Source organism: Vombatus ursinus, unplaced genomic scaffold (genome assembly GCF_900497805.2).
Source record: "Vombatus ursinus unplaced genomic scaffold, bare-nosed wombat genome assembly UNPS02014807.1, whole genome shotgun sequence".
Taxonomy (NCBI): domain Eukaryota; kingdom Metazoa; phylum Chordata; class Mammalia; order Diprotodontia; family Vombatidae; genus Vombatus; species Vombatus ursinus.
Window position 1 is genome coordinate 62,435,273 of NW_020954585.1, and position 72,089 is coordinate 62,507,361.

General features: G+C 38.1%; 1 long non-coding RNA gene across 2 annotated transcripts; it reads left to right on the plus strand.

The window, feature by feature from the left end:
- Positions 1-34,926: 34,926 nt before the first annotated feature.
- Positions 34,927-57,284, plus strand: LOC114051943. Of its 2 annotated transcripts, none has more exons than XR_003570203.1 (4): positions 34,927-35,012; positions 53,813-54,031; positions 55,516-55,654; positions 56,839-57,284. It is a non-coding gene; the product is annotated as an uncharacterized LOC114051943 (long non-coding RNA). The 2 variants fall into 2 exon arrangements; XR_003570202.1 differs by lacking the exon at positions 34,927-35,012 and adding an exon at positions 35,620-35,940.
- Positions 57,285-72,089: the final 14,805 nt, after the last annotated feature.

Here is a 72,089-nt window from a genome sequence, read left to right on the forward strand (position 1 = left end):
CTCTTAAACCATCCCTTTTATCATTTCTTCTGAGATAATAGTATTTCATTACATTCACATATCACAACTTGGTTAGCTGTGCCCCAATTAATGGGTACCCCCTTAGTTTCCAGTTCTTTGACACTACAAAAAGCTGCTATAAATATTTTGTAGAGATGAGCATGTTTCCTTTTCCTTTGCTCTCTTTGGGGCAGTGCACAGTTTAGTAACATACAATACTGTAAATACAAATAACTTCAAAAGACTTAAGAACTCTGATTAATGCAATAATCAATGTTGATTCCAGAGAACTCATGATGAAAAATCTATCCACCTCATATCACATAATATGATAATGATATCCACCTTAATATCACCCTATTATCTACCTCATAATAATAACTAATATTAATATGGTGCATTAAGGTTTGCAAAGCTCTGTATACATTATTTCAGTTGATCCTCAAAACAATCCTGAGAGGTAGATGCTATTATTATCCACATTTTATAGATAAGGAAATTGAGGCAGATGGAAATTAAGTGACTTGCCCATGGTCACACACCTAGTAAATTTTTGAGGCAGAATTTTAACTCAGGTCTTCCTGATTCCAGATCCAGTGCTCTATCTGCTCTCCACTACACCACCTACCTACAGAAGTCTACCTCAGTTTTCTCATCTATAAGATATAGATAATAATAACACCTACCTTGCAGTGTTCTTGTGAGGATCAAATGAAATAACATATGCACAGGGCTTTCCAAACTTTAAAATACTATATAAATTCTAGTTATGATTACCTCAGAACAGAAGGGTGAGGCACTCTGTGTAGACAAATAAATTATTTGGAAATGGCTGCCATCACAATTTGCTTTGCTTGACTGTTCATATTTGTTATGAGAGTTTGGTTTTTCTTTGTGGTTTTTTTTTCTAATAGGGGTAGCAAGAAAATAGATTTGTGGTCATTGAAAAAATTAAAATTAAATTTTAAAAAAAGAATTTATAGGGGAGAGAAGAAACAAAGATAGGAGGGATAGGAGAAAAAATGAAGAATAAGGGTTGGGGCTGGGAGAGATAGAGAGGAACCAATAGGAGATAAACATGAAAGCAAAAGTTTGTTGAGAGCAGGGTGAGATGAGAAAAAAAAGTGACTGTCTGAGAGAAAGAGAAAAAAAATTGGAAAATTTTGAAGGGGAAGAAATTTTTAAAAAATAGAAGTACTACTCTATCCCCACCTTTAAAATTCAGGAAAAAAGGAGGGAATGAAGGTGACAGGGACATATGTTTACCATCAATGGCACAGTGAAAAAGCTGAAGAAGTCAAAGAGCACAGATGTATGATTTATAATTATTATTAATAATGATGAGTTACGAAAAAAATCACTCACCTCACATTGTAAATATTTAGCCATAGATCATAAAATGTATGTGCATGCAGAGTTCTCAATCATGTGGATGTTACCCTATATAAATGGCCAATGTCTCCTCCAACACTGATTCCAGTGGGTGAGCCCTGTCCTTTCACTCTGACGCTCAGAGCTTCCCAAACCCAAAAGCACCACTCACTGATCCCATACCAGGGAAGGGCTTCCAGCTGCCCCACCCTTGCCCCTCACCGTAAGGTTTGCTCTGCTTACCTCTAATGCTGGGCAAGAATCAAAATATACCCCTGCAGGGGGCTAGTCCTCTTGTGTTAATTAAAGTAGCCCCTAGAACCCAGCTGCTGAAAAGCCTGTAAGAATGCCACAGGGAAGGAGAAAAGCACTACCATAAAAGGACCACTTCATGGCACTGAGCACATCAGAGCTTTCCCTCATTTAGAACTCAGTGGGATCATGCACACCCGCCTGCTTGAGCTGAAAATGTCCTACTTTCTACTGGGTACGGAAACCTAATGTTTCCTGGAGAAGTGGCTAGATGAAGGCAGCTGCCCATAAATTCACACTGCCCTCTGCAATGGTTACCCACTTCTCAGGGTCATTTTCTCCATCATGTCTGCAGGCAGTCTGAGAACAAGCTAGTTTTCAATTCACCATGAGTCTACACTAAGCTAATAACTCACTATGCTAAAACCTAATACCAATGACAATTGCCTGACATTGGTGTCCAAGATTTTGTGTACATATACAAGCTCATTTTACTATTTGGAAATAAGATTTTCATGTGTAAACAGAGCCAAAAGATTATTTATGAGACACCAATTTCACAGGGTATCTTTTGCTTCTTTCTTGGAGGAAGAACAAAAATGACCACATTGGCCTGAGGCCTCAGACCAGAATCACAGGAAAACACATGATTGCATTAATTAATCATTTAGCATTTTTGAATTGCCTGCTGTGTACCAGGTACTGTGCTAGGTTTGGGGGTTACAAAGGAAAAAGACATCAGTGCAAGGATCTAAGACAACTCCAAAAGACTCATGATGGAAAATGGTGTCCATATGCAGAAAAAGAACTATGAAGTCTGAATGCAGATTGAAGTATATTATTTACTCTATCTCTTTTTTTGTTTCTTCTTTCTCATGGTTTCTCCCATTGCTTCTAATTCTTCTTTACAACACGACTAATGTGAAAATAGGTTTAATATGAATGTATATGTTGAGCCTATATCAATTTACATGCCATCTTGGGGTGAGGGAGGGGAGAGATAGGTAGAAAATTTGGAACTCAAAATCTTATGGAAGTGAATGTTGAAAACTAAAAATAAATTAATTAATTTTTTAAAAAAGAAAATATGTCAAATCATTTTTGCAATATGGATTTACTTCTAATAATGATGATGATGTGGAAAAAACCTCTTTGCTTAATTTGTAATGAAGTTTTGGCTACAAAGAGCACGAAACCAGTCAAACTAAAATGACATCTTAATACCAAGTATGCAGTATACTGTGATAAACCAAAAGAATATTTTGAATGACTTTTAAAATCTTCAAATAAAGGAAAACAATGTTTTGAGAAATTTGTAACTGTCACTGTCCATGAAAAGTACTTACTTGCATCTTACAAAACTTCTTATTTAATTGCAAAAACTCAAAAGCCCTATATGACAGAGAAAATCTCTTGTTACCTGCTGCTGTTAAAATGTTATAAATAGTTCATGGGAAAAAGTAGGAGGGTGAAATTTGTAAAATTCCTTTATCAAATGAAACTGTTCGCAAAAGAATTTCTGAAATTGGTAAGGACTAATTCCACCAGCTTATCACCAGACTTAAGGGCCACTCAAAGTTTGCAATTCAGTTAGATGAAACAACTGATATTTCTAATATGACACAGTTGTTACTTTGTGTAAGATATGTTTATGAAGAAGCATACATGAGGGATTATTGTTTTGTTACCCTTCGGAAGGGTACACAAAAGGGGAGCACAAATATCTTAAAGTCAATGAATTTTCACAAATTAAGATTTGCAGTGGAAAAGTTGCATCGGAGTCTGTACAGACATGCAGAAGCAATGATAGGTGAGAACATTGGAAATGTAGCAAAAGTTAAGCTGATGGCAATGAACATATCACTTTTACTCACTGAATACTCCATTGGGAGGCACTCATAGCCAAAAAAATCACCAGTTAGATGTGCTTCAAGATACTATCAAAATCATTAACTTCATTAAAAGTCATGCCCTTAACAGTCATTTGTTTTCAAACTTATGGAAAGACATAGATTCCAATTACAAAAACTTATTACTACATGCAGAGGTAAGGTGGCTCTTAAGAGGGTGAAGTTTAGATAGATTAATGAAATTAAAAGATGAATTTGTTATATTTTTTGATTGAGCAGAAATCTGATTTTGTTAATTATTTTCATAATGACCTATGGCTTTCAAAACCGTGTTATTTGTCAGGTATTTTTGAAAAACTCAACAATTTAAACATGTCACTTCAAGGAAAAAATTGTAACATATTTATATTAAAAGGCAAAACTGAAAGTTTTACTTAAAAATTAATATATGGAAGAATAGTGTGGAAAATAGTTCTTTAGAAATGTTTACAGCTACAGATCATGTTATAATTGAAAATAACCTTCTCAAAGATTTAATTGTGAGAAATTTGTACAATTGTAAAATTGTACAATTTAATTGTAATAATTGATTATCTGAAATTCCTGGAGATAGTTTCAGAAATACTTTCCTTCAAATTTGGTTTCTAAAAAACTAATTTGGGTTTATAAATCATATTCAATTGAAATAGAACATGTCAGTCATCTGCCATTAAAAGTTCAAGAAGAAATTGCTGAGTTATCAAGTGACACAGGTTTAAAACTTGAGTTTCCTAAAAAATTGTTAAATGAATTTTAGCTTGGGATTAGGACAGAATTTCCAACAATTTCTGAAATAGCCTTAAACATACTTCTGCAATTTTGTACTACATATTTATGTGAAGTGGTGTTCTCAGCATTGATGATTATAAAATCAAACTATCGGTCAACCCTGAAAAACATTGAAGATACGCTTTGTCCTGCAGTATCAAATATTCCTCCAAGATTGAATTCTTTATGTAAAAATAAATAACAACATTCATCTCATTAGTATGCAAATTTGCTTTTGTCTTTAATAAATAGCAAAATCATATGTATACCAAAGAATTGTTTTAGAATAAAATTCTTTATGATTTATTATCAATAAATGTTTGATTTGTATGTCTATTTTATATACCTATATACCTGGGGTCACATAAAAATTCCTCTGGTGAAAAGGGGTCATGAGTGGAAAAAATTTAAGATGCCCTACTCTACTTCACAACCTAGATCACGCCTGCACAACATATAGCCCACAGGCCAGTGGAAATCCACCAAAGGATTTCTAGTAGGAAGTGAAAACTGTAGGATTACCACTGCACACTCTCCTGTGTTTGTGACATGACCCACGGCAACCAACCATTATCAGTTTAACCCATCTGCGACCCAAAGAAGAAGTTTAGCCTGTTTTAATTTTGGCCCCTACCTACTGCCAAGTTGTGCAGGTCTGACCTCGATGCTTCTGACAAACTAAACCGTTCTCCATGCCAAGTTCTAGCCACACCCTCTCCTCTCTCCATATCTTTGATCATACTATCCCCTTCTAAGTACTGTTTCTTCATGAGAATATAAGTTCCTTTATTTATTAAATTTTATTTATTTTTTTATTAAATGCTTATTACTTCTTTCTTTTATTAATGCTTTTTATTAAATGCTTATTACTTCTTTCTTCCCTTCTTTGGAATTGACTCCTCCTTTCCCTCTTACTTCTGAATTTCCTCCAGGGGTGGGGAACCTGCAGCCTCAGGGCCTCACGTGGGCCTCTAGGTCCTTGGGTGAGGACTTTTGACTGAATTCAAGTTTACAGAACAAATCTTTTTATTAAGGAGATTTGTTCTGTGAAGTTTAGATTCAGTCAAAGGGCAGCACTTGAGGACCTAGAGGGCCACATGTGGCCATGAGGCCACAGGTTCCCCACCCCTGTACAATCTATTGTTTTGCTTACAGTAGGCACTTAGTAAACATTTGTTGGATTGAACTGAATGTGTTACATCTGGGGCAGTTAGGTGATACAGTGGATAGAGCACAGCTGGGCCTAGAATCAGGAAGACTTATCTTCCTGCATTCAAATCTGGCCTCACACACTTACTAGCTGTGTGACCCTGGGCAAGTCATTTAACCCTGTTTGCCTCAGCTGCAAAATCAGTTGGTGAAGAAAAAGAGAAAACACTCTAGTATCTCTGCCAAGAAAACCCCAAATGAGGTCACAAAAAGTTGGATATGACTGAACAACAAACAATAATATGTTACTATTCCTGGGAATATTTGTTTTTTTGTCAGGGAATTCCTCATACCCAAAGCAAGGTATAGCTAATGCTCAATTTTCAAGTATGTTTCCCTCCTATTGATGGGGTTGGGGTCTGGGAAAGGAAAAATCCTGGACTTTCCCACATGGCCACATCTCTGGTGTCCCCCTGAGGCTATAATCCCATCAACTGGCCTTTCATTGTGGACCTCTCTATGGCTCCAGGCCATTTCTCCATTCTCCCTTGGCCTTGTGGTCCAGGTTCCTGGAATTCTATTACTTCATAGACTACTTGGCCACCCCTAGATCCCTCCCATAGACTTTCTATATATAAGGTCCATCTTGTCTCCATTAAGATGCTTAGATTCTTAAAATCTAGCCACTGCTTAGATTCTTAAAATCTAGCCCATCTGCTTACCCATGTTCAGACTCCTTAAGAGTCTGCCCAATATGATAATGTTCTAATAAACCTTGTCTTTGGCTGAAAGAAGGCTTGGGTCGCATTCTTTTGGGCAGGACCCGCGTGTTGTGATTTTGGGGTCCCAGGACCCCCTGAACCCATAAACCTCATCACTATAGGCTAGTAGAGGGATTTTTTGAGTAGTGAGGCACTTTAAATTATGCTATCTAGGTGGCCACCTATTTCACTTAATTATAGGACAGGATTAGCTTCTTAGTCTTCTTCCCTTTAGCTTTTCCCCAGTGACTTCTTCACTTGAAGGGTCTGATTGAATAGGTTCATATGATAATTCCATTCCACATGGCTTACTCATTTTGAGTCAATCATCTTCCCTTCTAGGTATGGTCTTCATATTCCCAGAATCTCAGACCTTTATCATATGGTTTCAGGGTAACTATTAGGGCAAAGAAATATCATCTCTCATTTCATTTCTTAGGTTTCATCACACATGTGCCCTATGGGATTGGCAGCCCACAAGTTGATAGGAAAGAATTTGCCCAACAGCTTTTTTTTTCTCTCACAGCTGATCTGACGGCTGGTCTGTCACCAAATTGAGAAATAAATCCATTCTTCCTGAGGAGAAATGACATAAAAATGATTCTGGAAGCATCTTGCTGTAATGTTAAAGGGAAAAAACAAAATGACAGTCAATATGCAAATGCAAAGCTGGTCCCATTGGGGGGAAAACCTCAATGCAAGGCTGATGCAGACATCTGCAGGAAGCTTAGCTAAGTGTCCAGGACCCCAGCATGTATCAGCCTAATGGCTGACTGTCAGTGGACAGAAATTTGGATCTCAGGCTTGACTTTCAAAAACAAAAACATTTTATTTTTCAGTAAGATTGTGGAAAAGATGTTAAGAATGTTCTCTCCCATAGTTAGCTTGCAGAAGTGGGAAATTATATCAGAGCCCTTTCAAATATTGTGAATATCCAGAATAAATTTGAAACACAAATTGCATGAAATTCTTCTGGGAGAGGACGTGGTGTCATGTAATCCCAAATTGAGTAAATTTTGAATACTTCATAATTAATACACAATTGGACATGCATATTGCTTAGGTTAGTCCTATATTATGTCTCAAATTCATGGCATCAGCTGTGATTAATTTTAATTTAATTCAGTGATTATTGATAAGGTAGCTACTATGTACCAGGCATTGTGCTAGGCTCTGGGGCTGCCTACTCAGCAAAAACAAAACACACCCTCAAGGAGCTTATATTCTATGTATGGGGAAGAGGTGGGAAGTGATATGTGCTAGAAAACTAAATGCAAATATACAAAGTAACTCCAGGGAGAAGACACTAACAATTCTAGGGAATCAGAAGAAGTGTCCTGGAAGAGTCAGCTTTTGAGCTGAGTTTTGAAAGAAGCTAGGGATTTCTATGAGCAGGAGGAGAGGTGGAGAAGGGAGCATAATTCAGGTATGGGGGACAGTCTATGGTTCTAAGAATGATAATAGCTGCAATAATAAATATCTTTAATAATAGATATCATGACAAATATAATTCATATCACACTTGTCTCAGAAGTATCAATTTTGTATAATTTTTTTCTGAAGAATATGAGTAGAATTATTTCTCTTTCAAAGATGAGTAAAATAGGAGCTCTCAGAAGGTAAGGGACTGATTATAGAAGTAAAAAACTGAGTTGTAAGGATTCTGAAAGGTTGAATGCATATCTCAGCAGGAAATTTCTCTGCATTATCGCTAATGAATGTTAATTCATCCTCTGCTTGGAGACTCCCAAGGAAGGGGAGCCAGCTACCTCCTAAGGTGGCCCATTCCACTTCTGTAGATCTTTAATTATTAGGAAACTTCCCTTTCTGTCTAGCAAGTTGAGATCTTTTTTAGATCCTGACTCAGTCCTCCACTTCATAAGCTATACCTCTCACTCTTGTGTCATCTGGAAATTTAATAAGTATGCCATGTATGTCTTCATTCAAACATTTATACAAAGCACCAAGCTCAGAGTGAGCTTAAATAGCAATTGTTTCTGTTCTTGCCAGAAACCCTGAGGGTCTTCCCCTCCCAAATTGTTTTTTTTTTTTGAATAGGCAAAAGAGGCCATTTTTTTTGCCTAATTTTTTTACCTAGCCTTAATCACTGAATGGGTCTTGCCTCAGACAAACTGAGACCTGGGAAAGACCTTACCTTAAAAAGGCCAAGGTCACCCATTGCATCTCCAGTTGTCCTGATCTATATTTTGCCACTGGACTCAGAAGGCTCTGGAAGAGAAAGTGAAGATGGTAATTTTGCACAACCCTGCCTCACTTAAATCCAATTCATTTGCAAGTCAAGACATCACCTTCCATCATCGGTCCTCTTTGAGAATGAAGGACAAACAACAACAACAACAATACAAAGCACCAGACCAAGGTGATATAATTGAGCCACTTCACTAGAGACCTCCTTCCAAGTTCACACAGTGCTACTCTAGATATTTTGTTGCATATGAAGTCTTTCTTTTTATTAATGACCTCCATGGGATATGTGCCTAGCAGTGAAATCTGTGAGTTCCCATGAAATTTTTGTGGAGAGATAGGGATATGATAATATAGGTAGGCTGATTCAGAGTTGACCAGACCCAAGAAATTCATTAATCACTACTTCCAGGGTCTAGTCATTTAATCAGTTCTAAATTAGCCTACCTATACTATCATATGCCTATTGCCCTACAAAAATGTCATGGATTTCTTGGGTTTGGCCATTTAATCAATTTAGAATGAACCTCACTATACTATCATGTCCATGTCTCCCCAATAAGAATATCATGAGAACCCAGAGATTCACTGCTAGTCACATGCCCTATGGAGATCATTGACAAAAAGGCAGGCTCTATGTACACCAAAATATTAAAGCAGCACTTTTTCTGTGGTAGCAAAGAAATCTAAAGAAGTAAATGTCCATCAAGTGGGTAATGGCTAAACAAATTGTGATACATGAATGTAACAGAATATTACTGTGCTGTAAGAAATAACAAATATAATTAATAAGGAGAAGCATGGAAAGATATATATGAATTGATGATGAATAAAAAACAATGACTACAACAATGTAAATGGAAAGAACAACAAAACAATAAAAAAAATCAATGATGCAAAGTTACAAAGAACAAGCATGGCCCCAAAGAAGAGATACCTCCCCCCTTCCTTTGCAGCTTTGGGTGTCTGCTGGGGTGAAAAGTGCATATACTGTCAGATTTTTTTAAAAATTAATCATCCTGATTTCTCTCTCGCAATTAGAGTTAAGTGGCAGGATCACACAGCTAGTAAGTGTCTGATATCAGATTTGAGCTCAGGTCCTCCTAGACTCCAGTGCCAGTACTCTAACCCCTGCACTGCCTAGTTGACCCTTCTCTTTTTTCTTTAAAAAAATTCTTAGGTATATTGAATGGGCAAGCAAAGGGGGGGATTGAAATTTTAAGTGATGTGGAAACAAAAAAAAATTATCAATAAAATATTTTTTAAAAGAGAAATCATGGGGATTGCTTCAGATTTTTTAAAATGTGAGTTTCTTAAGGGTGAACCTAGAGGTTTTGCCTTTCTTTATAATCCCAACCCTTAACACAGTGCTTCACACACAGTAATTGCTTCATAAATGCTTGTTGACTATTGACTAACTGATTACTTGAGACTGCATATACTCTTTCTACAAGTCATATCAACCTATTAACCCTATTATAAAAGGAATTGAAGTTATCCTGGCATTTACCTGTTCTTGATGAAGACAGGCTGGCTCTTAGTGTACCACTTTCTTCCTTCCCAATTGCCTTCTTTAATCATACTGAGAATTGAAGTCAGATAGTTTGAAGAGGATGTGGGCCAGTTTCTGATTCCATACTAACTTTTTGGTTCCACATAATTTTCCACATGATAACAGTGGCTCAGCAATTATATCTGCCAGATGATTTAGTACCTTCAGATGTGGTTCATCAGGGCCTTGTGACTTGAATTCATGTGAAAGACCCCCAGGAGACCTATTTCCGAATCTTCATTTTCTCATTGCTTATCTAACAACAATACCTTAACCAGTGTGGTAATGCTTTCCACAATGGAAACTAGGGACCCTACAGCTTAAAGCTGTAGGTGACACAGAAGATAGGGAGATGGACTTGGAGATGGGAAGACCTGAGTTCAAATTTGGCCATAGACCCTTACTAGCTGTGTGACCCTGGGCAAGTCATTTAACTTCTACTTACCTTAGTTTCCTCAGCAGTGGAATGGAGATAGTAATAGCACCTATTTTTCAGGATTATTGTAAGGATTAAATGAGATATTTGTAAAGTGCTTAGTACAGTGCCTGGCATACATTAGGTGCTTAATAAATGCTTGTGGTTTCTTTCTTTCCTTCCTTCCTTCTTCCCTCCCTCCCTCTCTTCCTTCCTTCCATATTTTATTACACTGAGTCCAGTCCCTGTAGAGATTGAAAAGGATTAGGTGCTGCTATTCTGAAGTGGGAGAGAGACTGAGGAAGTAGCTGGCATATTTTAGGGAATAAAGTGGAAGAATCTACTAATTAGTTAATGTTGCATTTCCATTCTCTGTACACTAAAAATACTGACCTTCATACACAAGTCTTTCTACTGACATGCTCATTCAACCAACCTGAATCAAACTGAGTTGCTTCTCTAGTTGATAGGATGTAGAATACTGAGCCATCCACATTCTCCCTCAATTCTCCTTGTTATCAAGCTGATAAATATTAACTAGAATCTGGGATCATAGAAGTAGAACTAGAAGAGCTTTCAGAGCCCATCTAGTCTAATTCCCAGTTTTTATAGAGAGGGGAACTGAGGCCTGGGGGGATTAAGCAACTTGCCCAAAGTTCTGTCAGTAGTAAGCATCAGAAGTGGGATTTTAATAGAAATCCTCAGCTCTAGCAGCAATGCTCTTTCAGGTGAGCTTTACTGCTCTTCAGTGTGTCCTATCCAGTGGCACTGGACAAGATTGTAACAATTGTACTCAATTTTTCCCCTTGGACAAACCTAAATTGGTTTCAAAAGTAAAGGGGGAATGGCTAACTCGGCCTTATAAGCACCACACTGTATCCAACTGAGTAATCCTGTGCTTGGGTGTCAAAGTGTTTCCTGGCAAAGGCAGAGAAAGAAAGACTGCTCCTTACTGGACAGAAAAGGTTCTATCAGATTCATGTTACTCTTCCACCTTGAGAGGCCAATACAATGGAGAAGGGGGTGGCTTGACCTCATTTTCCCCCAGTGCTCTAACAAGAAAGTTTGTTGACAAAGTAGACATTAGTACACTGGATAGACCTGAGATAGATTAACTTGAGAGTTGACTATTGTTCTTTTAAGTGACACTTAATGGTTCATATCTTCAATCTTTGACATTTTGAATGACAAATTATTTCTTCTAAGTTGTGATCATTAACTGCTGTGTAATGGTGAAGGACAACTATAGGCCCTTCCCTCCCTCTTCTCCCCCTCCCCCCACCCCATTTCTTTTACAGGTCTTTTCCAAGGCTGCCTTTCAGCCAGTGCACACAGGGATAGGTCCTAGTCTGATGACTTTGTCTTAGCCCACTGTTTATAGCATATCTGTATGATTTAGTAGAAAAAAAGAGGAAGGAAGAAAGGAAGAAAAGAAAAGAAGAGAAAAGGCAAAGAAATAAAGGTTAAAGAGACAGAGGAAAGAAAAAGGAAAGAAAGAAAAAAGAAAAACAGAAGAGAGTACAAAGGAAGGAAGGAAAGAAGGGAGGAAGAAAAAAGCATTTATTAAGCACTTGTTATATGCAATGCACTTTGCTAAAGCTAAGGATACAAATAGAAAATCAAGGCAGTCTCTACACTCAAGCTGCTCACATTCTAACGGTAGAAGATAACACATATAGGTTTCAGATGGAAATCAGATGTAAAGATCCCATGGTCTTTTGGGTGCAGCAACAAAGCAGATAGTGATGCTTGTCTTTTAATTTCATTTCTCCTGAAAACCATCCTCATTTCTAATGATGCTCTATTGGACAGTGCCAAGAACTTCATTTTCCAGGTTTTCAGAAGATGTGACTGCACCTGTGGAAGTAAGTGCCAGGCTTCATCTCCACAGGAATTTCTTTCCAGGATGATGACTATAGAAGCTTGGCTGGAAGAAGGATTAATGATGTTGGAGGTACTGACACTCCTATGATTCTTCAGCTATCTGTCTGATGGTGGCACTTGGTCAGTAGTGGGTGTTGGTGGTAGCAAGGGAAGTGGGGTCCCTTATTCACTGTGATTACTCCCCTTACTCATGGCTGTAGGACTCTGGTAGGAAACAGGGCTTGAGACCTAGATGTCATTCTCTACTCCTTACTCCATCTTACCACCTGTATCCAGTCTGTTGCCAAGTCCTGTTGATTCTACCTTCCTATCCTAATATATGCACCTTCTCTTTTCTGACATTGCCACTACACTGGCGGAGGCCCTCATCATCTCACTTACACCTGGACTATTGCAGCAGCCTATTGGTTGATATCTCTGTCTCAAGCTTATTCTGCTCCAGTCCAACTTCCCCTCAGCTGCCAAACTAATCTTCCTAAAGTGCAGATCTCATGTCACCTCCCCACCCAGTAAACTCCAGTGGCTGCCTCACCACAATCAAAGACAAAGTCCTCTGGAGTTCAAAGCCCTTCATAACTTGGTCCCCTTCTACCTTCCCAGTCTTCCTACCCCATACTCCCCACCATGTACTCTTTAATCTAGAAACATTGACCTCCTTGCTGTTCCTCGAATAGGACACTCTGTATTTAGACTCTAGGCATTTTCACTGACTGTCTATGTCTGGAATGCTCTCCCTCCTCATCCCTGCCTCTGTGCTTCCATGGTTTTCTTCAGGTCTCAGCTGAAATCTCACCTTCTATGAAAAGCCTTTCCTGTTCCTTCCTTAATGCTAGTGTAGTGTGTCTATATTGATGTGATTCAAAGGGAGGCAAGAATAGACATCTTTAGCATCTTTCTACCCTTCTCCATGAGAAACTAATTCCTCCTCAGAAGGGAAGCAGGAGCTTGTACCCAGAAGCTAGCTACCCTGCTCCTTTCAGAGAGAGGAGGTACTAGGCTAGAATTATATCTATCTGCTCCCTTAAATATTTTTAGTCTAGGGAAGTAACTTTAAGGTTCCAGCTAAACTCCTGATCACTATTCATCAATGAGGAAAGTGTTTCCAAGCTTGATATCGCTTCCCAACAAATACCAGTTTCATAGTGAACACACATAGTAAATAATAAAATAAATTATTATTTTTCCAAGTATATAGCAAAACAGAAGTCAGAGAAAGTGTACATATGAGAATATACACCAGACAATACATATTAAAGGAGCTCTCCCGTTGGGAGCAAGGTATCTCAGCTCAACTAAGAGAGTCCCAGATTTAGTCAAGGGGAAACTCCCCACAGTCTGAATATGACAGAGACTGCTAACTCCTCTTATGATAGTTTCCACCCAGAGTCTTTCACTTCAGTGACTTGAAGAGAGATTGGAATGGTCCATCTTTTCTCTTCAAGCTGGAAACTTCAAGAAAAGAGCCTAAAGAGACCAGATCTCTCTTTTCCCCCCTCTCTTACCAACTCTACCTCACCCTTCATGCAAACTTGGGGCATTGATCTCCACCAATGAGGAGAATCTCATACCAATGAGCCCTGAGGCTTCAGGTTATACGTCCTTCCTCTGTTGATTACTTCCAAGTTTTTTTTTTTTCTGTATATAGCTTGTGTTTACAAATTAATGTGTTCTTGTTGTCTTCACCATTAGATTGCAAGCTCCTTATGAACAGAGATTGTCTTTTGCTTTTCTTTATATCTCAGTGCTTAATGTAGTGACACACAGCTGTTGTTGTTATTGTTGTTATTTGTCCTTCATTCTCAAAGAGAACCATGACATCAGGAAGGTGATGTCATGACTTGCAAGTGAATTGGATTTAAGTGAAAGAGGGCTGTGCAACATCACCAGCCTCACTCCTCAGAAGTCATCTGGATTCAATGGCAAAATATAGATCAGGACACATGGAGATGGTCCAGGATGCAGAGGGAGACCTAGGCCTTTTTAAGCTAAGGTCTTTCCCAGGTCTCAGTTTGACTGAGGCAACTCCCATTCAGAGATGAGCCAAGAATGGCCTCTTTTACCTATTCAAAACAAACAAATAAACAATCTGGGAGTGGAAGATACTCAGGGTTTCTGGCCAAAATAGAAACAATTATTATTTACATTCATTCTGAGCCATCAGGGCCCACACAGTGACAGGTGCTTGGCCTGGGACCTATTATTGGCCAATCAATGAGACAAAGACAGCACTTAATAAATGCTTATTTATCAATCAATAACTTGAAAAAATACACCCTAACTTAATTAGTTTCTTCAAATACTAGCATTAGATCTGACTGGAGACCCCATTAAATTAGGCATTGCCAAACCCAGCCTCTTAGACCTCCCAGATATGAAGAGATCAGGCCACTAAGGGGCAAAGAGGTAAAAAAAAAAAAGCTCTGACAATTGGATGTGCCATATATAGCTGAGATATAGTGATTCACAGTTCAGGAGAGATAGCACAAAGACTCCAAAGGGAAGGAGGAGAGGAACTGGTAATGAATAGGCCTGAGAAACTGAGATAGTAATATTTGTTATAGGGACTTAACTCTAATAGGGGCAGCTAGGTGGCATAGTAGATAGAATGCTAGGCCTGGAATCAGGAAGTTCAAAAATGGCCTTGCACATTTATTAGCTATGTGACCCTAGGAAAGCCATTTAATCTCTGTCTGCCTCAGTTTTCTTAACAAAAAATGGGGATAATGACCTTGCAGGATTGTTATGAAGATCAAATGAGACAATATTTGTAAAGCACTTAACATAATGCTTGGCACATAGTAGGTACTATATAAGTGATTATTCCCTTCCCTCTACTAGACACTGAGCTGTGATTTTTTTTTTTCAGGTATGTGTTACTTCTTTAAGGAAGAAAGATAGAACTCATTGGATGAGAGGACACGGGTGATAATACTGTCTTGATAAAGGGCTCAGGCCTTCAATAAACCTCTTCTATGGCTAATACATTTGTTAGCCTTCATGCTTGCAGGGGGCAGAGGGATTTTTAAGAGAAACAAATCAGATTCTGATGTTCCCAGGGGAAACTGTTGGTACAGTCAAATAAGTCACAGGAATTATTAGTCTACTTGAACCCCAGTGTGTCAGAGATCAGGCTCTGACATTTGAGCTACATAGAGATAGGAAGACTGAGGCCCATATAGGAGAAATGACTACCCTAAAGTCATACAGCCACTTAGTTAGCAGAGCTAATACTAGAATTCAGCTCTTGTAACCTGCACCTATCCAGCAGTCTTCCCTCTTCACCACACTGTCAGCGTATCTAGTGGGTTTGTTTCATCCTTTTCTGAATCTAGTTTGAGGCTGCAGTTGGAGGCATGTTTTCCCTACATATTCTCTAAAAGCACTAAGTTCTAAAATGGCACTCTGATGAAAAATTTCTTTAGCCTGTGATTTAAATGCACTCGTACCTCATTTTCCATTCCTGCCCCCAGGAGACAAACTCTGGTGCTTGATTGACAGTTGGATTTGTGCTGCTTCATGGGGTCATTTATTATTGGTTTGGTTACCTGGCTTTTTTTTTCTTTTTTAAAGGAATGCCACCATGACTAATATACAGTGAAAAGAAGGATGGCAGCACCAATAAAAAATCAATGCAAACCAGAGGCAAGAAAGAAATATTTCAGCACTTACTAGTGAGTAAGAAAGCATGGGACAGCATGTTGGATGATTGTTCTCTACCTTTAAAGGAATAAATGGGGACCAGGAATTTGGTAGTCTGAGTTTTCAGAACTAAAATATGATTTCTTTTCTTCTTGTCTTTGTCTTGAGTCATTATGAATAATGTATTAAGGCTACCTGCAACTTTAAAAGTAAAAATGTTGCTGGTATAGATGAGAAGGCAGAGTATTCCAGGAAATGGCGGTTATCAGGGGAGTGTCCCCCCCACCAAATGTGCAGGTCTGGAGCCAAGGGGTATACTTATGTTCATACATGAGAGAGAGAGGGAGAGAGAGAGAGAGAGAGAAAGTTAGTTCTCCTTTTAAGCCTACTGAATGGGCCACTCTTCTTTTCATTTACTTACCATCTTTGACCCAGCATCAAGGGTTGGGTACCACTCTGATTATGCATATACTTTAGATGGAGCAGGCCCTAGTCCAGAAGATCAGACGGCCTCCTCAAATTACCCTTATTATAGTGTGAGAAAAAAATACTGAAGACCTAGGTTGGGGTCCCAGCTTTGCTTTTTATTGTGTGACTGTTAGGTGCTATTATAGTTCTGTGTAGTTGCCTCCTGGCAAGATATAAGAAACCCCAATATATGAAGCACCTTATAAAAGTCCCTTACTAAATATTAGCCCATTTATTATATATGCAATATGCCTTGGAGTCAGGAGACTATCTCATAAAAGTTAGGAGTTAAATCGGAAGTTCAGGGGAAAGGGCACACTAATGCGCTGTTGAAGGACTTGTGAATTGGTCTAGACATTTTAAAAGCAATTTGAAAGTATGCCCCAAAAGTCATTAACCTATGTATATCCTTTGACTTAGTGATACCACTACTAGGACTATATCCCAAAGATATTAAAGAAAGGGGTAAAAGGCATATTTACAAATATATTTACAGTAGATCTTTTGTAATAACAAAACAAAACACAGAAACTAAAAGACTGTCAATCCATTATGGGAGACTTAAACAAATGACAGTACATGAATGTAATTGAATATTATTTTACAATAAGAAATAACAAAGTGAATAGTTTCAGAGGAAATTGGAAAGACATGCATGAACTGATGCAAGTGGAAGTGAGGAGAATCAGGAACAAGTTATATAATGAGAGCATTAAAAAGAAAAACAACTTTTAAAAACTTTAGAACTCTGATCAATACAAACCCCTATTCTATTTGAGGTAAAATTTATATGGCTTTATTGAAAGACCCATTAAACAACTACTTCACCATGTGTAAACTTTCCCCTTTGATACCAAAATATTTATTGGATTTGAAAAATATAAAATTCTTAATGTACCCAAGGAAGAACAGAGACTGGAGGCTTTGAGATCGAATCCAAAGGTCAAATCAAACTAATGGATGCTTTAAAATACTCTAGTCTCCTCCAGGTAAAACACATCAAACATGAGAATATATAGGGGAAAGCAGAGGCTGTAAACATTAAGAGGCTGAATGCTATCCTGAAGTCAAAATTAATGGGAAAAATACACTTAAAGGAATTAATACTTTTTCAATGTCCTTCTTAACACATACTTTTGGTGTATGAAAATGGATGACAGTGGATCTAGAATGTATCAAAAAAAGGTCACTGTATAATGATAATGAAAGAGAGGGTTTATATCCCATCACATCTATAGAAAAACAAACCTTTCTTCATTAAAAAAAAGAACATTGATAGATATTTTCAGAACATGTGATAAACAGACTAACGATTAACAGAAATACTTTTGGAATCAACAGACCTTATTTCACAAAAGGCTGGTCACAGGCATATGGCAAGGGATTTATCAAGCATAAATGAAAATGGCTTATCACCCAGAATCTAGGTGGTACAGTGCTGGACCCGGAGTTAGGAAGACAAAAGTTAAAATTCAGTCTCCGCCACTTTCTAACTGTGTGAACCTGGGCAAGTAATTTAATCTCTCTCAGCATCAGCTTCCTATTCCATAAAATGTGGACAATGATAGCACCTACCTCCCAGAGCAATGAGGGTCAAATGGAATAATATATGTAATGTGCTTTGCAAACCTTAAAATTCTATATAAGTGCTAGCTATTATAATTATAGTTATTATCTCCAGATGTGCCTATGAAACAGGTAAGATTCAAGAATGGAATCAAATCACACTATGAAAGTGACATCCACAAGAACTCAATCAACTATATGTTGACAAATAAACATCATAAAAGCTTATATTTGATTATAGAAATGGAGAGGTTTATGAGGACAATTCAGGATTAGGTCATTGCCAACAAAATTGCAAAACAGTTATCCTCAAGAAGCTTGGACTTGTTGATAAGTGAAGTTATTCAATGAATAGTTTCAACTATACAACATAAGATGAGCTTACCTTCCAATACTTTTATTCAGTTTTTAAAAAGCAATTATTTTATCCACTTGCACAATAGTCCACAAAACTTTAAATATGAAAGAACAATAACAAGATAGTGAGTTGTCCTCAGAGTATTTCTATTTAAATATAACCAAATGTTATGAGGAGACAACAATGAGAGGAGGAAGAGGAGGAGGAGAAGATTTTAAGCAAATAAGCTCAACTAAAACTGGACCATTTTGACAACCAAACTACTGCTTTTCAATTGCCTGGACATAGCATTGAGCCTGAAAAATTAAGAAAAATGTTTTCAATAGATATCTTCATAACAAATACTCATAATCTTTAAGATGTGTGGAACAAAGACTTTCAAAATAGAGACCTAGCAAAATTACGTGGAAATAGGATGAAGGGAAGGGAACAAGCGTTTACTAAGTTCTGATCATGTGCCAGGCTGTGTAAATCACTGTGAAAAATGCTTTACAAGTATTATCTCATTTGATCCTCACAACAATACTGGGAAATAGATTTTCCTGGAATCCCCATTTTACATATCAGAAAACTGAGGCAGACAGAGATTAAGTGACTCACCCAAAGTCATATAGCTAACAAGTGTCTGAGGATAGATTTGAACTCAGATCTTCTTGACTGAAGAATTAGTATTCTATTTACAGCTCCACCCACCTGCCTCATGAAGTTTATGTCATCACTGTCATCCTATCTGCTGCTTGACATATATCAGGGATGCCTAGAGTAAATGAACTTATATTCTAATATTCAAATATAAAAAGTTATTTTATCTACTTATGCAATATTCTGCCAAAAATTAAATAAAAAGAACAATCTAAAGATAGTAAGTTGCCCCAAGATTCTATATCAAACAAGATGGGGGATATGATTTCTACATAATGGTGATTTTCCCCCCTACTAGAAATGCTTTAGTGCAGAAGACACGGAATCATGAGCTGACATGATGACTAAATGGACTAAAGCCATAAATGTTTTCATTATGTACCAACACTAGATCATAACAGAGTGGGAAGTGATCTTTGCAGTTCCATGCAAAGTTATTGTCAATGATACACTCAGTTCCAAGCTCTCTCAACATATTGCTGATCAGTGCAGGGAAACCATAAGAAATAACTTCATCACTAAAAGTTGATTAGACAAAATAAGAGATGAATTGAAGGAGCTACTAAAATTAGAAGAACTTGGGGTCATTGAAAACTGTCACAATGCAAACTCCAGAAATTCTACCTAATAATGAAATTGATGACAAATACAATATAATTGTCTCAAATTATTTGGAAAGGGAGATAGGCACACTTTGGCTGGAATTTTGGAGAGCTCTTTTAAAATCTGATGATATGAATCCATCTAGAATAACTAGCACTTAAATGGTACTTTAAGGCTTGCAAAGCGCTTTACATATGTTAATTCATTTGATCTTTACAACAGCCCTGTGAGGTAGGTGGTATTATTATCCTCATTTTGCAGATGAGGAAACTCAAGGCAAGTAAGAGGTTAAATAACCTGCCTAGGTTCACACTGTTAATAACTGTCTCAGATATTTAAGGATTTGATTAAGGATGAAGAATTTGAACTCAGATCTTCCTTACTCCAAGTCCTACACTGTGCCACCTAAAACCCATTATACCAAAAAAGAATAATTCACAATGCCTGGCATTTGCTATAATTATCATGATTGAATGCACTCTTCCACAATATTTGGCAGAAAGTATAAAAAAAATTTCAGGACCACCACTCAACACTACATGAGGCAGCCATTGTCAAGGTAAGAACTACAGAAGGATAAGTAGATTTATCAAAAAAAAATCTCTTAAAGTCAGGCATTAAACAACACCATGGCATATGCAACTTGAGAGAGTTATTAAAGATCTTTGAGAAGGCATTGGAAATTACATTAATGTCTAGTTGGTTTTCATAGTAGAAAACTTGACTATAATATCACTCAACTAAAAAATAAAACAAAAAAAGAGAAACGTATGGAATGAAATCTGAAAAATAAAAGTGCATCAGTAATTCTTGATTTCTTTAATCAGCAGTTGAAAGCAAAATTTAAAAGTTAGGGTGATACAGTGAGTCAAAGCAGCTTAAAGTACAAAATGAGCAACTTAACATCCATCAAAAACTTGACAAAGGCTTTAGGTGCAAGAAAGGGGCAGAGTGTGGAAGGGAAGGCCAGAGAAGGAAGGTATGAAAACTTTCATGTGATATACGTGGCAAGAATTCCAATACAATAAAAACATAAGGTGGACCAAAAGGAAAACAGCAAACTTGTTCACTATTAGTAAAATGAACAACAGAACAGTTATCTCAAGGGAAGTTGACTAAACTAGCTAATCTACAAAACCAGCCAGCAGTGGAGTCAAATAAAATCCATTATTATTGTTTCAAATGCTTCACAGTGGCTCATGAATTACTAACAAAGCATTTTACCAACTTCTTCTTAGATACAATCCTTATGCCACCTGTCTTAACTGAAGGCATCACATTTCTACCACTAAAAGCTGAGAAAAATAGTGATACCTCCAAATATAAGCCAATTACATGTTTGTGCACTTTATACAAAATATTCACAGCTTGTATCATGAAAAAAATCTATAAATAATTACAAGAAAAAAATAGCTGAGGAGGCAAAAGGGTGTGCCAAAAATTCCCCATAACATTATAAATTCTGTAATTATTAAACAAACTACCCAAAAGCACCAAAACATTTATTCTACTGTTATTAATTATTACAAGGCCTTTGGCTCAATTCTCCACTCTTATATTACTCATGTACTAGCTTATATACTTATATACTAGCTTACTCATATCCTAGAAATATATAAAATAGACCCAAGTAGAGTGAGTACACTGAAGTATTGTGTGTCTGCATGGAAAACCATTGTACTTAAAACATATTATAAACACAATATCATGAAACAGTGATGTAAAATGTGGTATTTTTTCAAGAAGATATTTTAACTATGGTTCTGCCCAGCTTTAAACCCTACATTACCTTTCTAAACAGAACTAATTGTGGCTTCCAAATTAAAGAAAGAGTTGTATCAAAATATTTTATCAATCACAAGATGACATCAAGTTATATGGCTCCATCAAAAGAAAAAACAAGCTGAGCGGCTACTCAATCTCATAAGATCTTTCTCTGATCTCATAGGATTTTTCTCCAATAACATCAAAATGTCATTTGGACTCAATAAATATAAAATTCTTAACACATGCCTAAGAGATAGAAACTGAAGACTTTGAGTTTGAACTCCCAGGTTAAATTGAACCAATGGATGAAGGCAATACTAATAAATAGCTAGGTCTCCTCCAGACAAGATATGTTGCACATAAAGTTATCAAGGAGAAAGGTATGTCTGACTATGTTGAGATTTACTGGCATCCTGAAATTAAAACTCAATAGGATGAACATGTGTAAAGTAATTAACATCCTAAACAGTACTGGTTTTAATATACACTCCTGAAAAAATTTGGAAATACACACACAAAAAAAATCCCATACAATGTTAACAAACCCAGGGCTCATCACTCCAAGGCAGCTATAGAAAAAAAAAATAATGCTTCTTTGGCAAAAAAAAAAGAGGAAAATGAAGGTGGAGAAAATCACACAATAATTCAATTGGGTCCTCTACAAATTTACATTGCATAGGCTCAACTGGGCCCTCACTACTGTTAGGCAATCTTTCTGTGCCTCGCATCAACTCACTATCACACTTTTCACAGTGGCTCTTCCAAACCTTTTCATCCCTCTTCAAATTTTCCATGATTCCTCTTACCCCCACCCTCTCAGCTGAGAATCTTGCTTCAAAATTGAGGCAATTTGCCCTGAGTTTCTTCTTCTCCCCGCTTCTTCATCTCATATTACTCACATGTCTTCTTCCACTCTCTCCTCCTTCACCCCATCTCACATGAAGAGATAGCCTTATTCCATGCTAAGACTAACTCCTCTACCAAACAAGCTATCTCATTCCAACTCCTCCAATGGATTGCTCCCTCTGTTATCCCTATTCTTTCACTTATTTTCAATCTCTCCCTCTCTACTGACTCCTTCTCTGCTATCTACAAACATGCCCATGTCTCCCCCATCCTCATAAAAACCCTCACTTGATACTTCTATACCTGCTATTATTCCACATCTCATCTGTCCTTTGTAGTTAAACTCCTTGAAAAGTCTGTACCTCCACTTTTGCTCCTCTCACTCTCTTCTTAAGCCCTTATAGTCCAGCTTCTGATCTCATCATTCCACCAAAACTGCTTTCTCTAAAATTAAAAACAATCTCTTAATTACCAAATCCAACGGACTTGTCTCAATTTTCATTCTCCCCAACCTCTCTGCAGCCTTTGACAATAGATCCCCTCTTTCTGATACTATTTTCTCTCTAAGTTTTTTGGGACACCATTCTCTCCTAGTTCTCCTCTTACCTATCAGACTATTTCTTCTCATTCTCCTCTGCTGGATGCTTGTTCAGATCCCTCTCTCTCTCTCTAACCATAAGGTGTCCCAAAGGGGTCTGTTATGGGCCCTTTTCTCTTTTCCCTCCATCCTACTTTGCTTGTTGATCACATCAGTTCACATGGATTTAATTACTTCTATGCTGATAATTCTTAGATCTGCCTATAATGTCCTAATCTCTCTGTTGGCCTCTCATCTCCCCCCATCTAATCTATTGCCAAGGCCCATTAATTTCAGCTTTGCAACATCTTTTGAATATGCTCCCTTCTCTCATCATATAATGCCATTATGCTGGTGCATGCACTCATCACTTTATGCCTAGACTATTATAATAGCCAACTGGTGAGCCTTTCTGCCTCAAGTCTCTCACCACTCCAATGCATCTTCCACTCAACCACCAACATGATTTTTCTAAAGTTTAGCTCCAACCACCTCACCCCCCCATTCAATAAAATCCAGTGGTTCTCTATCAACTCCAAGATCAAATACAAAATCCTCCATTGGGTGTTCAAAGCTCTTTTAACCTAGTCCCTCCTATCTTCTTTCACCTTACTCCCTACCATGTAATCTTTAATCCACTGACACTGGTGTACTTGCTTTTCCATAATCAAGACACTCCATCTACAGTTCTGGGAATTATTTCTGGCTGTCTTTCTTACCTGGAATGTTCTCCCTCCTCATCTCTGCCTATTGGCTTCCCTGGCTTCCTTTAAGTCCCATCTAAAATCCTATCTTCTATAGGAAACCTTTTTCAACCCCTCTTAATTTTAATGCTTTCTCTCCATTCGTTATTTCCTATTTATCTTGCATGGATTTTGTTTGTATATATTTGTTTGCATATTTTCTCCTCCACTAGATTGTGAGCTCCTTGAGATCAGAGACTGTTTTTGCCTCTTTTTTTGTATCCCTAGCACTTAGCACAGTGCCTGGAACATAGTAGACACTTAACAAATGTTTATTGACTGTTTATTGACTGAAAAGGATTAATAGGCATTCTCAGAGCACTTGATAAACAGATAAAAACCTACAGAAATACTTTTGGAAAAATAGCCATCTTTCACTGAGCAACAGTAAATTCTGAGAATATGTCCACACCACTGGATTTGTTGGCTATAACTGAAAGCAATTTACCTCTGGAGGGAGCCTATTAAATAGCCAAGATCAATGAGTTGGAATCAAAAGGCCACCCGCAGGAGAGTTCATAATGGTAATTTAGAACCAGGTTATCACCACAAGAAATTACAGAAGGGTTAGCCTTAAGGAGATACGATATAATGATTACCACAGATTATGCAACAAAATAGCACAAATAGAGCAACAAATCTCTGACTTTATAGTCAGCTATCTTTCTTCTGGTAGCTTCTGTCCTTTCATTCTCTGACTCTTCCTGTGCTAAGCTTCTGTCTCATTTTCCTGACTGAAAACAGGGCTTCCTTGTGTTATGTGACTCATTGCTGCGTAACGATGAGATATTTAAAAATTCACTTTTTTTTAATCAAGTATATTCCCCAATGGTCTTTACACACGCATCCCATAGCCCACAAATAGTTCTTTGATTTATAGTTTCTCAGCTCTATCCTTCAAAATTCTGATAACAGTCATATATAAATGAGGTGATTGACCAAAACGCACTGCAGCCAACTTTACCTGAAACAATGCGATACTTTCAATCAGTTCCTCGCACTGCACATATCTGAGGAAGAGTTTTCTCTCAGGAAGCTCCTCAGTAATGTCTCAAGCTGCTTTTAATTATACAAATGTCCTTTTTCTTGTTGTTTATCCTTTGTTCTCAAAGAGGATCAATGAGATCATGATGGTAATGTCTTCAATTGCTAATAAATTGGATTTAAGTGAGACAGAACTGCACAAAATCTTCAGCCTCGCTGTCTCCTCCAGTCACTAAAGTCCACAGTGGCAAGACAAAAGTCAAGATGACTGTTCTTTTTCTACCCCTTTTGGCAAAATAAAATGTCCATCTGCAAAAGGAGCAATACTTTGCAGGAATACTTTGAAGGCATACTTTGTAACTCATCCCTGGACCATATCTGAACTCCACAAAACATAAAGATGAGAACAAATTAACAATAACAACAACAACAAAAATAATAATATACTTTTTACATGATATTGAATTGGGAAACAGCCAGAAGAAACATTAAGCTGGCTGATAAAGTGGCAATGGTCTCTGAGGATTTAGGAGGTCTTTATATCATTACCAAAATAGCTTCTTGTGTGAGTGATTATGAGGGCATATGATTTGTTATGATTAATCAGAATTCATCATACATGGAAGGTCAAAAAGGAGAGGTGCTAGGATTATTACTTGAAGTTCAATTCAATAAATATAATTTATTTTTCCACAGAGTCCTTCACACAGAATATTGCCAAACACTTTGCACTCCGACGAGATCTAGTTAAATGACTTAAGTTATTTGCTTGCAGACCAAATGGACTTTTATGAACATTTTGACTGTCCCTATGTACTAAATGAAGTGATATACAGTCATTCTCAACATAATTTCTATCATCACCATTATCTTTTCTCGCTCTGACTCTTTTGTCGAGCATCAGGATGACATGAAATGATAATTGCAGCAGTATTTCCCACATGGAGGAAACCACTCTTTTTTCTTCAAGTTAGTCTTCTCAGAATGACCTATCATTGGGACCATGGGAGAAAAGGCAGAAAGGGGGTGCCTCCCTTTCACACTGAGTATATTTTGTATGGACATAGTTATTAGTATGTTATCTCCCCATTAGGATGTGAGTTCTTTGGGAGACAAAGGCCATGCTTTTGCTTTTCTTTATATTCCCAGGACTTAGCAGAGGGCCTGTCACAGAACAAATGCTTAATGAAGCTCTAGCAGCTATTGTCATGCTGGAACACCTCGACCTCTATAATTTCCTCCTCTGATTGCTGGGTTCATCCTCAAACCTCCATTTAGGGAATAATCTATGACAGCCATGCTTACTGAAAACTTAGTTCAGCTTGTGACTCCCTGAACCCCTTCTGGATCCCGTCAATGTTTTCCTTCACGGGAATGTAAGCTCCTGGAGGGCAGAGACTATCTTGCTTTTTTGCTAGTATTTGTATTCTCAGCCCTTAGCATGGTACTTTGCACAAAATACATGCTTTATAAATGTTTTATCCATTTAATAAATGCTTGATGATGGCAACAATAATGATGAAACGACAAGTGACAGAAATGAGAAGATGAGAGAAACATCCAGATAGGGAGAGAGGTACCAATCAAGTTAAGAAAGCTTCCTGGACACTATCTAGGTTAAGCTTGAAAGTTCATTGAGAGGAAGAACCAAGACTAATCCCCACAAGTTACCAACTGTGTACAAATAAACCCTCAGATAGAGTTATTAGATATTGAGGTTTTTAACCATGTGCTATTTAGTGTAGACAAAAAAATACTTTCTTTCCCATAAACAGATCATTAGAAGACCCTCTTATTCGCAGTTATGCAAAATGTCTCAATGGAAATGAACCTTGCTTTCCCTAAGTCGCTCACAATGGCATTTCTACCATTCTTCCAGTTTTACCCCCAATGTTATCAAGCTGGCTTTGGGGACCATTGCAACTCTAAGAGATGAATTCTGCAAGCTAGAAATACATTTGATACTGCTGAGGTTTTATTGGACATAAAACTCACAGCCTCCAAACCTCTCAACTTCAGCATTTCAACTGCAGTTCTGTATGCCAGTGGACTTTACTGTTGCTATTTCAGGCTGTTCAATCCAAGAGGTTCACAGACCTTTTTCCCCCAAACAGGATGTTTCGCCGCATTCCCTGACTGCTTTCTTATTCTGGCTCAGCAAAAACCCATTGGCAAAGGGTGTATATCATCTCAGGAATATAGACTAAGAACTGTAAGGGACCTCAGAGATCATCTAATCCAATACCATCATTCTAAGGATGAAGGAACTGAGATCCAAAGTGAGGTCATTCAGGTAAGTGATTTGTGAACATGTCTTCTGACTCCAAAGCCATCACCTATCTACTACTCTGAGAGTACAAATAGAAAGAATGAGACAATACTTATTCACAAGGAGCTCACATTCTACCAGGGGAAACAGACACATGTAAGAGCCCTATGAGAGAATGGACAGAGGGTCAGCCTTGAAGCCAGAAAGCTGCTGTTGTTTAGTCATTATCAATCATGTCTGACTCTTTATGACCCCTTTTTGGGGTTTTCTTGGCAGAGATACTGGAGTGGTTTGCCATTTCTTTCTCCAGTTCATTTTTCAGATGAGAAAACTAAGGTAAACAGAGTTAAATGACTTGCCCAAGGTCACACAGCTAGTAAGTGTCTGAGGCTTTGAACTCAGGTCTTCCTGACTCCAGGCCTGGTGCTCTATCCACTGCACCACCTGGCTGCCCCTTTGAAACCAAGAAGACTTGAATTCAAATAGCACCTCTGACATATATTGGCCAAGTAGTGCTTCAGGCAACTCTCTAACATTATAAATTGTGGAGAAGGTGATGACCTATGTTGGTGGAGGAAGCTCCTTCCACCAATGGAATCACAAGGTCTAGAATCACATAGCCTTTGAGTTCTATGCCTCAGCATCTGCTATAAACTATTTGAAGTCTTCCTAGTTCATGGAGCTCAACAGATGAGGTGGATTAATAATTATCAGAAGCTACAACTATAGAAGATTAGAACTGGAAAGGACCTTAAATAGATTTTCATCCAACTACCTACTATGTACTTGGAACTGTGCTAAGTAATTTACAAATATTTTCTCATCAGATCCTCACAACAACCCTAAAAAGTAAGTGCTGTTGTTGTCCCCATTTTACAAATTTTACGAAGAAACTGAGGCAGAGTTTAAGTGACTTTCCCAGGGTCACACAGCTAGTAAGTATCTGAAGTTGGATTTGAGCTTATGTCTCCTGACTACACATACCACTTAGCTGCTATAGGTATATACCCAGATGCACATATATACATGTACTCCTATGCATGCACAGATCAATCGCTTAACAAACATTTCTTAAGCACTTGCAATGGGCTAAGCACTGGGACCAGAGTAAAGGATGGAATAGTTTCTATTCAAAAGGCACTTATGTTCTACCAGGAGAGACAACAAGGACATAGGTAAGCATATGATACAAAGTAAATACAAATAATAATAATGAATAATATTTATATAGTGCTTATGATGTGCTAAGCACTTGACAATTACTATCTCATTTGATCCTCACAATAAACATAAATTGTTTAATACAGAGTAGTTTGAGAGGGAGGGCACTAGACTTTGAGGGAAACAAGAAAGGTTTCATGGAAAAGATGGTGTTTGAACTGTGTCTTGAAGCTTGGGCTCAAGAAGCTTGAGTAGTCTGTATCAGAGGTGTCTGAAAAGTGGAAGTGAAAGGAATGCATTCCAGGCATGAGACACTGCCAGTGCAAAGACACAAAGAGGGGAGATGGGGTCACAGAGATTATCTCTAAAGAGGGCCATTTTTTTCTCTTCCTGATGTTCCACTCTGTAACACAGATTTCAATGGCTCCTCACGAATCTTATCCTGAAAAGATTTCCCTCCACACTGTGTGGATGACAGATTTGTCCAAGGACTTAGCCTCCATTTATATCAAGGGGCATTTGTAACAGGGGGCATATGAGGGCTTGGATCATGATCAAGTTAAAAAATGAAAGCGAACCAACAGTAAAGCAAACAAAGGGTCACCAATCAAAAGGAAACTCAATGCTAACATAAGAAGTGGACACTCCTCTCATCTTCTCTGATGCTTGCAAAAAAAATGAAAGTATTTATAGTTCACCAAGCTGTTATTTTAGACTGTTATGTGAACCAGAAAGGGATGTGGTCCTTCTAACCTAAGATTAAGACGCTACAGAAAATAAAAGCCTGAGAGCCTGAACAAGAAACAAACGTAGAAGATTGATTTAAAAAAAAAAAAAGACAGATCACCTTGGTAACTGAGGTGGCATATACTGGAAACAGTACTGGATTTAGTCAAAGCGCCTAAGTTCAAACCTTTGCTGAACCGCTTACCAGTACTTCCAGGCAAGAGGACCTCTCTGGGCCTCAGTTATATTGGTTGTAAAATAAGGGTGTTGGACTACACATGAATTGGTCCTTTCCAGCTCAGAAACCCTCTCTCTTCGGAAACTATTACATCATCATCATCATCATCATCATCACAGGCTAGCCTCAGCAAAACTACAAATAGGTAAAGTTTGTTTCTCCCTTCACCATCAAACACTCAGAGCTAGAAGGAACTTTAGAGATCAGCTAATCCAACCTCTTCATTTTATAGTTGAGGAGGGAGACAACTTGGTACAGTGGAAAAACCAATGGCTCTGCAGGTCAGAAGACCTAGGTGACCTTGGGCGAGTCACTTAACCATAGGCCTTATTTTTCCCATCTATTAAATGAAAGGGTTGGACTAGATGGCCTCAAGAAGTAAAATGACTACTGCAAACTGATGCAAAGTAAAATGAGCAGAATCAGGAAAACATTGTACACAGTATCAGCAACATTGTGCGATGATCAACTATTAATGACTCAGCTCTTCTCAGAAACACAATGATCTAAGACAAGTATAAAGGACGACTCACAAAGGACAATGCTATCCATATCCAGATACAGAACAGATGGGCTCTGAATGCAGATTGAAGCTTTTTTTTCATTTACTTTATTCTTTCCAGCATTTGTTTTAAAAATCTGTTTCTTCTTTCACAACTGTGACTAATATGGGAACATTTCTTACATGATAGCACATGTATAAACTACATGAAACTGCCTACATTTTCAGAAAAGCGGAAGGGAGGGAGGAAGAAAAATTTGGAACTCAAAATCTTGTAAAAATGAATGCTAAAATTTTTCTTGACATGTAACTGGGGGAAGAAAAATAAAATACTATTAAAACATTAAAAAAAAATTAGGAAAATGACTTTCCAATAGTCACAACTGGTAAGTAGTAGAGCTGGGATTCCAACCAAAGGCTCTGATTCTAAACTCTTGCCAGTAGATCAAACTACCTGCTCCAAGGACCATCACAACCGACAGCTATCCATACACCCTTATTAACTATGCCTTCCTCCCTCCTACATACCAGCATTGCTCTCAGCTGATTCTCAGCTCATTTCTATCTAGAGGTAGAGCTGATAAGGTCTAGATTCAATAGTCTTGGAGTCAGGGGACCTGGGTTCAAGTCCCTCTTCTGTCACTTCTCTTGGTCTCAGTTTTACATCTATAAAATGGAAGGTTTGTGTTAAATTGCCTCTGAGGTCCCTTACAGGTCTGGATCTATGATCCTTTCCCAGGGATATTTGTACTTTAATAGGCAACTCAAAACCTTCAATTCCTGAAAAAGAGAAAGTCTCTAATGAGAATTTAAGTCACTAAGGAAGATAATGGTGGAGTGGGCAGTGGTAGGAGGGCCTGATACTATTGCATAGGTGAATCATTTGGATACCTTAGCAGTCCTGAGGTCCCAGTCCTGGGGTTTGAGTCCAAAGTCAGTCTGCTAAGTCCACAGTGTGTGGTCTGCCACTATGGTCTATGCCAGGGGTGGAGAACCTGCAGACTTGAGGCCACATGTATCCTTCTAGGTCCTTGAGTTTAGCCTTTTGACTGAGTCCAAGTTTTACAGAATAAATCCTTTTATTAAGGGGATTTGTTCTATGAAGTTTGGACTCAGTCAAAGGCCATACTTGAGGCCCTAGAGGGGCACATGTGGCCATAGGTGGCCTCGAGGCCACAGGTTCCTCATCCCTGGTCTATGCTATTGCTTACTAATCCAATTCCAAGCAATCCTACCAGCATTCCTCCAACACCTAATAGGTGCCCATTCCTTAGAGTTGGAAATATTGATGCTGCCGGGATTTTTATTGGATATAAAACTGGTAACCTCCAAACCTTTGAATTTCAGCATGCAAACTGCAGCATCAAACCCTAGTAAATTTTTATTTCACTCTGGGCTCCTAAAGTCAAGTGGCTCTCTGTCCCTTGAGTATAACTCAAACATAATGTTTCACTCCACCACCAGCTGCTTTCTTGGCCCAACTCAGCAGGAACAAATCCACACTGAGTGCTCCATGCCTCAATGCCTTCAGTAAGTAACTCCTTTATAGCTGTGCTGTGACATAGAGCCCAGGAAGTCAGGTAGATTAAATATGTATCAATGTAATCATAGAATTTTAAAACTAGCAGAGACCTTAGAGATAAGCTGGAACAGCAGCCTCACATTATAGATGAGGAAACTGAGGCCTGTGGAAGTTAAATGACTTGCCCAAGGTCATACAAGTAATAAGTGCCAGAGGTGGGATTTGAACCTGAGTCCTCTGACTTCAGAACTAATTGTCTATCTAATGGGAAAGAATTTGTCAAAGGTCTCACAGCTAAATGTTATACCTCCTCTTCTTTCCCCTCTCTCTTTTTCTCATCTTATCAGCTCCCTTAGGTTCAATTATTACAATTACAATATTCAATGATTACAACAATCTATCTATCCAGCTCTACTTTCTGTCCAGAGCTCTAGCCCCAAGTCAACAACTGCCTATTTCTAACTGGATATCCCCTAGGCATCCTAAATTTGATATGTCCAAAAAGAACTCATGATCTTTTCCTCCAAACCCATCCCTCTTCCAAACTTCTGTTTCTATCAGGGGCATTCCCACCAATAACCCAGATTTACCACCTCAGCTCTTCACCTTCTTCAGTCTCCACAAATCTAATCAGTTTTAAGTCTTAAGGATTCTGCCTCCACAATAGATTTCCTATCCCTCCTCTTCCCTCCTCAAACATCTGCCACAGTAGTCTAGACTTTCATCACCTCTTGCCTGGACTATGATAGTCTCCTTCACTAATTAATCTCTCTGCTTCTAGTCTTTTTCCTCTCCAATCCAACCTCCACGTAGAGTGGAGTGCCACAGTGATATTCCTAAAACACATCTGACCATTTCCACTATGCTTTGTAGAATCCCTAGGTTCCTTCAAAACACAATTTAAGTGCTAACTCTAATATGAAGTCTTTCTAGATTCTTCTGGTTTCCAGTGCTTTCTTGGACTTTAAATTATCTTTGATTTATTATATATTTATGTTGTAGAGTCAGCTAGTGGATAGAGAGCTAGACCTGGAGTCAGGAAAACCTGCCAGCAAATCCTGCCTCAGACACTTACCAGCCGTGTGACTATGGGCAAGTTCTTTTACCTCTCTCAGCCTCAGTTTCCTCATCTTTAAGATGGCTACAGGGGCAGCTAGATGGCAAATTCAATAGAGTACCAGCCCTGGATTCAGGAAGACCTGAGTTCAAATCTGTCCTCAGACACTTGACACTTATTAGCTGTGTGACCCTGGGCAAATCACTTCACCCCATTGCCTCGCACAAAAGAAAATAAAAAGCAAACAAGAAAAAAAAAAGAAAAAAGATGGCTTTAACAAAAGCACCTACTTTATGGGGTTGTTGTAAGGTTTTTGTATCAAATGAAATTATATATGTAAAGTGCTTTGCAAGCCTTAAATGGCTATATAAGTGTTAGTGATGCATGTGTAAATGTTGCTTTCTCCAATAGAATTCTTTGAGGGCAGGGACTGTTTCTGTTTTCTTTTTGGATCCTTATCACTTAGAACAGTGCCTTGAACTTAGTAGGTGCTTAATAAATGCCAGTGGACTGATTTACTGATTCTCTATAATCCTTCAAAACTCAGCTAAAATGCCATCACCTACAGGATACTTTTCCTGATTCCCCAGAAACTGATAGTGCCTTATTCTCCAACACACTTCTATGTGTACATGTTGTTTCCTTCAATAGAAAGTAATCTCCTTCAGGTCAAAGGCTGTTTCGTTTTCTTCTTTTATCCTTAGTCCCTAACATAGTACTTGGAACAAGGTACATGCTTAATAAATGCTAGTTGATTGATTCCAGTTCTTAGAGACTATGATTCGGTGAAAATGGTGGAAGAGGATAGAAAAAAAAAGTTATGCTTCTTCATCCCTCCAAAAGACTCTTCTGATAGTTTTATAGGAATAGGAACTAAGCAGGACTACCCATTTGCCAACCCTGACAGTCTTCCCCCAAGGAGGCAAGAGACAATAGAGGCACATCCCATACACCCCCTCAGGTCTTGCTTGGGAGTCCAAAGAAAAATTTGCATTAATTTCAAAGACTCTGTTCTCAAAAGAATAAAAGTTTCAGAATTCCAAATTTTCACTCTCCTATATTTCAGACTTTGAGAGTATGGCATCTAACTGGCCCTCATTGTTGTTCAGTCATTTTCAGTCACGTCCAAACCCTGTTTGGGGTTTTCTTGGCAAATTTACTGGAATGCTTTGCCATTTCCTTTTCCAGCTTATGTTACAGATGAGGAAACTGAGGTAAATAGGGTTAAATGACTTGCCCAGGGTCATACAACTAGTAAGTGTCTGAAGCCAGATTTGAACTCAGGAAGATTAGTCTTCCTGTCTTCAGGCCCAGCACTCTATCCACTGCATCACTGGTCCTCAGTTCACCCTAAAAAGCACTAGAGTGATTTCAATAGTTCCTGGATTTCATTTGTCCTTGTATTTCTTTCCCTCAGTCAAAAAGTTCCCACAGACTTTAATTTACTGGCTGGAATGAAGGGTTCCTGGAGGCTGGAGGGCTCTCTATTTATATTTCTGGGATCAACAGGAGCTAAAGGAAGCCTGTTCACCCATTGGCAGATTGTACTCAGCAATACAAATCTGCATTTACCCAGCATGTCCAAAGAAAGATTTTGAAATGTTGACCATTCATCTGAAGACTCCTGCCCCACTCTGTGGCCTAGAAACTTTCTTGAGAGAGAGAGAGAGAGAGAGAGAGAGAGAGAGAGAGAGAGAGAAACCGACAGCTTAATCTTTTGTCAACCCCATCTAAAAAATACCAGCAACAGAGACTTCCCAGAAAAAAAAAAGAGCGTGTAGGATTATGCCTTTCTGTCTCCCAGGAGTACAACTTACTGATACATAGCTCCATCTAAATAATAACACCCAGATGTTATTTCAGCTCTTCAACAGTCTTGTGAAAAATGACTCTGAGTGACCGAGCTCAGGCAGAATCCATAACACCCAGGTAATTAGACGTTATAACTGCTGGGCTACATATTGGGGTTTAAGTGCCTCTCTTCTGTGTGGCTTTCCCACACCGGGATGTGTGTTGCATGAGGAGGGTAGAGTATGTGGGGGGATTTTAAGTGCAGGATGTGTTTGTGTACTAGAAAAAGGATCTTTAGTGAAGATAGAGCCTCCTGGACCCTGCTGCTGGATTCTATGTCTCCTGAGCTTCTAGGATCGAAGGATGATGGGCTCATTAGATTCAGAGATGGAAGGGATCTCAGTGGACATCTGCATCAACCCTCTCACTTTACAATGGAGAAAAGTGAGTCCCAGGGAAGTTTAATGAATTGCCTGAGGTCACAAAGGTATTAAGTTTCAAAGGTTGGATTTAAACCCAGGTCCTCTGATTCTAGAAATGGTCAAGAAGCATTTATTAAGCCTTTATTTTGTTCCAAGCATGATGCTAAGTGCTATTCAAAGGCAAAACAGTCCCTGCCCTCAAGGAGGTCACATTCTAATGGAGGAGATAATATGTAAAAAAAATTATACACAAAAGATACTTTTGTGTAAAAGGTGCTTTGTAAAGCACCACATATAATCATAGTATGATGAAGCTGGACAAGACCTTAGAGGTCATATAATTGAATACTCTCATTTTTCAGATGAAGTAATTGAGGCCCAGGGAAGTTAAGTCACACGGTCAAAACTGTTCAACAAGTTATTGAGAGAGTCAGGCCTGGAACCCATGTTTTCTGACTTTTAATTCAGGGGCAGCTAGGAGGCAAAGTGGACAGATAACTTGCTAGAGTTGGAGTTGGGAAAGCCTGAATTAGAATCCTGCTCTAGTATGTTTTAGCTGTGATACCTTAGACAATTCATTTGGCCATGGCCAAAGGAGAGACAAGCAAATTCTTGCTACTGGCCAAGGGAGTTGACCTACAATTCTGAGCTTTGCCCTCTCCCCTCCCTCACTGTTGGTAAAACAGTTTGTGGTTAGGAGAACCTGTAAAACAAACAGGAAGGAGGAAGCAGAGAAACACTGCAAGCAAAAAATATAAGTGAGGATTGATGAAGAGCAGACCAATTATGTCTGGAGTAACAATAATGAGTCAGGGTTTGGACAGGGCCATTTCAAGATCCAAGAGCTCTGGGATGAAACCTGAATTGTTGATTGGAGTGGAGAAGGTGAGGAAAGATAGTGACACACACTTCCTTTCTGCTTCTCTCTCCAGAGGGCAAGTCCAATGAATTGTGAGTTATTTACTGACTTTAAATTCCTTTCTTCCCTTTAGGCTTGGGAAGCAGTTAACTTTTGTTCTAAACTCTGTTTCTTAAGCCAATAAATGTGATAAAACTGTTAATCAACATAAACCCCAACTGTTTTTGGTAATTTTAACTAAGGCTAACATAGAGAGTCTTTGTTTTTGCAATGAAGAGGTTTGCCTGAGTTGGGCTGGAGGCTTGGAGTTAAACTTTGTAATGGGTGGGGTTGGGGCTATACTCTGCATGTTTGGCAAAGAACTTGAAACCAGGAACTCCAAGTTAGATTTGAATTGATAAGAAGCCATAAGAGGGTGTACAGCAGGGTAACCACATTGACCAAAAGCCATGCCTCCATGAAAGAAACTGAAATGAGTTCTTAGGGAAGCTCCACCCACACCAAGGAATGTGGTAATGAGTCAGGGCCCTGGGCTCTGGAGATGATTGACAGCACATCCTGCCCCAATAGTGTGTAAGTTCTTTCAGGCAGTAACTTTCACTTTTTTCTCTGTATTCTCAGTGACTGGCATATTTCCTGGTACTTAGTAGGTACTTAAAATGTTTGGTAACCCTAGTCCCAAAATGCACTGGTATGGGTCTCTCTCCTCATTGGTAGGGAGCAATCCCTGCCTCCTCCAGGGGCCTTGAGAGGCCAAGGAACTGGCGAAGATTTGCTCTTAGTGTTCTGGAGTCACTTGAATCTATTTGGGCTTCTGTAGTTACTTCCATGGAGACAACCTCACTTAATGGAAAAAAACTCAGGGAAGAAACTAACATGCTAGGAACTGGCCATCTCCATCAGGTCCCTATCCCCAGCTTGCTACATCAGAGACTTTGAGGAACTTCACCTTGGGTGAGAACTAGCACTCTTTCTTGGTTGAGTTTAATTACCTCACTCTCATTGGGAGGACTCTTTCACTCTGTGATGTCACATATGTACATATGTGTGTGTATTCCTGTGTATATTTTCTCTGATATCTATTTGGAAATCAACTTGGATCAATGGGTTTATTTGCTATGCTTTGTTTGTTACCACTTGGAACTGGTATTGGGTGGGAAGAGAGTCTAATTAATGAAACAGTGATTAGAAGTTAATCTGAACCTCAAAACCTCATCCCCAGATTCATAATGTTTAAGGGTGCAGATAGATATGCTTCTAGCCTAGTACCTTTTCTCTACAAGGAGAGCAGAGTGGCCAACTCTTCAGGCACTGGGAGAGTGAACCTTTTCTCTCTTGCTAACTCTACATTACCTCTCATGCAAGCCTAGGTCATTGATTTCTACCAATGCGTAGAGTCCCATACCAATGGTTTTGGGACTAGGGTTACAATTTCTTGAATGAATGATTTAATGAAGCTATAAAATGGGGCATGAGCAACCATCTTTATAGTATTTATCTTCCCTGGGTTATGAGAAAAGTGCTTTGTAAACCTTGAAGCACCTCCAAAATGGGGATTATTATACTTGTGATAGGGGACTGGCCAATGAAAGCACAAGTGCTTTGTGCACTTAGGTGAATGAAGCTTGTCCTTGTAAGTGAAGCTTCACTTTCAGAAAACCAGGCTCATTTTTATAGTGCAAAGTTTTCCTGGGGCCTGAATCATAAAAACAGATTGTCATGGCATATATATGCCATAAGGAAGGTCTAAGAAAAAGAAAGTTTTTCATGATACGAAACAATTATGGGTTTTTAATGGGGGCACAGATTCATGCTAACTTCATATGCTTGTCAACTCTGTCTGGACGTGTTTGGAATCAATGTCAGAAATCAGATGAATGAGACAACAAAGGAGATGAAAAAGGGAGTGCAGGAATTTAGGTGGCAGCCATAGGAGAAGAGTTCTAAAAAACAAATGTGGGAGAAGCCAGGTCTATCTAATAGCTGACCTGATGCAACAGCAACAAATGAAAAAAAAAATGATTGATTTCATTAGCAAAGTGAGACTCTGGAACTCTTTTAGAGTGAGACCAACTATATCTTCCCTCTCAAGGTTCTAGGGTAGCCCTGAAGGAGTAGAGGTGATTATTCTCTAATGTTATTGGTCAAGTCCCATTTTGGCACGTTCCCCCTACTGTTAACCACCATTGTTTATTGTCCAGTTTCATTTAATCAATTAACATATATAAGTTTTACAAAAGAATATTTACTGGGACATAGCAAGATAAAAAGTTATAAGTATTTCTTCCCCAAAACTGAGGGCACACTCTCACATGTAACAACTTGGCCCTTATGGAGAGTGGACTCAGACTTAACACAGTCTCTGCATAGCAGTCAACTCACCAAGCTCACTCAAAGTGGGGCATGACCTATAGATGAATAACCCTGCTACTTCTGGTCTGAATCAAGTAGTTTATTTGGGACATTGCACTGTCTGGCTTCTGCAAAATCCCAACACAAACTTCAACACCCACACTTGTGGTGGGCTCATTCTCCTGTTCTTCCAAAGCACACAAGGTTGTGCCTATATCGAATCTTCTTCACCTAAAATCTGGGAGGAATAGACATAACAGTGGCAGCCCACCAGGCAGGACAACTACACCAAGAGACTCATTTTGGCTGGTAAGTGCCTTTGGAATCTACCCCAGTTCTGGGATACACAACCAACCAATGACTTCTCTTTGCCATGCAATTAGTGGACAAGAAACAGTGGCCAAATCTATGTGCATACTCCAAAATTCGGTTCACCAGCCCTCCCTCCCTCCCACCCCTTACATTACAAAAGGAATCTTTCCTTTTAAAAAAGAGTTCATAGCCCTATCTTTTGGCAACACTTGGAGCATTTGACTCTGTATTTAATAGAAATTATAATAACTGACATTTAACTAGTGTTTTCAAACTAGGTGAATTGTGTATGCCGTCTCATTTGAGCCTCACAATAACCCTGGCATGTATTAAAATCCCCATTTTGTACATGAGGAAACTGAAGCTCAGAAAGATTAAATAAATGACTTGCCCATAGCCTTATGGCTTAGGGAGGTATAATTGACCTGCTCATGGTTACATAGCTAGCAAGTGTCAAGGTATGGGGGTGCAGTTTGAATCCAGGATTTCCTCTTTCCAAACCCAGCTCATCATCCACCACATCAGAGGGAAAAGGTAAGAAGGAACTTGAGGTAAGTGTCTTTTTTGAGGTAAAGTGACTTTAGTTGTGAAATCACTATTAATTGAAATTCAATCAGAATTAGAAAAGAAAACAAAACCATCTCAATGTGTGGGACAGTGACCCTAACACAATGAAACTCAGAGACTTCTCAAGGTGGAAGCAAAAGTTACTCTTTATTACAATCTCTCGAGAAGGGGCCTCCAGTACACTACCAGCAGGAGAGAGGCAAGGCACAAAAAGCAAAATGAGGTTATATACCCTAACGTAAACAAACCCCTATCCCCTGCAATCCCTTCTTCTCCTTGGTGGGAGGGGGGCTTACAATCTAGGCTCGAAAATTCTTCCGTGGAGACAAAGAACAAGGAAACAGGGTATAGCCAATCCAAACATATATGTCCTTATTTAGCAAACCTAATGCTGATGTGGCAGTGGTGTGGCAATCAAGGGGGTGAATGGCCAGAAAGCCTGGACAAACAAGATACTTTCAGGGGGACGTTGCCTGATGTACTCCCTTATCTTGTTTACATATTTGTGTAAACCAACAAACCAAGAAATCAATTAATCAATAACCTAATCTCCCCCTGTCCTGTTTTCCTATCAATTCTGTGGGAGCCACACTGTTAGCATTCCTCACATCAGCAAGGGGAATGACTTCTGAGAGGCTAGGTAACTTTCTCCCCTGTTAACCACTTGGTTGTGTACAATAGGTACACCTTAGATAACTATTACCCTTCACCATTTTTTGGGCAGTTAGATGGTATAGTAGATAAAGCACTGCACTTAGAGTCAGGGAGTTGTTTAAGTCATTTCAGCCATGTTCAGCTCCTCATGACTCCATTTGGGGTTTTCCTGGCAAAGATACTGGAGTGGTTTGCCATTTCCTTCCTTAGCTCATTTTACAAACGAAGAACTGAGGCAAATAGGGTTAAGTGACTTATCCAGGGTCACACAACTAGCAAGTGACTGAGATTGATTTGAAGATCAATATTCCTGATTCCAAGCCCAGTGGATGACCTGAGTTCATATCCAACCTGAGACATTTATTAGCTGTATGACCTTGGACACATCCCTTAACCTCTATCTGCCTCAGGTTCCTCATCTTTAAAATGGAGATAATAATAGCGCCTACCTCCCAGGGACAATGTGAGAACCAAATGAGATAATATTTGTAAGGCACTTTGTAAACCTTAAAGTTTGATATAAATAAATGCTAGCTATTATGACATGTTATGTCACAGCAGTAGAATACTAAGTGCAGAGGCTGTTTAGAGTTTATTTGCCTAGCATCTAGCAAAATGCCTTACATATAGTCAATGCTTAATAAATGTTTGTGTATTATGTGATAAAATGGAAAGAACACTTCTAGTACTCAAAAGACCTGGGTTCAGGTACTAATTCTTCCATTTATTATCTGTGTGACTTTGGACAAGTTACTTCACCACTCAGGAATTCAGTTGGACCAGGTGACCACAAAGACTTCACTTTCAACTCTAAATCTTGTGATCTGTGAGTTGAATTGATGCTAGAAAACAGCCCTAGAGATCTTCTGGGCCTACCATCTCAATTTTACAGAAGAGGAGACTAAGACACAAGCAGTAGCATTTTTTTAGGCATCACCTCTCCTGCAGGCACCGCCAGCTAAATCACAAGGAGGTCTTAAAAACTTTGGGTAATTGGCCCCATTGCATGACAATATGACAATAATCTACCCTATTGAAATTGAAAGAGCTCTTTACATGCTGTCTGCCGTGGTCCTTATGGTGTCTGGATACGTGAGTTCACATTGTGGTGATGGATGGAGCTGTAAATAGCCCAAAACATTTGTCTTTTCATTTTTCACTCCAGATAAAAGTAAACTCCAGCATATGCCTCAATACAGCAGTCAATAAAAATAGACACTGCTGGCAAAGGAAGAAGCTATAAATCCAGGGGTCTCTAGCATTTCCAGTGTTATCTCTAATTTGCTGTCTCTATGTGAATTTCTTTTGTTCACCTACTGAATATTTGGCCTAGAGGTCTTGACCAGGGTGCTGGTAACATGGCTATTTCTCTAAAAACAACTTTACAGTGGGCAGGATGCCCAGGAACATTTCTGGCTTAGGAAATGTCAGTCCCTGGCAAGGGGCTTTTGGACAGATCTCACAAAGAAGCTGGGCATATGCCCAGAAGGCCAGCACACCAAGCAGGTTCCAGGAGCTCATGTCCCAGAGGCTGCCACCTCCCTGACCTTAGCAAAGTGCAGAATATGCGGATTGCCCATTGCTTATCCTATTGGCTACAAATAAAGGAGTCACGCAAAGAGCAGAGACAGTAAGCTCCCGGGTCCTTTAAAAAACAAAACAAAACGAAACAAAAATATCTTGTAGTTAAAAAACAAAAACAAAAAACCTTACTGCACTTTTGCATATCCAGTGTCAGTACCTGACCCAAAGAATAAATATTTTTATAGCATTTTTAAGTTGGTAAAGTGCTTTACATATGTTATTCCATTTGATCCTCAAGACAGCCCTGTAAGACCGATGCTATTATTATCCCCAGATGAGGAAACTGAGTTTGAGGGGAGTGGAGGATTAGCTAGGATTCAAACTCAGGTCTTTGTGACTCAGAATCTATCCACTATGCAACCTAGATGCCTCTCGTAGGGTAGAAGTTTTTTATACCATGGCACCAGAGAGAGGCAATACAGGCTAGTGGGAAGAATGTGGAGCTGAGTCAAGAGAGACCAAGGTTCAGAACCAACCTCTGCTCCTTACTGTGTAACTCTGAGTCTGCAATTTAACCCTTCTGACCCTCAGTTTCCTCATTTGTAAAATAGGTATAATAATATCTGTAACACCCTCCTTATGGGATTGGTGTGAGGATAAAATGGAATAATGTACAGGGTGTTCCAAAAGTCTTAGTGCTGTTTTAAGCTTCTAAAACCTAAAATTTTAAGAATGCTAAAGTACTAAAGATTAAGTAGCTTTAAACTGCGCTAAGATTTTTGGGAGACCTTACACGTTAAGTTCTTTGCAAACATCAAAATGCCAAGTAAACATTAGTAATCTGAATTCAAGAGATATATGGGGGGGGGGGGAACAAAGCTAGAATGGAGGAGCTAAGTGGTGCACTTGATAGAGTACATGGCCTGGACTCAGGACCTGGACTCAGGAAGGCTCATCTTCCTGAGTCCAAATCTGGCCTCAGACATTTATTAGCTGTGTGACCCTGGGCAAGTCACTTAACTCTGTTTGCCTCAGTTTCCTCATCTATAAAATGACCTGGAGAAGTAAATGGCAAACCACTCCAATATCTTTTCCAAGAAAACCCCAAATGGGGTCATGAAGAGCCGGACACGACTAAAACAACTGAGCATCAAAAAAGACCTAAAAACCCTTAGAGTGAATGCTTCAAAACTATTGAAGATTTGTCCAAATCGAAGAGAGGTAGCTTTTTCAGGGGAAATGAGCTCTTAAAGCCCCTTAAAATATATCCCACAGACAGTTACAGACAGCTACAGACAGCCATATCTTCGTCCTCCTCTAGAATGGTCCTAGTTTAGTGGAATGAAATCAGCACCGGGGAAGGGGATGCAGGCGAGGTAAGGGCCTGCTTTTATTGAAGATCTTTGTTTATCCACAGGCCCATTTCTTTTGAGTCAGAGGGGCCACCATAGTGGGCAGAGTGGCATTAGTTTCATCTTCCCCGGTCTTTCCAATGACTGAGCAGCTGTTGACGCAGTCTCATTGTTCTCCTTCTGTTTAAACCCCAGTGCAGACGCCATAGGGAACATGAACCCCTAGGAAGGAGTAAGGATTTTCTGGTCAGGCAGCTCATTTGGGAACTTCCACATTCATCCATTAAAGCCTAGGGCACCAGCTGGTCCCAGAAAGAAGTGAGTAGGATTGAGTAGATAGCAACACCCACAAAGTACAACGAAGGGAACATTTCATCTCCTCCCCATTACTGTGTTGAGGCCACAGGACTCCTGGTGCAAGGAAAAGAAAACCAGATTTGGAATCAGAGGATTTGAATTCTTACCCCAGCTCTGTTACTTGCTACTTCTCTCACCTGGAGGACTTCAGTCTGGCTGGGTGAGTGAGAAGCTAGACCTCAGTTTCCTCGTATATAAAAAGAGGAGATTGGGCTAAATTTTCATAGACTCATAGATTTAGAGCTAGAAAGGAGACTTTAGCAGTCATCTAAGCTAAACCTTTCATCTTACAGATAAGAAAATGAGGCCTAGAAAAATTAATGACTTGTCAGGTAGTAAATAGCAGTCAGGATTTGAACTTAGATTCTCTGACTCCAATTCTAGCCGTATGGATACTGCTTCATATGTCTCTGGCTCTAATCTTCTGATCCAAAAACTAATGATGCATTGACTAAGGAAAGAAAGACCCAGATTCCAGTCCAATTCTGTTAGCTATGTGGCTTTAAGAAGGTAATAACTTCGCTGAGACTCATTTTCTTCAGGTTTAAAATGGGAATACTAACCTCTACTCTGTACCCTTCTAGGACTCTGTCACAGCTCCCTAGTTAAATGACCTGTCCAAAGTCACACAGGAAGTATCTGAACCAGGATTCAAACCTAGCCCAATGATTCCAAGTCCAACACACTTTCTACTGTTCTATACCATCAAGGATCCCAGGATCACTTGGATATACTCTATCTTTTAGCATCCCACCTTCTCTTTTCCCTTCCAGACTCCAGCTACGTGTGAGATCCATAAGTACTTAAAATTAAAGGAGAAGCACTGGCCCTGGAGTCAGGAGGATCTGAGTTCAAATCCAGTCTCAGACACTTGACATTTACTAGCTGAGGGACCCTGGGCAAGTCACTTAACCCCAATTGCCTCACAAAATAAATAAATAAATAAATAGGTTAATTAAAGGAGAAAGTAAATGTTTAAAGCCTATGCAGAATGTAACAAAAGAAACACCAGATTTGGAATCAGAAGTTAAAAACCTTGGGCAAATCATTTTATCTCTCTGGGCCTCAGTTTCCTCATCTACTAGGTAATGTCTAAGGTCACTACCAGCTCCAAATCCTGTAATTCTAGAATAAATTCAGAACCAAATAGTTAACTGAACAGTAGAATTGGCCTATGCTAAACTTCCTAATCTATCCTCTTTGAGATTCAAGCATTTAATGCCATCTTGGGATGGGATCAATATATCAATCAAACATTTATTAAGCACCTAACATGCCTGGCACTGTTAGCTACATGGAATACAAGGACAAGCTTGAGGAAGTACCTGCCCCAAAGGAGCTTGCATTATGCTAGGAGCAAACGTGTTCACAGGTAAATTAATACAGGGTATAGACAAAATAAATACATAGTAATCTAGTAAGGGCACTAACATCAGTGAGGCTTGAAGAAAATCAGGAGATGCCTGTTGAAGGAGGTGACACTTGAATAATAATAGTAATAGCTATTGGAAAAGAGTTAAGGGTTCCCAGAAGTGAGTTAGAATATTCCAGCCCTGGGGTACAATTTCCATCAGTTTTCCCAACTATCCCTTCATACTGGTCCTCATCCTCATCTCTGAATTCTGTGTTCAGAGAATGTTATCTTTCCCTCCAGGCCTCCTGTCAGACTCCAGGGTTCTTCCCAAGATCCTTTGCATAAGATCTTTGGATCTACTTCCTCTTCGCTGGAAGAATTAATGTGTACTATTCCATGTTCGCCCAAACCTGTTTTGCTCTATTCTAGACTCAGTAAGGGGCCTGCTACCCAGGTCTGCCAGAGTAAAATCTATGCTTGCTTATTAGCAACAGTCCGTCAGTAATGCAAGAGGATACACCTTAAAAATGCACGAATTTCTGTACAAATATAAAGTAATAATAACAATAATAATAGCTAACATTTATATAGTACTTTAAAGTTTGTAAGGCATTTAAAAAATTATCTCATTTTAACTTTACAATAACCCTGGGCAGTAGGTACGTTTATTATCTCCATTTTACAAGTGAGGAAATTTAGGCAGATAGACATTGAGTGACTTGCCCAAGGTCACACAGCTAGTAGGTTCCGAGGCTGGATTTGAACTCAGGCCTTCTTAACTCCAAGGCCAGGGTTCTATTCACGAAACCGCCTATATGGTCCATCACCATTAATATGTGACTTTGCTGGGGAAGGGGTAAGAATGCCACCTCCTTATCAGCCAATCTTTCTGTAGCTTTGGGATCAGTCATGGAGACCTCCTTACAGTCTAAGAGGATTCTGACTACTCTGTTACTAGTTACCTCCCACAGCTCTAGGAAGCCCTTCTCCTCAGAAAGGCATTTCACAGTCCCCATAGGCAGTGTCTCCCTCCCTCAAACCTATGTCATATAACTTGATGAAAAGTCTTCCTCCCCAGACTACCATATCTTATTTTGAGTTTTTCTCTCTGACTCCTCTTGCAAGGTGGGGAATTTTTCCAAAATCAGAGGAAAAGGGTAGGCACAGTTAAAACGTGCTAACCTCAGAGTATCCCTGTGCAGCTTTCCTTTTACTGCATTTACTAGCCTATGTGTTCCTTAGCACTGATTTGTGGTGGGAAACTTGATAGAATTTGATGGAATAGAATTTCCTCCACTATAGTCCTGCCCTGATTTCTCATAGTGGTATGAAGGTGACCCTGGATTCTTTCATTTTTAGTTTTTTTTCTACCTTCTTAATATTTTATTTTTTTCTAATTACAAGTGAAACTAAGTTTCAACATTCAATTTGAAAAATTTTATGTTCCAAATTCCTTCTCCCCCCCCACTCTGTCTCAACACAATAAGGAATTTGATATAGGTTACATATGTACAATCATGCAAAATATATTTCCATATTAGTCATGCTGTGAAAGAAAACACAGACCAAACACACACAAATAAAGGAAGAAATAGCATGCTTCAATCTGCATTCAGACTCCTCAGTTCTTTATTTGGAGGTGGATAGCATTTTTCACCATAAGTCCTTCGGAATTGTCTTGGATCTTTGTATTGCTGAGAATAGCTAAGTCATTCACAGTTGATCATTGTATGATATTGCTGTTACTGTGTACAATGTTCTCCTGATTCTGCTCACTTCAATTTGCATCAGTTCATGTTAGACTTTTCAGATTTTTCTGAAAGCATTCTCCTCATCATTTCTTATAGCATAATAGTATTCCATCACAATCTTATACCACATCTGTTGTTTTGTCATAAATTCTTCCCTTATCCATAGATCTGACAACTATTCCATGCTCCCTTATGGTATCACTCATTATTTTGATCTTATCTTGGTATATAGAGTGAGATGTTGGTTTATATCTACTTTGTGCCAAACTGCTTTCTGGTTTTCCCAGCAGTTTTTGTCTTGTCCCAAAAGCTGAGATCTTTACATTTATCAAACACTAGATTACTATGGCCATTTACCACTATGTATTGTGTACCTAATCTATTCCACTGATCCATTCCTCTATCTCTTAGCCAGTATTAGATTGTTTTGATGATTACCACTTTACAATACAGTTTGAGATATGGTATGGCTAAGTTACCTTCCTTCACATTTTTTTCCATCAATTCTCAATATTCTTGACCTTTTGTTCTTCCAGATGAATTTTGTTATTTTTTATAGTTCTATAAAAATTTTTTGGTACTTTGATTGGTATGGCATTGAATAAGTAAGTTAATTTAGGTGAAATTGTCATTTTTATTGTATTGGCTTGGCCTACTCATGAACAATTAATATTTTTCCAGTTGTTCTGATATTATTTTATTAGTGTGAAAAGTGTTTTGTAATTGTGTTCATATAATTCCTAGGTTTGTCTAGGTAGACTCCTAAGTATTTTAAATTGTCTACTTTTGGTGTTTATCTTCACCTAACTCTCACATGAAGATTTTCCCTGTGGAATGGGTGGATGAGAATAATTTGTTCAAATGGACATGAAGGCAGCTGAAACAAGCGCTATGGAGCACTTAGAGTTTAGTCAGACATTGTAGACACCAAGATCATCCACCACATCCTGGGCCATTGTCAGTCATCTTGACTTTTGTCTTCCTACTGGACTTCAATGACTCAGGAGGAGAGAGTGAGAGTGATGACTTTGTGCAACTCTGCCTCACAAATTCAATTCATTTGCAAGTCAAGACATCGCACATGGTGTCATTGGTCTTGCAAATGAGGGATGAACAACAATATATTGTCTAAGGCTATTTTAAATGAAATTTATCTTTTTATCTCTTGCTGCTTGACTTTTTTGGTAATATATAGAAATGCTCCTGCAACTTTGTTAAAGTTGTTAATTATTTCAACTAGTTTTTAGTAGATTCTCTAGAATTCTGCAAATGTGCCATCATATCATCTGCAAAGAGTGATAGTTTTGTTTCCTCCTTGCCTATTCTAATTCCTTCAATTTCTTTTTCTTCTCTTATTGCTATAGCTATCATTTGTAGTACAATATTGAATAATAGCAGTGATAATGGATATCCTTGATTTGCCCTGAGCTTATCCCCATTACAGATAATGCTTGCTGGTGGTTTTAGATAAATACTACTTATTATCTTACAGAAAACTCCATTTATTCCTATGCTTTCTAGTGTTTTTAATAGGAATTAGTGTTGTATTGTGTTAAAAAAAAAGCTTTTGCTACATCCATTGATGTAATTATGATTTCTGTTGTTTTTTGTTATTGTCATAGTCAATTATGCTAATAGTTTTCTTAATGTTGCACCAACCCTGGTGCAATTCCTGGCATAAATCCCACCTGGTCATAGTGTATAATCTTTGTGATATATTATTAGAATCTCTTTGTTAGTATTTCCTTGCATCAATATTCATTAGGGAAATTGGTTTTCTTTCTCTATTTTTGCTCTTCATGGTTTAGGTATCAATACCATATTTGTGTCACAAAAGGAATTTGCAAGGACTCCTTTGCCTATTTTACCAAATAGTTTATATAGTGTTGGAACTAATTGTCTTTAAAAGTTGAATAGAATTCACTTGTGAATCCATCTGGTACCGGGCATTTTTTCTTGGGGATGTCATCGACAATTTGTTCAATTTCTTTTTCTAAGATTGGGTTATTTAAGTATTCTATTTCCTCTTCTGTTAATCTGGGCAATTTATATTTTTATATATTTTAATCTATTTCACTTAGATTGACAGATTTATTATCATGTAATTGGGAAAAGATTTTTTTATTTTTTTGAACCTGAAAGTTCTTTTTTTTATTCACTGCTATTAGTCCATTAAAATGACATTGATAAACATGGTAAAGGGACAAATTAAACTTCTATTCCTCTTTTCTCCTCAAGTTATAGCTGTTTTAAAGTTATCCTTCTGAATAAGGGAGACAAATACACATATACGTGTGAGTGTGTGTGTGTGTGTGTGTGTGTATTATGAGGTTAACAAAAGTATCACCCTAGAGGTTTGAAGACTATGCCAGTAGCATACAATCTCTAGTAGCTCCTCCAAACTGTAAAAGTTTTGACTGTCGGCCCAAGGATGGACTATATAGGGCCAGCCTAACTAAATTGGAAGAGGCTCATAAGAAACAGCAATACTCCTTCCTTACCTCCATCTCATAGATTCCCTCTCTTCCCTTAAGATGCTACTTAAGCATCATCTTCTGCAATAAAGTCTTTTCTGGATCCCTCCAATTACTATTGTTCTCCTTCCCAAGCAACTATGTATTTAACTATACTGTGTATAAACATATATATGTGGGCCTTCATGTTTTGTCATACATTTTCTAATTTTTTTCATTAACAAGCACTTATTTTTGGCAACTAGGTTGTACATAGTACTAGATCTGGAGTCATTAATATCTGAGTTCAAATGCGGCCTCAGACATTTTCCAGCTATGTAACCCAGGGCAAGTCACTTAACCAGTGTCTGCCTCAATGTCCTCAATTATAGAAAAGGAGATAATAAATAATAATACCTGTCTCCCAGAGTTGTTGTGAGCATCAAATGTAATCATTTGTTGGCATTTAATAAATGTTTGTTTTCTTCCCTCCCTCCCTCTATCTCTTGCTTCCTTCCTTCCTGCCTGCCTTCCTTCCTTCCACCTCATCTTCAGACCTCTTTCCTTATTGAAACAAAAAGAAAAAAAAAACCTTGGAACAGATAAGTGCAGTCAAGCTGTACAAATTCCCACGTTAGCCATTTCCAAAGATGTATGCCTTGTTTTATATCTTGAGTCAATGATCTCTCTGCCATTATTTCTTGTTTCCCCTATAAGAATATGAGTTTTTTCCATGTAGCAATTGTTTCATTCTTTGAATTTCTATTCCTAGCCTCTTCCACATAGTAGATGCTTAATGAGTACTTGTTGGTTGAATTATTGATTGACTCCTAATCCAACACTCTTTCCATTGCTCTCTGTTGAACAATGTAAAGGGAAGCAAGGACATTCTGTTTTTAATTAAGTTCCCCATTAGTACTCATATTTTAATTGATTGCATGTAGGAAGAGTCTCCCAAGTATGAAGAAGGTTGATCGTGTGGATGTCACTGACAAATCTTTACTCACTAGACCCAATTTACCTCAAATTACTTGAAATCCACAATGTGTAAATATCCTTATAGGTAGGACCCCTTTTTCCATATCCATTCCTCCTATCTGATCCACAGCACTGCCATGGTTCACAGGAAGTCACAAAGAGAGCCTACAGTGTCTAGAGAGTCTGACAATGATCATCTTTAAATAGAAGGTAGATGGCCATTTGTCAAATATGTCATATCATGGATCTATGCTTCAGGTGGAGTATACACTAGATGGCCTCTGAGCCAGCTCTGTAATTCTATGATCTCCAAGGTCAATTGATCAATCAATGGCATTTCTTAAGTGTTTACTTCATAGCAGTAAGTGTTCCAAGGGCTAGAGATACAAAGAAAAGCAAAAAAAATACTGTCCCTGCTCTCAAGGAGGTCATATTCTAAAGGAGGAGAGAGCAACATACAAATAAATATGTTCTTATAAGTTAGACACAATATCAATGGAAGATAATTGCAGAGTCACTAGTTAGTAAGGGGAAAGGGAGTAAGGGGAAGGAAAGAACTCCTGCAAAAGGTGCAATTTGGTCTGATTTGTGAAAGAAGCCAAGGAAACCAGAAGGAAGAGATAAGGAGGGAGAGCTCTCCACACGTAAGAGATAGCCAGTGAAAAGTCACAGAGTTGCAAAATGGAATGTTGTGTGTGTGGAACAAGAGGGCCAATATTGTTGTAGGTTAGAGAACATGGAGGGAGTAAAATGTAAGAAGACTGGAAAGGAAGGAAGGAGCCAAGTTGTAAATAGTTTTGAATGACAAATACAAAATTTTGTATTTTATCCTGGAGGTAATAGGGAGCCAATCAAGTTTATTGGGTCAGGAAATGACATAGTCAGACCTACACTTTAGGAAGATCATTTTAGCAACTGAGTGGAAGATGGATTGGAGTATGGAGAGCCTAGGGGCAAAGGGACAGAGAGATCAATTAGAAGGCTATTGCAATGGTCTTGCCATGAGGTGGTGAGAGCCTGTACCAGGTTGGTAGCTATGTAAGTGGATAGAAGGGGAGATAAGGAGAGATGTTCTCAATGTAGAAATAACAAGATTGACAATAGATTGGATACATGAGGTAAGTTCAAGCGAGGACTCAAGAAAGACACTGAATTTGAGAATCTACAGGACCAGAATGGAAGTGTTACCTTTTATAGAATAGTAGAGTGTTTGGGGTGGGGGATCGTCTAACTATAAAATCATGTGGCTGCTTTTTAAAAAGACTCATTCATCCTACTAAATTCTGTCCCTTTAAAGTAGTCATTTTGATAGGTTACATTTATTCTAATGTAAAATATATAGTCATACCATTATTTAGACAAATGTAGACTCCTCACTGGGAGTCATCATCAGAGACAGTTAAGGAGCCCTGCATGCCACTGATCTCTTCATTTTATAATCACACATTTCTCCACCTCTACCCCTTTCCTTTTGTCCATTCTTAGCCACTCACCAATCAATTAATGAATCAACAAAGATTTACTTGGCACTTACAATACACCAGGTACTGTGTGCTAAGTAAGGTTTATATAAAGACAAAAATAAATAAACAAAAATAACCAGAGAGGTTAAGCAATTTAGCCATAGTAACACAGGTGGCAGGTCAAAGAATTGGGATACAAATCTACTTCCTCTGGCTCCAAGTTCAATACTTTCCCCTCCACACAGCACTAAATTGGGACTGGACCATGGGGCTAAAACTAAAACTGAGATTGCAACTTTCTTCCCTAAGGGCAGAAAGGGATAGTTTGGTGGATTGGAGTGGGGAGGGAGGGCAGAGAAGGAATGGGAGTTTTGCATGTAGGCTGTTAATGAACTAATGTTGCCTTGCTTTTCTATGAATTATCAATTTCACCACTGTCATGTAATTGATAGTAAAGCAGCCTGGCATTTTGAGAGAGAAATTTAGAGGAATTGGAGTTCATGAAAATGAATTGGAGGTGATTGAAATCAAACAAGGCTGTGGATCCTTGAGAATAGCTTGGATGTCCTACATCAGTATCAGTAGAGATATCATTCAAATTATGTTAGGTAATGACATCACCAAAAGTGACAAAAAGTACAGAGACAGAAGAAACCTCCTAGGACAGAGCTTTAAGAGACAACTGTGGATAAGGGATAGGACAAGGATGATAATCTAACAAAAGAGACTGAGAAGGCACAGCCATAAGACAATAGGAGAATGAGAGGATGCATTATGAAAACCAAGGGAGGAGGGTGTCCAAGGGTATAGGGTGGTGAACAATTTCAAAAACTAAGGAAAGACCAAGAAGGATGAGGACTGAGAAGAGGCCACTGGATTTAGCAGTTAAGAAATTGTTGGTAACCTCAGAAAGAGGAGTTTCAGTTAATGATGTGGACAAAAGTGGAGGGGGGCGGTGTCAAAAAGTGAATAGAATGTGAAGAAAAGAAGGAAATTAATGTAGACAGATTTTTGTAGGGAGGAGAGATCTAGTTTGAGGCAACAGTAGATTCAAGTGAAAGTTTATTTGTTTTTAAAGATGTGAGTAGGAGGACACTTGGACATATTTGTAGGCATCAGGGAACCTAGTAGAAAAGGAAAGATTGAGGGGGCAGGAGATGACTGAAGGGGAAAACTCCCAGAGATAGGATTGGATGAAATCAATAACCCCAGTATAATAGGTTGGTCTGGGCAAAAAGAAGGCCCACTTCATCCTCAAAGACTGGAGCGAAAGAGGAGAAAATGAGGATGATAAAGATAACCTGAAGTGTAGAACAGGAGAGAAGAGGAAGCTAAAGATGGATAGCCTCTATTTTCTCAGTAACATAGGAAGTGAAGTCTTCTACTGTGAAGTGAGGGAGAAGAGGTGGTATTGGAGGTCTAAAGAAAGAACTGAAGGTATGGAGCAGTAATTCAAGGGAGTGAAGTAGTGAGTAAATCAGGGCAGATTTAGTGGTTTGCTATGCGGCAGAGAGAGCCCAGTTCAAGTTAAATATCAATTGCAGTAGATCCAGTTGGCCTAGTGATATGACTGCCTCCAAGAAAATTCAGTAGAATGTGAGTAGGACCAGAGAAAAAAGATGGTGGGGGTAAACCAGGGCTAGGGTTTGGCAAGGCAATGAGTGATAATGGGACAAGGGGGTAACTGATTCAAAGGACAAGGGTAGAGGGGAATGTACAGTTGGATTTTGAACCCTTTTAAATCTGACTTCCTCAAATCTAAGGCAAATGTCCCGTTTTGCCTAGCTTTATTCTTTCTTTTTACTTCATTCTCCTAGCTTTATTCTGTGTCATACTCCATGGTGATGAAAGTTACTTGCCCTAAAGTTTCCAGTCTTTAGCAACTAAAATAGTTTTACTTGTTATTTCCTTTATCTTTTGAACAATCAAATTATTATTAAGGCAAGTCACAAACTTACCAGTTTCTTTGTTTTTGACACAAAGTTTTAGTAGATATTTGAGTCAAAGCCTTTCCTCCCCTATTCCTAAAATAGTCTGCTTCCATGTCAGGTTTTTTAATGTTTCCTAGTTCCTAAAGCCACCCTTCTATGCAGGAGGTCTGTAATATTCCCCACAACAATATAACTTCTCTATCTCTATTAATTCTTACCCAAATGTTCTCCACCATGATTTCCCATCTTGGAGATATCCAACCATTCCTTTAGCCTTCTCAACCTGGAACATTTCTCTATAAAGATCTCACCCTACTCTCATTGGAGAGTTCCTCCTAGGGCCTCTATTTTGTGGAGGTACTCAAACTTACCTTCATTCCTCTCCTGGCCCTGTTCCTAGCCTCCAAACTTTAAAACCATACCCCTGGAGGGTATGGTTTTAAATCCTCTTCCCTCTTTTCAGCTATTTTTATGTGTTGCTTTCCCCCATTAGAATATAAGCTCCTTGAGGGCAGGGGCTGACTTTCTTTTTGCTTGTATTTGTATCCCTAACACAGCACAGTGGCTGGCATGTAATAAGTACTTAAAAATATTTATTTCCTTCCTTCCTTAGGTTTCTGGATTTCTTCAAATCAATATATCTTAAAATAAAATTCTATTCCATCTCACCCCATTCTTTTGATCTCTTCTACTACTTTTGAATAAGGTAAACCCTTCTGGAATCATATTCCAGTCAAAAGTCCCAACCTATCAATTTTTAATGTTAAATTTTAAATTAACTTTTCCCGATTGATAGGGTCTCTATTCCACCCATACATTGTGCATAAAGGCATCTGAAGCCATGTGGTTTATTCCTACCATTCTCAGATTTGTTTCTCACAAATGACTGGTCCTCTCTTTTGCCTTTCTTCTTCCTATGTACCTACTCTTCTCTACACTGTCAGGTTTATCAGATCTATGAGGACAATATCCTTCCTTTCTCTCTATTTTTTGCTTCAACCTTTCTTGCTTAGATTTGTTAGGCAATTAAAAAATAATAATAATAATAATAATATGCCTTCCTTCTACATTATTTCCTTATTGGAGATGTTTGGTTGGATGTCAAGGACACTGAGTCAGACTGGGCAAAAGTGTGAAAGAAATAAAATTTTGTCTCCTATTTATGGTTTCTAAAGGTATATTTTAATATTCTAAGTGAGTCTTTCCTCCCCAAAGAGGGACCCAAAATCCACTTTCTAATAGGATCCATCTCTTTATTTGAGTGGATTTAATAAGCTACGTAGTGGTAGGGCTAAATGTTGGTGTTCCTAGATAATATTTGCATTTTAGTAGCAACCTTTAATTTCATAACCCAAGAAATGAATGTGGAAATTTCAGGGGCTGTGGTAGGCCATTAAGGGAGATTTGGGGGACCAAGGATTTTTCCCACAAACTGCTCAAATCATCCCATGTGGGTATTGGGAATTTTCCTGCTATCTATTCTCTTTCTCCCCTCCAGTCAGATTCTTTCATTTGCTTCCACCAGAAGAATCTCAGGCTATCCAAGGCTTAAGGATGGTTCCTGTTTATAAGTCACATAAAAATTCTTGGTCTGAGCAAGTGGATTGTTGATGCCTGTTACTCAGATTCTTTGCCTTGGTAATGAACCCCTGTTACCCAGGTTCCTTGACTATCTTCTGAGCCCTGTTGCCCAACATAGATGATACTGTTGGGGACCTGACCAGCTTTGTGGTATCATATCTTGTCCTTTGACTCTACCAATTACTTTGTCATTTCAGGGCTTCTAGAAGGACCACATTGTCTATCAGCAGCCCCTTTGGGTGGGTGGCATAAGAACCAGCAGATGGTTCCCACTTGTTACCAATTATTCCCTCTTCATATCCAGTTACATCTTGTAGAGATTATCAAAGGTATTGTCTGGACTAAGTCTGGACTCCTGAATTGTGACTGTTTGACTACATCACAGAACCCAAAGAAAAGCCACCGTACAAATGTGGGTAAGTTGCCTTCCTTTCCTTGTTATGTTAGTTTCATGTACCCTGCCCAGAAAAGAAGGTTACAGGAGGACAAAAGAAAGAATAAGCACTACCCAACTTACTGGGCATAGAGGAATGTGTCTGTTTTATTTTTATTCCGATTAACATACATTAGAACTGCAGTGATTGATGTCTGAAAAAAGAAGAGAAAGTGAAAAAGGAAATTATGCCAGTGGGTATGGGGACTGAGCCAAGATAATTATAACACTGTAGTTTAATATTTTGTTAATCAGCCCTAGATTCTAAACTCAGGAAGCAGTAGCATGAGTATGGGCAAAAGTTGTTTTGTGAAAAGTAAAAAATAGCTGGCAGCCATTTAGGTGGAATGGCCAAGTTTTGAGGACCATTTTTGAGTGACCAGAGGGGACATTTCAGTCTTGGGGAAAGATGGCATCCCAGTTAGTTTAGACTATGTGGAAATGGCTCAAGTAAAGCACAATCTTGTAGCTTATTTCAATAATGTACTTTCAGTTACTCCAAACACATTGTGACTGCTACTTCCTTATGTGTTTAGAGGAGATAGTATGAACCCAAATTCAAACAGACATAAATGTTGCACATGACTATAAGAAACAATATTTAATATAAGAGAACCAACTGTACTTAAAGAATTTAAAACATTTATATTTAGATTCTCTTGAACCATCATCTTAAAATTAGAAGCAATCTTAGTGGTCATTTAATTCAGCCCATACATGAACAAAATTTTCCTCTACAAAATCCCTAACAAATGTTCATCCAGCCTCTATGTGAACTTTCACTACCTTCTGAGGCAGCTATTCAATTTTTGGATTGCAGTTATAGTTAGGTACTTTTTCCTTTACAGAGAAGTCTTTCTCATAAACTTCTAACTATTAGTCCAAGTTTTGCCCTCTGAGACCAAAGCAAAACAAGACTAATCCATCTTCCACATGACAGCCTTTCAAATACTTGAAGACTTCTCTCATATTCCCTCTGTATTCCTATTTTTCAGGCTAAATAACCTCCATTCCAACTTGTATGGTGTGCTGTCAAGTCTCCTTATTGTGTTGGTTGACACTTTCTAGAAATTCCCCAGCTTGTTAATACTCTTCCTAGAATGTGTCATCCAGTACACAGTATGAACTGATCAAGGCAGGCCTTCTTCATGGTGCCTCTATTAATGCAAAATAAAATCTCACTACCTTTTCTGACTGCATGTCCCACTGTTGACTCGAATTGAATTTACAACCCAATAAGCTGTTCAAATTGTTGTTGTTGTTGTTGTTGTTTTTAACATAAGCTGTGTCTCCCCCTACCTCCCCCATCTTTTACCTATGCAATGGATTTTTAGGACATAATTGTAGGCCTTTAAATTTACCCCTATACACACTGAATTTTATCTTATTATATTTGATTCATATTAGCCTGTTAAAATGTTATGGGGCTCTGATGATTTCATCCAACTTATTAACCATCTGTTCCAGCTTTTTATCATCTACAGAGTTGATTTATATGCCATGTGCTCCTTCATCCAAGCTACTGATAAAAATGTTGACCGGAACAAGGCCAAAGACATATTCCTGGGATAATTCACTATAGACTTTCCTTCAGGTTCAATCCTTAGTAAGTGCCTCCTATAATAAGGTACTGTCCAAGGTGCTGATAACATAAAATGAAAGATGGCTTTGTATCTACCCTCAAGAAAATTCCTATCTATTCAAATTAATATTACATGGACACAAATAAATATAATATACATCAAAGTGTGGATGAGAAAAATCCAGAAAAAAATGTTCTAGGAAAGTTTGAGAAAGTCCAAGATAGACCATCCAAATGTCTTACTGAAATCCAAGTATACTATATTATGGCATTCCCCTTATGAACCTAGGCTAGCCCTTAGTGATCACTACTACTTTCTGTTCATAGGGTTAACCATATGCATTCAGAGAAAGAACTGTTAAAAAGAAGTATGTATAAAATAATTTATATACATATATATGTACATATATATTTATTATATAATGTGTGTGTCTAATGGTAGCTATATTGGGGAGGGGGGAGGGAAAAAGAAAAAAGAAAATTACATGATAACTTTATTATATATTTAAAAGGAATAGCAAATTGTACATAGTAAATTTGCAGTTTCAATTCAATCATCTTTTTTTCTATTCTACTATGTTGCAGAAATGCTTGTTTATTTCTTAAGTTCAGAATAAAATAAAGTTTAAAAAATTTTTAAATTAAAGATTAAAATGGAAAAAAATAGTACATCTTAGAAATTTTCCAGGGATCAAATTCAAGCTAGATGGCCTATGGTTTAAACGACCCTCCTTCTTTTTAAAAACTAGAAATTAGTCACCTTTAGGTCTGTGACACCAGGGGTGTGCTGGCAAATGTTTAACAACCAGTTCTTTAGAAAAAAATAAGTATGCATGACATACTTTCAAGCACAATCTGCATTATTAACATTTATCTTCATTACTTTCTCAAGTCTAGAAAACAACAAAACAATAAATCAATCCCTAACTTGTAGTGTTTTATGATTTCTGAAGTATAAGTACTAAAACTGAAAATTTAACAGTCAGCTCTCATGAACTGATATGAGCTGGCTCTAGCACACCCTTGTGTGGCATTTTCCTAAGTCTTCGCAATTTTTCAGAAATTGTCAAAATAAGCTCTGAATTCAATTTTAAAAGTTCCTCAAGTAATCTGGAATGTAACTCATCTGGCCTGTTGCTCTCTTACTGCTTCCTCACTTTCCTTGTGTTAAAGTTTCTGATTAACCATTTTTGTTCTATGTTTTTCAGCCTGGAAAATAATTTGCCTTGATAGAGAAAATAGAAACAAGAAAGTAGGAATTTCTCTGGGTTCCGTTGTCATGCCATCCATCTCAAGTGTTCAGGATCTTCTTGCAATCCTCTTACCTATGGCATAATTTTTTAAAAGTCATTTTTGTTGCTCTTAGCATTCAGCACAAATCTTAGCTTTTTCAGGAATTTAATATTCCTGACATTATTGTTGCAGGACTATGCCTCACTTTTTGTATTCATAGTCAGTTACCTTTCCTACCACTTATCATTTGTACATGTCTTTTTTGATATTTGAGTTTTTTCAAGTGCAGGAATATGAATATCTTCAGACCATTCCCTTTCATCTTCCTCATTTGAATCATTGGAACCAGCTTGCATTTATATTGTCACAATTTCATTCTTTTTAAAAAATTTTGTAATTTTGATTACATTAAATTAAAAGGTTTTTGGACAAACAAAGCCAATGCAACCAAGATTAGAAGGGAAGTAGAAAGCTGGGAAACAATTTTTACACCCAGTGTTTCTGATAAAGGCCTCATTTCTAAAATACATAGAGAACTGAGTCAAATTTATAAGAATACAAGTCATTCCCCAATTTATAAATGGTCAAAGGATATGAACAGGCAGTTTTCAGAGGAAGAAATTAAAGCTATCTATAGTTACATGGAAAAGTGCTCTAAATCACTATTAATTAGAGGAAATGCAAATCAAACAATTCTGAGGTATCACCTCACAACTCTCAGATTGGCTAACATGACAAAACAGGACAATGATAAATGTTGGAGAAGATGTGAGAAAATTGTAACAATAATGCATTGTTGATTGAGTTGTGAACTGATCCAACCATTCTAGAGAGCAATTTGGAACTATGCCCAAAGGGCAATCGCATACCCTTTCACCCAGCAATACCACTTCAAGTATCCCAAGAGATCATAAAAATGGGGAAAGGACCCACATATACAAAAATATTTATAGCAGCTTTTTCGTGGTGGCCAAGAATTGGAAATTGAAGGGATGCCCATCAATTGGGGAAATGGATAAACAAGTTACGGTATATGAATGTAATGGAATATTATTGCTCCATAAGAAGTGATGAGCAAGTGGATTTCAGAAAAATGTGGAAAGACTTACATGAACTGATATTGACTGAAGTGAGCAGAACCAGGAGAACATTGTACACAGTAACAGCCACAATGTGCGATGATGAACTTTAATGGATTTAACTCTTCTCAGCAACATATGGATCCAAGATAATTCCAAAAGACTTATGATGGAAAATGCTATCCACATTCAGAGAAAGAACTATGGAGTCTGAATGCAGATTGAAGCATACTATTCTCTCTCTCTCTCTCTCTTATCTCTCTCTCTCTCTCTCTGTCTCTCGTTTATTCTTTCTCATGGTTTTTCCCTTTGGTTCTAATTCTTCTTTACAAGATGACTAATGTGGAAATGTTTAATATGATTATACATATATTGCCTATATCAAATTGCATGCTGTCTTGAGGAGGGAAGGGAGGGGGAGAAAATTTAGAACTCAAATCTTATAGAAGTAAATGTTGAAAACTAAAACCAAACAAATAAATAAAATTTCAAAAACACATCTCATCCCTATTTTTTATAGCAAAATAAACTTGAAATTGAACAGCAAGATGTCACTTGCCTAGTGCCACCTAACATAGTAATGGAAGAGTTTAGACTATAATAATAATAACTTTACTAAAAAAAGTTAAATTAAATTAAAAATTAAAATAATAACTTTTCTCAAAATGGTGCTATGAAATTGTGTAGTTATTGTAACTCCTATGTCACAGATAAGAGAAGTGAGTCTCAAAGACTTGCCCAAAATAGATAGATAGATAGAGAGATAGAGAGAATGGTGAATAGATGGATGGATGCAATGAATGGCTGAAGCTCTAATAAGCACCATGTATTTTAATAAGCATGATGTACCAGCCACTGGGGGGTATAATAAATATAATCAAGACAGTCCCTACCCTCAAGGAGTTTATAACCTAATGAGGCAAGACAACACCTAAAGGGGAGGTGAAAAGGGCAGGGGAATGTTGTCTATACAACACCATTATTTGGAGCTAGCTATGAAATGGCATCCAGAAGCAGCTAGATGGCTCAGTGGATAGAGCACTGGGCCTAGAGTCAGGAAGACTTAAGTTCAAATCCAGTCTCAGACACTTATTGTGTGACCCAGGCAACGCACTTAATCTCTATTTTCCTTAATTTCTTTATCCATAAAATGAGCATAATAATAACACCTACCTCCCAGGGGTGTTGTGAGGATCAAATGAGATCATATTTATAAAGTACTGACCATAGTGCCTGGTACATAGTATTACATAAATGTTTATTATTGTTATTGTTGTTGTTATTATTACCAGGAAGTAAGTTTTCAGAGTCAGTATTCAGTATTCAGTCAGTGGAGTCAAGATGGTAGGAGTAGTGAGAAGTGCATGTGAGCTTCCCCAACAGAACTCCTCTACAAAGAGCACCAGACTGAGTTCTAATCAGGAAATTCAAGAGGAAAAAAAAATAACAGCAAGTTGTATTTTCAACCCAAGTCAGCATAAAGAAATAGGGAGGTCTTTGGACATGGGGGATGGGATTTGGCCAGAAGCACAGAGAATTACAATGCACAGAAAATAAAAGAGAACCAAGAATGTGCACTAGATAAAAAGAGGATCCAGAGTTATACAGGAGGACCATGACCTTAAGCTGGATGTTGAAACAAATACCAAAGGACAGATCTATCATTCACTACTCAGTTTCATGTCATAGATCCAAGGTGCAATGAAGAAGGAACTTGTACCTAGAGGCTTTCCTCCTTCCCTGTTCCAGGATAAGGCATGTTTAAGGACTCTGGACTGTGTACTTAGCAAGAAGCAAGTTTAGAAGCAAAAAAGAGTTGTGTGTTTCTGTCCACTCCAGAACAGTCTGAAACCTCCAGTGGAATAATCAGGGCACGAATCCAAGACAAAATGGGAGCCTGAAATTCTGTCGCTCTGAAACCTGCAGAGCTTTCCAATTCACTGGTAGTGGCTGAGATCAGTAGCAATATACTGGAACTTCCAACAGAGGGAAGCCAAAAAACTAACAAATCCAGGTCAAGAACTTGCAGAGCTCATACCAGGAGGACAGTGATCAGACTTTGCCTTGAATGAGACCTCTTTTGGAGGACTGAAAACTTATAGATCCTCAGTCTGACCTATCCCTGAGATCTTGAAATACAAGAAATCAGCAGAAGTACCCAAGAAAACAAAAGTTCAACCCAGATATTCCTCTATCCCTAGAAATGCATAGATTCCCAGACCTAACACAAAGTTTAAAGTCAAGAAATGGACTGGAATAATAAGCAAACAAAATAAGAATCTGACCATAAAGGGTTACTGTGGTGATAAGAACACTTAAGAAACAAACCCAGAGGAAGAGAATGATTCCAAAACATCTATAAGCAAAGCTTCAAAGAAAAACACAGCTTAGGCACAAGTCTAACTAGAATTCCTGGAAGAAATGAAGTGAAAGTTGTTTTTTTAAGGGCTACACAGTTTAAAAAAAATTAAGTGCTAACAGAAGATATGAGAGCTAGGGAAGAAAGATGGAGAAAGATAATTAACAGCTTGGAATAAGAAGTACAAAACCCAAGGGGGGGAACCTGAAAAAAAGAAGAATTAACCAAATAGAAGCTAATGATAACTTGAGACAACAAGAAATATTTAAGTAAGTCAAAAGTCTGGAAAAAAATAGAAGAAAATATAAGGCATCACATAGCAAAAGTAACAGATCTGGGAAAAAAAGATCAAGAAAATTTAAGAATGATTCAACTTACTGAAAGCCATGACCAACAAAAGAGCCTAGACATCATATTTCAAGAAATTATAAAAGAAAATTGTCTAGATCTCTTAGAACCAGAGGAAAACGTATAAATAGGAAGAATCCACTAGTCACCTCCTGAAAAAAACTCCAAAATGAAAACTCCTAGGAATAGTCTAACCAAAATACAGAGCTTCCAGGTCAATTAAAACACCCACCCACCCACCCACCCACACCCACACCCACACCCACACACACACACACACACACACACACACACACACACACACACATTGAAAAATCAGCCAGAATTAAAAAAAATGTTAAGTACCTAGTAGTCACAGTAAGGATTACACAAGATTTAGCAGTTACCACTTAAAAGGAGTGGAGAGCTTAGAATATTGATACCTGAGAAGATAAAAGATCTGTTTAGGCTTATAACCAAGAAGAACTTACCCAGCAAAATGAAGTATAACCCTACAGGGCTCTGGGAGGCAAATGGACCTTTAATGAAGTACAGGACTTCCAAGCATTATTGATGAAAAGATCAGAGCTGAGCGGAAAGTTTGAAATGCAATCACATGAGTTGAGAGAAACACAAAAAGGTAAACATGAGTTGTTACTCATAGGGACTAGACAAGGATAAATTGTTTATATTTTAATATGGGAAGATAATATTTATATAATATATTATATATGTGATATACAATATATATCCCCTCATAATTCTATTTGTATCAATGGTCATAAAGGGACCCATATTAGGCCTGGGAGTGGATAGGCCATGTTTTTATTATCTTTAAAAAAAAAAAAAGAACAGAAAGGAAAGGGAACCAAAATACAATGGAGAGGGAAGGGAGAGGGAATATGGGGAAAATTATCTCACATAATTAGAATGTGCAAGTAGAAGTCTTTACAAACAAGGAGAAAGGAATAGGAGGTGGGGTTGTTGATATGACTCATGTAAACTGACCAAAGGTGGAGGGAATACAGACATATTGGTACAGACATATATTTAATTTACTGGGGAAATGGGAGGGAAAGGGTAGAAGGAGTGAGCTCAGTACCAGAACTTTAGGTTTGGTGTAATTTGCTTATGTTCTCCTGATCCTTTTCTCTTTTCTTCACCTAGAGTCACATAAAAAGTTCTCATTCTTTCTTGTCTTCTAAGCCCCTATTTGAAATTCATCCTCCTTAATTAGAGATTGTTTTGCTTAAGACTAAGCCCTCTCTCTGATGCATTCATTTTCCTTCCCCCCTTCCCTCCTATTTCCCCACTGAAGTTAAAAAAAAAAAGGCAGTAAAAAAAAAAAAAGATGGCAATCATCTTAGGCAAGTCAACAGCAAAAATAGGCTTCATTAAAAGAGATAAATAGGCAAACTATGTTTTACTGAAAGGTACACAGACAAATGTCATGGCGTCTAAATAATTAAAGTAAAAGTTAAATGAGTTACCACGAGAAATAGACAACTATAATAGTGGGGGACATCAATTTACCCCTCTCTGACACAGACAAATTTAAACAAAAATAAATTAAAAAGTGAAGGACCTGAATAGAATTTTTAAAAAGTTAGATATGAAAGACCTCTGGAGATTACTGAATGAGAAGAGAAAGGAGTATATATTTTTCTCAAACTTCTCTGGCATTTTCACAAAAATTTCCCACTTAGTAGGGTATAAAATTTTCACAAATAACATAGGAAAACAGAGATGGTAATCATACCACTTACATAACAGCACAATAAAATTATATTCAATAAAAGGTCACTGAAGAAATGAGTAAAACTAAATTGGAGACTAAATAACTTAATCCTAAAGAATGAGTGAGGGGCACCTAGGTGGCGCAGTGGCTAGAGCACCGGCTCTAAAGTCAGGAGGACCTGAGTCCAAATCCGGCCTCAGACCAAACGCTTGATATTTACTAGCTTTGTGACCCTGGGCAAGTCACTTAACCCCAACTGCCAAAAAAATAAAAAGAAAAAAAGAATGAGTGAGTTGAAGAACAAATAATAAAAACAATAAATTTTTTTATCCAATTCAAATAGTATTTTATTTTTTCAGTTATATGTAAAGACAATTTTAATGTCCATTTTTATATAAAATTTTGAGTCCTGAATTTTCTTCCTCCCTCCCTTCACCCTTTCTAAGATAAGGTAAGCAATTTGATACAGGTTTTATCTATGCAATCACATAAAACCTATTTCCATATTAGTCATGTTGTGAAAGAGAAACAGAACAAAAGGGAAAAAACATGAACAAAGAATAAATAAAGTAAAAATAGTATGCTTTGATCTGCATTCTGACTCCATCAGTTCTTCCTCTGAATGTGAATAACATTTTCCATCATGAGTCTTTTGGACTTGTCTTGGATCATTGTATTGCTGAGAAGAGCTAAGTCAATCATAGTTGATCATAGCATAATGTTGCTGTTACTATGTAAAATGCTCTCCTGGTTCTGCTCACTTCACTTTATATCAGTGCATGTAAATCTTTACAAGTTTTTCTGAAATCTACATGCTTGTCATTTTTAATAGCTCAATAGTATTCCATTACATTCATAAACTACAACTTGTTTAGCCATTCCCCAATTAAAGGGCATCCCATCAATTTCCAATTCTTTGCCACCACATAAAAAGAGCTTCTATAAATACTTTCATTCATGTAGGTCCTTTCCCCTTTTTTATGATCTCTTTAGGACACAGAGATAATAGTGGTATTGCTGGATCAAAGGGTATGCACAGTTTGATTGCCCTTTGGGCATAGTTCCAAATTGTTCTCCAGAATAGTTGGATCAGTTCACAACTCCACCAACTGTGCATTAGTAGCCCCAATTTTCCCACATCCTCTCCCACATTCATCATTTGCCTTTTCTGTCATATTAGCCAATCTAATACATGTTAGGTGGTACCTCATAGTTGTTTTGATTGGCATTTCTCTAATCAATAGTGATTTAGAGTATTTTTATATCATTATAGATAGCTTTGATTTCTTTATCTGAAAACTGCCTGTTAATATCCTTTGACCATTTTTCAATCGGGGAATGACTCATATTCTTCTAACAGTTCTCTATATATTTTAGAAATGAGGCCTTTATCAGAGACACTTGCTATAAAAATTGTTTCCCAGCTTTCTGTTTTCCTTCTAATCTTTGGTGCATTGGTTTTGTGAAATGATGAAAATATTATTTAATTAAATATAATCAAAGTTATCCATCTTTGATTACATCTCTTACTGCTATCTCTTGTTTAGTCATTAATTCTTCCCTTCTCCATAGATCTGACAGGAAAACTATTCCTTGCTCTCCTAATTTGCTTATGATATCACTCTTTATATCTAAATCATGTACCCATTTTGAACTTAACTTGGTATATGGTATAAGATGTTGGTGTATATCTACTTTCTGCCATACGCTTTTTCAGTTTTCCCAGCATATTTTGTCATAAAGTGAGTTCTTATCCCAGGGGCTGGGATCTTTGGGTTTGAACAAACATTTTTAAAACTAGAAAACGAACAAGTCAAAAACCCCTAACATCAAAATAGAAATCCTGAAAAAGAAAGAAGAGATGAACAAAATTTAAAGCAAAAAATATTATTGAAGCTATTATTATTGAAACTAATATTATTGACTGTTTTTAAAGTAGATAAATCATTAGCTAACAAGAGTGTGCTGATTTCACATTCAAAGCTCTTTCCACTGCAGCAGCTGGGTCTCCTAATTTTCTGGCCCTGCCGTTTTTTTTGTTTGTTTGTTTTTTTGTTTGTTTATTTGTTTGTTTGTTTGTTTTACCACACTACTGAACTATGTTGACGCTATTAATTACAAATGTATGAAATTTTTAAAAAAATAAAAGAGCAGGCAATACTCAACTTTTAATTAACACTAGAATCATAGGCTCATCCCCAGACCACCTCCTTTCCACTTCCATACCAAAAGTCTTCTTTTCATTCTGGCAGTGCAGCCCCCTGCCCTGACAACAGCCTCTTCCTACAGTTGGTGAGTTCCTCCCCAAACCTCCATCTGAGAAAGCACCAATAGACCAGCCCATGCCTCCCTCGATTTCTTCTCCTCTTTGCCTTCCATATCCCTCTGTCCTCCTATTTTTCTACTGTTTTTAAGTGTTATTTTCTCCCACTAGAATGTAAGTCCCTGGAGGTTAGGGACCTTTTCTTGTACGTATTTGTATTCCTAGCATTTAGCAAGGTACATGGCATATTATAAGTGCTTCATAAATGCTTTATCTTTATATCTATCCACCTATCTCTCTATTTATCTATCTTTCTAGCTAGCTAGCTATCATATATGTATTATCAATCTATATATAGGATCATAGATTTAGAACTGAAAGGAACCTTTGAGGTCATCTCATCTTCATTCAACAGATGAGGAAACTGTTTAAATGCAAGGAAGCTATTTCTTTGAAAAAAGAAAATCTCTGCATAAGTCCTACTTCAATGTTTCATCATTATATCAAGTCATGAACAAGCATTTAATAAGTACTTTGTATATACCATACACTGAGCTAAGCATTGAAGATTAAAAAAAAAAGTCAAAAATTCAATCTTTGCCCTCAGGGAGCTCACATTCTAATGGATCAACATGTAAATAGCTAGGTACATGCACAAAATAGAAAGAGTATATTAAAGATAATCTCCAAGTACATGGTACTAACAACTGGAGAGGGCAGTGGTTACAGGGACCATCTAACCCAACATGATTCCTAAGATACCTTTAATTAAATCATTAAGAAATGCTCATTTAACTTGAAGAATTCCAATAAAAAGCAAAGCCTACTTCCTAAAATTTCCCTTGAATAGTTCTAATTGTTAGGAAATCTCGTGATATATCAAACCAAAATCTGCCTCTTCCAACTTTTTTTTGATCATTTGTTGGTTTTTTTACTTAATAGTATTTTATTGTTTTCCAATTACATGTAAAAATAATTTTCAACATTCATCTTTGTAAGGTTTTGAGCTCCAAATTTCCCCCCCTCCTTCCCTTTTCTTCCTCCTCCCTAAGACGGCAAGCAATCTGATATTGTACATGTGTAATCATGTTAAACATATTTCCACACTAGTCATGTTGTGAAAGAAGACTCAGAACAAAAGGGAAAAACCATGAGAAAGGAAAAAAAAAACAACAACAAAAAAGCATGCTTTAACATAAAGCTAGTACACTTTGATCAATGTTCAGACTCTATAATTCTTTCTCTGATGTGGTCAGCATTTTCTATCACAAGTCCCTTCGAATTGTCATGGATCATTATATTGCTGAGAAGAACTAAATATATCAATTGTAACTTTAAAAAAACATTTATAAATCATTCTAAGATTTGCAAAGCACCTTACATATATTATTTCTTTTGATCCTTATAACAATCCTAGTAGATAGGTATTACTATTATTCCCATTTTGCTGATGGAAAAACTGAGGCTGGAAGAAGTTAAGTGGTTTGCCCAGGGGGTTGATACAACTTGTTAAGTATCTGAGGCAGGATTTCAATTCAGCTCTTCTGATTGCAGGTCCAGGGCTTTATCCACTACCCCATATAAATTCCACTCATTGCTCCTAGCTTTACTTTCTGGGGTCAATTATATCAAGTCTAATTCTTCTTTATGACAGCACTTCAAATGCTTGAAATCACCTATCATGGCCATGCTAATTCCTCTTTTGTTCAGGCTAGACATCCCCATTCTTTCAGCCAGTCCTCACATGGGGTACCCTCTAGTCCTCTCATCATTCTGATTGCCATCTTCCAGGTGCGCTCCATCTTGTCTATATCCTTTCTACAGAAAAATGTGGTGATCACAACTAGTCTCATTTGTTAAAATGTTCAACTGGAGACCCATGAAGGAAACTGAAAAGGGGGAAAATATCGGGTCTTCTCCCTGGAATTCTATAATTTTACTGACACTTTTGTGCTTTCTGTGTTCAGGGCAACAAGTTGGAAGGGAGGGCACCATCCTTTCAAAAGCCACTTTCCAGAGCTCAATTTGAAAAAGCCAAATCAATGCAAATCCAGGAAATGATTCAGGGAAGTCTGGGACTCAGCAGGGAGCCTAAGCCAAAGAGTACTTCTTAAAAAGCCAAACAACAAGGAAGAAAATTGGCTAATTAAAGTCCATGTGTGAGTGTCTGGGGATGAGAGGGGGGAGGGTGGCACAGTTAGAGGTAAACAGCAGGATGAATTCAGCATCTGTCACCCCTGAAACAGGGCAACCTGCTAGGGGGAGCTTTCCTTTAAAGGGCCATTAGAGGGTTGAATTTTGAGAACCAGCTATCTTAACACAGAGAAATCACTGAGAAAGGATGAATACGATTGTTTTTCTTTTGCCACTGCTTGCTAGAACTAGCAAACTCTGAATTTGGGAATATTTGGGATTTGCATGACCTCTGACAAGAGATGAGAGAGGAGGTAATTTCACTGTATGAGATTTATGAACAGTTAGTTTTTTGAGGTCATGACATAATGGATAGAGATCCAGCCTTGGAACCAGGAAGACCTGAATTCAAGTCCCTCTTCTGAAACATACTGACTGTGTGACCTTTGACAAATCACTCAACCTCTCAGTGATCTGGAAAACTATTTAAGACCAAACAGTGCATGGCCAGTTCCAACCTGTACAGGAAGAGAGTTCCCTTATCTGGGAGATCTCTATGCCAGTGAAATCATGTGTCCAGTCTGTATTTCTATCTGAGATAGGTTAGCTAGGCAGCTGGAGGGTACAGTGGATACAGCACTAGGCCTAGAGTCAGGAAGACCTGAGTTCATATCTAGCCTCAAACACATATCAGCTGTATGACCTTGGGTAAGTCACTTAATCTCTTTTTGCCTCAGTTTCCTCATCTATAAGATGAGGATAATAACAGCACTCATCTCTAAGGGTTGTAGTGATGGTCAAATGAGATGTTATTTGAAAGCACTTAGCATAGTGCCTGGCACATAGTAGGTGCTACATAAATGCTAATTATTATTATTTGTTTAACCACTTAGACTATGATACTTTTGAGTCTGAGGCTTATTGAGGTCAGGAACCCTGTTGTAGAGAAATGTAGAAAGGGATCTCAGAGTCCATTCAACCTCTTCATTTTACATGTAAGGAAAATGAGGTCCAAGTAGATTAAGTTAGCTGCCCAAGGATACACAAGTAGTAAGAGGAAAAACCAAGATTTGAATCCTGATCCTCTAACTCCAGAGCCAGTGCTGTCTTTTATTTCTTTTACCCCCATAATCTAACAGAGGGCCTTGAACAGTAGGCACTTAACTAAATGTTTGTTGAATTGAACTAAATTGAAGGCTATGGCTTTGATCCCTGAAGGCTAATTAGACCTTACCTCCCACTATTTTTCTATGGGAACATTCTGTTCTGGGTAGACTAGCCTCTTTAGGGTCCCACAAGAATGCCTCTGTATTTTATTTCTGCCTGAAATGCCTTCTCCCGCTTTCTCCACCTTTTGAATTCCTCCTCACCTGTGATCTTTGTACTGAGTCCAAGGTTTCCCATAGTCAGATGTAGTGCTATGGTCCTGGGGTTGGTTTGCTGACATAGATGTTGTTGAAGGATGTATGAAAAGAGAGAGAAGTCAACAGCTGTAGACAGCCTAAGGTAGTCATAGAGTCCTCCTATCTATGAGATTGGAATAGCCAGCGCCAGGAGTTTGGACTTCACTTAGAGATGAAGGATGTTAGAAAAATCTGAAACAAAAATCTACTACAGGAGTGAGTAAAGGAAAGCCTTTATTACACTTCTCAAGAGAGAAGCAGGCACACTGAACTTTAGTAGCATGTGCTCGCTGGTTCAGTGGTAGAATCAACTTTTAAATAGTTGGTAAGATACATACTCCACCCACCAGGACTAGGATTGGTCTAGTTCATCTGAGTTACACTCTTCCACATCTGAGCCCATCACATGTTCCTCCATGTTCCTCCTTGACATGTTAGCCCATGCATCCCATGTTCAAAAATGTCAGCTATCTCCACCCTCAGGGAGTGTCAGTTAATATTCAATAAGCTTGTTATGCAAGCACAGAGGAGAAAAGCCTTTGCTCTGTCAAGGCCTGGTCCTTGGCCCTGTCTTATTGCAACCGGTTTAGCCTCCAGGGCTCTCTCTTAAGGAATTAGTTGTTTTTGAATGTTTGGGGCACTTTCTGATTGGTTGAGGGACTATTCACAAGATCTTGGAAGTCCTTCTCAAAATCTCCTTGTTCTGCTGTGGAAGCCTAACTTCTAATCTTTTCTCACAACTGACTGCCCTTTGTTAGAATCTGTGACTTAAATAGGGTCTCTAAGAATAGGATGATGTGTGAAGGGGGCTTAGCTCAAGTTCAGCCAAACTCAGCAATGTTTACCCCAAAGAGTGCTTTCTCCATTTTAGGATCAAGTAGCAGGCATATTCTCAGTGCTAGGGTAAAGATAATGGTAATAAGCTCATATCAAGAATCTTTACTCTAGTAGAATTCTTACCATAGTAGAAGGTATTACTACCGTCCATTTGATAGATAATGAAGGCCCATCATACTATTGTGATATGGATAGAGGGGACAGGTAAAAGAGATTGTGAACATGAAATCAATCAATAGACATTTTATTAAATGCCTAGTGTGTGCCAGGCATTGTGGTAAAATTGACAAGTCTCATCAGCTATTTGGATATGGGGGAGTGAGAGAAAGGGAAAAGTTAAAGATGATTCCAATTCTATAAATCTGGGTGTGCAGAAGGTGAATGGTACCCTCAAAAAATAGGAAATCTTTAGAAGAGGGATAGTTTCGGGGAGAAACATAATGAATTGCTTTAGATATGATGTTTGGGATGTCCAGGGGCCATCCAACTCCATCCAAAGGATATCCAAAGGATGGGAAGGGAGGTAATTTCACTATAGTTAAATCCAAAGCTTTCCTTTAGTGGGTCATTTGAAGGCTGAATTTTGAGACCCAGATAACCAGCTAGATTATGAAGCTGCTAGGTGGTACAGTGGATAGAATGCTGGGTCTGGAGTCAGGAAGATCTGAGTTCAAATCTGGCCTCAGACACTCCCTAGCTCTGTAACCTTGAACAATTTGCTTAATCTCTGTTCATCTTAGTTTCTTCACCTATAAAATGGGGAAAATAATAATGCCTATCTCCCAGGGTTGTTAAGAGGATCAAATGAGATAATAATTATAAAGCACTTAGCACAGTACCTAGCACATAGTAAGTACTACATAAACATTAACTAGTATTTTTATTACCCAACACAATGATTAATGTACAACTGTGTCCCATAGCTGCTCAGGACCTGATAATTGAATCAGGCCATTGATGAAGAGAGTACAGAATGAGAAGAGACCCCACGACAGAGCTCCTTTAGTGGGCACCATAGAAGGAGGATGATCCAGCAAGAAAGACTGAGAAGGAATTGCCTGGCCTGTAGGAAAAGAGCCAAGAACCCAAAGGGAAAGAGAGTATCCTAGAGAAAGAGAAGGTCAATAGCATCAAAGCTGGAGACACTTCAACTAGAATGAAACTGAAGAAAGGTCACTGGAGTTACTGGTTAAAAGATGCTTGGTAAACTTAGAGCAGGAGTTCTCTGTGAATTCATTTAAAAATATTTTCATACTGTATTTCAATATAATTGGTTTCCTTGGTAATCCTATGTATTTTATTTTATGCATTTAAAAACATTACTTTAAGAAGAGGTCTCTAGACTTCACCAGACTGCCTAAAGGGTCTAGACCACAAAAAAAGATTAAAAAAAACCCTGACATATAGGGAGAACCATTTTAAACAAGTATTGGGGTCAGAAACCAAATTGAAAAGGGATTAAGAATTGAATGGGAGGTGAGGACATGGAAGAAGTCCATATCGGTGATTTTTTTTTCTAATTGTATGGCTATGAAAGGGAGAAGAGACACGGGAAGATAGCACGAGAGGATATCAGGGTCAAGGGAAGTTATTTTTAAGGATGAGGAAAACCTGGGTATGTATGTAGGTGACAGGAAAGGAACAAGGTGATAAGGAGAGAATGAAGATAAACAAAAGAGAATGACTGAGGGTCAAACTGCCAGAGGAGACTGGAGGAGATGGGATGAAGAACACAAGTAGAAAGTTGGTCTTGGCAAGACAGCCCACCTCTTCATCAGAAACTGGAACAAAGGAAAAGATGAAAAGTCAGTGACACAGAAAGTCTTTTGACCTATGGCAATGAAGGATAAAATATGGTCCACCAGCCAAATCCCGCCCCCAGCTTTTGTATTGCTAGCAAACTTAGATGGAAAAACCATTCTTAGCTCAAGGCTATACAAAAACAGGCCAAATTTGGCCCTGGGCTTAGTTTGTCAAAAACTGGTTTAGATCAAGGGTTCTTGCCCTGGGGTCCATGAACATTTTATTTTGTAAAATTTTGAGAACCATATTTCAGTAGATGGATTTCCTTTGTAATCCTGTATCTTCTTTTATTCATCCAAGAACATCATTCTGGTAAAGGTTCTATAGACTTCAGCAGACTGTCAAAGAGGTCTGCATCACCAAAAAATGGTTTAAAAAGGTTAGAACCCTAGTTTCCTTGTTTAGAGCCCTAGTTTTATGGGCCCTTATTTGTTTCAAGCCTTTCTTGGTCAACACCCCCCTCCCCATCCCCCACCCTCCACCCCAGCCTTCTGAACAACTACACTATTAATGCCACCTACCCTTATTAAATGTTACTTTATATTAATATTAACTTTTTTGTGGATATTTGACTTACTTTCCCATTTACACTGGAAGTTCCATGAAGGTAGTGACTGTGTTTTACTCATCTTTGTACAAACACTGTGCTTTAAATGTCTGTATTGCCCAAGAAAAAAATTTTGTTTGGTGGATTAATTGATTCCATGGCCATAGATTTCTAACCCTAACTCTTAATCAATGATCTTATAAACACATGTTATCTGCTATAGAGTAGAATACATGAGAATGTAAATGCATCAGTGCAATCCATTCCACTGTGGCTGAACAACAGAAAGGGGCTCACCCTGGGCCCACTTAGGTCATTAGCATAAGCTTTGGGCGTGAAGAGCAGCCCATTTGTTTCCATTTTTCCCTCTGCAATTCTGACTTTCTCCCACCCTTTCAGAAATAATAGGGTTCCTCATTCAAAATAGCAATGGAACAATAGAAAGGATTTCTGCTTTCAAGTATTATATTTGCAGTAGGTTGAGATAATTGGAAAAATAATTGCTGATAAATTTGACAGTTTTTAAAGAGATTTATTTACTTGGCCCTTAAATGCTTATGTGTGCAAAATACTATCTCTTGAGTTATTGTACATAGAGAATGTACAATTAACAAAAGAGTAGAATGAACAAAAGAGGACTGAAAAGGTGGAAATATCAGAGTGCCGATAATGTATACATCAAATGCATAATAATTATATCTTATATATAGTATGTATTATATATTATATATTATATA